The 72,089-nt window shown below is 38.7% G+C and overlaps 2 protein-coding genes across 5 annotated transcripts in view; both read right to left on the bottom strand.

Moving 5' to 3' along the window:
- dhtkd1 (dehydrogenase E1 and transketolase domain containing 1) overlaps nucleotides 1–26,155 on the bottom strand; it is a 28,590-nt gene extending 2,435 nt beyond the window's left edge. The window contains exons 1-16 of the mRNA XM_030137030.1: nucleotides 25,899–26,155; nucleotides 25,493–25,645; nucleotides 24,400–24,611; nucleotides 22,980–23,174; nucleotides 22,513–22,782; nucleotides 19,760–19,931; nucleotides 19,443–19,641; nucleotides 16,670–16,982; nucleotides 16,492–16,576; nucleotides 15,321–15,460; nucleotides 15,043–15,193; nucleotides 14,848–14,954; nucleotides 10,740–10,904; nucleotides 10,578–10,660; nucleotides 6,937–7,103; nucleotides 1–13 (exon numbers count right to left, since the gene is read on the bottom strand). The exon at nucleotides 1–13 is cut by the window's left edge and continues 73 nt beyond it. Of these exons, the coding sequence (XP_029992890.1) occupies nucleotides 1–13; nucleotides 6,937–7,103; nucleotides 10,578–10,660; nucleotides 10,740–10,904; nucleotides 14,848–14,954; nucleotides 15,043–15,193; nucleotides 15,321–15,460; nucleotides 16,492–16,576; nucleotides 16,670–16,982; nucleotides 19,443–19,641; nucleotides 19,760–19,931; nucleotides 22,513–22,782; nucleotides 22,980–23,174; nucleotides 24,400–24,611; nucleotides 25,493–25,645; nucleotides 25,899–26,070 (2,597 nt within the window). The 5' untranslated portion in view covers nucleotides 26,071–26,155. The remainder of the gene's footprint in view (nucleotides 14–6,936; nucleotides 7,104–10,577; nucleotides 10,661–10,739; nucleotides 10,905–14,847; nucleotides 14,955–15,042; nucleotides 15,194–15,320; nucleotides 15,461–16,491; nucleotides 16,577–16,669; nucleotides 16,983–19,442; nucleotides 19,642–19,759; nucleotides 19,932–22,512; nucleotides 22,783–22,979; nucleotides 23,175–24,399; nucleotides 24,612–25,492; nucleotides 25,646–25,898) is intronic.
- A 6,163-nt stretch (nucleotides 26,156–32,318) lies between these two features.
- On the bottom strand, nucleotides 32,319–70,484 carry LOC115421249 (CUGBP Elav-like family member 2). Of its 4 annotated transcripts, none has more exons than XR_003935653.1 (14): nucleotides 70,261–70,483; nucleotides 56,350–56,546; nucleotides 49,556–49,638; nucleotides 47,845–47,893; nucleotides 47,190–47,324; nucleotides 46,210–46,289; nucleotides 44,870–45,031; nucleotides 44,038–44,101; nucleotides 41,221–41,355; nucleotides 40,517–40,645; nucleotides 38,623–38,799; nucleotides 37,711–37,857; nucleotides 36,687–36,866; nucleotides 32,319–35,806 (listed from the first exon to the last, which is right to left on the bottom strand). XR_003935653.1 is itself a non-coding variant. In XM_030137043.1 (14 exons), the coding sequence occupies exons 2-14, from the start codon at nucleotides 67,727–67,729 to the stop codon at nucleotides 36,739–36,741; spliced, it is 1,557 nt and encodes a 518-aa protein (XP_029992903.1). In that variant the 5' UTR covers nucleotides 67,730–67,853; nucleotides 70,261–70,373; the 3' UTR covers nucleotides 32,319–36,738. The 4 variants fall into 4 exon arrangements, 3 of the variants coding, with proteins under 3 accessions (XP_029992903.1, XP_029992901.1, XP_029992902.1); XM_030137043.1 differs by adding an exon at nucleotides 67,659–67,853 and having other exon boundaries at nucleotides 32,319–36,866; nucleotides 70,261–70,373; XM_030137041.1 differs by having other exon boundaries at nucleotides 32,319–36,866; nucleotides 70,261–70,484.
- Nucleotides 70,485–72,089: the final 1,605 nt, after the last annotated feature.

Here is a 72,089-nt window from a genome sequence, read left to right as displayed (position 1 = left end):
CTCCAAACAAACTCTGCAAAACCGGAAGCAAAAGAGGATGTGTTTCATGGTGTTCTTCAGGTTGGGAAAGGTGAGAACAATACTTTAAGAAACCACAGTGAAAACCCAACATCCCCTTTCTGTTCTAGAAGGAAAACCTATAAACAATTTGAAGCAAATATTTACAAATCTCCTTGAACACTTCATCAGAGGCTTCGTTTTATCTCAGACGGGAAAGAACACTTAAGATTATTTTTGGCCATTTTGTTTTTGTTTATTAAAATGATATAACTCTGAAAGGCAAATCAAGGAAGTATCAGTTCCTGATTATCATAAAAATGCAGATTAATCCCATGGAGGACACTGGATTATTCGGACACTGATGAAAGGAAGTGTGTTTGAGAAATTGTGGAGTTTGAGTTGGCATTTACAGCAGCTCCAAAGTGTGTAAAACTATCATAAAGTAAATTAGAAAAGAGTGAAATCTGCACCGACAACATAAAGAGAAACCTGACACTGTTTTACATACAGAGCTGTGCACTTTAGATACAATAACGCACCTTCAAGGATTAGCAATTAAATGACTGGTTTGTTCAATAAAAGGTCAGAAAATTGAAAAGACATCACAGACAAAATGACAAATCAACTAGATATGAATACATTTCTAAACTAGAAGCACTCGTAGAGCGCAGACCTCCGCCAAGGCAGATCAGTGGGCCCCTGTGCCCCCCCGATCACCACCAAAATTTAATCATTTGTTTCTTGTGCCAGTATCAACATTTCCTGAAATTTTCATCCAAATCCGTACATAACTTTTTAAGTTATCTTACACACGGACAGACAGACAGACAGACCGACCGACCAGCACCGACAAAAACATAACCTCCTTGGCAGAGGTAATAATACTGACCTGCCAAGACTATCACAAGACCAAATCAACATGCTTGAAGGCAACAAGGAACTCCACACCCCCGTTAAATCAATGCCTAGCAATAAAGCTCCTGGACCTGATGGCTTCCCTGCTGAGTTCTATGAGCACTTCTGGACCATTCTCTCACCACTATTCCTCAGGCTCATAACCAAAATAAAAGAAATGTCCAGAGATTACCCATACACATGAACAATGCAATTATTCCTCTCATTCTAAAACCCAACAAAGATCCAACACTACCCTCAAATTATCAGCCCATCTCCCTCATCAATGCAGACCTGAAAATCATCACAAAAGTACTATCCCCTAGAACTGATAAAGTCATTCCTTCCATTATACACCCAGCTCAAACAGGTTTTTATAAAAAGGCAGACATTCTTCAAATAACACTCGTAGATTATTCAACTTAATGGAATATTCAACCACACAACAAATCCCAACCATAATAGTCTCACTAGATGCCGAAAAAGCTTTTGACAGAGTACACTGGTCTTTCTTATCGTCAACATTACAAAAATTTGGTTGTGGGGAATCATTTATTAACTGGGTACATATCTTACAAATCTCAGCCACAGCGCTAACCAGTGGACTACTATCACAACCATTCACACTGCACAGAGACCACGCAAGCATGTTCACTCACTCCAGCCCTATTTACCATATTCATTGAACCACTTGCCGCAGCAGTTTGTCAAAGTCCAAACATTACAGGAATACAGAGACCCACTTCGCACCATAAAATCATCTTATATGCAGATGACATATTACTTTATTTGGAACAACCATATACATCCCTAAAAAAAACTATCAAACTATTAAAAACATTTTCAAATATCTCAGATTACTCCATTAACTTTCACAAATCCACAATCCTACCTGTACAGAAAGCGAGCTGGGATGCAGCAGTCCATGCCACACCTATACTCTTATGTACAAGTCACATCACTTACCAGGGCATCAACATCTCCCCCAGATTGTCAGAGATGTTCAATCTCAACTACACACCACTTTTTAAAATCTATCACGGTCAACCTCTTGCATTGGATGAATTTCCTGATATCATCCCTCATCCACTCTCCCAAAAATAAACTATCTTCTCAACATGATTCCAAGTCCCCCAACCCCATCCTGGTCCCAAGCTCTCGACTTACTAATATCAAAATTCTACTGGCAAAATAAAACTCCCAGAATAAAACTATCAACATTACAAAAATCCAAATTGCAAGAAGGGCTTGCTGCACCAAATTTTTTCCACTAGTCAATAGCAAATCAACTGCAACAAGTTTGTAAGCGGACCCACCCACACCCTGCGGACAACATTTGTTCAGATATTGAACAGACAATTTGCGACAACAACTCAATTTCCGATCTCCCGTTTCACAGCTGCTCAATTAAACATCACCCATGCTTCAAATTTTCAACAATATCATCAGCTCTGACAGCCTGGTGGAAATTTCAGAAAATCACTTATACCACCTTAGCACCATCCAACTTCACACCCATCTAGAACAACCCCAATATCTTACTAGACAGGAAACCCATACACTTTCGCACATGTGCAGAGAGAGGCATCACACACTTACAACATATCTTCCAAGACAAACAACTGGTCTCATTTCCACACCTGGTCCAGAAGTTTGGCATCAGGAGCACACAATATCTGGAATACCAGCAACTCAAATTTCTGATCCAAAAAGTATACAATATCAAAAATATTAATCTCACCCTACCCTCTCCTGTTTCAACACTAATAAATATCAAATCAACAAAAAAACTAACGGGTAAAATATACAGAATCATAATACAATCAGACAGAAATATGGCAATACCTCACAATAAATGAGAAAAAGACCTAGGAATTGCTCCTAATGCCAGCTTCTGGCCCCAAATCTGCAGTGACATCTATAATATGTCTGACCATGCAAACTTGCACCTCATTCAATACAAATTCCTACACAGAGCTCATCTTACAGGACAGAGAATGGCCAAATTTGCTTCAAACACAGACACATGCACAAACTGCACAGAAAAATCCACTGACACCTATATCCACGCCTTACGGTTCTGTCCACCTGTCTCCCAATTCTGGAGGCAGGTGACAGAATCACTCTCTGACCTCCTGGACTGCTGCATCCCTCACTCCCCATCACCCTGCCTGCTGGAAGACATTTCAACTTGAACCCTGGATCCATCAAACAATACATTTGTCTTAGGGTCCCTAACTATTGCCAAGAAAACCATACTCATTAACAGGAAAAAAAAAAAAAAATCAGACTTAATCAGTGGAAAAATCTTCTTCTAGACCACATCTCTATAGAACAGAGAGACCCACACACCCACAAAGACGAACACAACAAAAACCCCCTTCAACTGGAATCCCCTCATACACTTCCTACAAAACGGACCTTTTCATCCCATTTTTTTCTATTTATTATGATTTTGTGATCATTTTTATTTTGTGATCATTATTATGATGATGATTATTATTATTATTACTATTATTACTACTATGAATTGAAACTCTGTACCAAGAGTGTCTACTTTTTTGTCCTTTATTATTACTGTCACTACACTAATTTTTAACTTTTGTCTATTATGATTATGTTTCAGTTCTTATCATTCTTACTTTTCATGTCATTTATGAGTATTAGCTATTCATTTAACTACACACCCATACATCTCAATTAACTATATACGCACACACATATTACATTTCTCCTCTCCCTGCTTTTTCTTTCTTCCTTTTCTTTATTTGAGATATTCTTTCTATTTCTCTTTTTATTTATTTATTTATTTTTAAATTTCCTTAATTTTCTTTCTCTACTATTATTTAAAACTCCTTACTGATTTCTCGTTTTTGTAAACTCATTTGTTTTAACCCTGTAACTTATTAGACTGTCAATTTTGTTTTCATTCCCTCTTCTGTCTCCACCTGAATATGCCCAACCTGCACAAAATAATGATAAATAATCACACACTCTCACACACACGTAAATAGCCCTGTGTGCTGTGAGCGAAATAACCAATAAAATTAGCAATACAAAAAAATGAACAAATTCTCAACAATTTCAACCAAAATAATGAACAAAAAACTCCCGAAAGAAATGAACAAAAAAAGACAAAATGAGCAAAAGAAATGAGCTAAATGTGACCAAAATAATCAACAGAACTGAACAAAATAATCAACAAAAATCAAAGACACAGTGAACAAAAGATGACCATAATAATCCACAAAATATACAAAAACTGAACATTATAATTGCCAAATTAACCAAAAATGAACTAAAATAGGAGCTCTTACTTTCATTTTCCTCTGAAATAAATGGTTATTAGGTGAAAATGTACAGGCTTCAGATCCTTATGATGCATCCAAGCCAGAATCAGAAAACTTTGATGTGTTTTTCTACAAACAGATTATTCAAACCTATTACCTGATTATGAGCATAGCTGTTGACTAATTTAATACTCAATGACTATTTGATCAGGTGAATAAAACAGCTGTAAACCTCTGTGGTCTGTATTGTTTGTCTTTTTAGAATGTTTATGTATGTGTTGCTTCATAGTTACATCGGTCTGACCTTTACACTTCAATGAAACAATGACAAAAAGAATCTGTGAACACAAAAAAACAAGATAAAAATTAAGTACCAGTGTTTGTTTGTAAAAGGAGGGTCAGAAGTGTGAGCTTTAAACTTCACTGAAGGCTGGAGACAGACTCGGGTTCTTTAAGACTTAAAGTAAAACCACAGAGGAAGGGCGGTGTGTTTCAGCAAGACCTACAAACCATGGTATATTTAGAAGGCTGGACGACTGCAACAGGTCTTTGACTTTGAAAAGAAATACCTGAGCTAATTCACAATGCTGCTGCTGAACCAGTAAGAAGAGGATTCACTTTAAAACACAACTCTGACCTCTAAAAACCAGTAAACGGAGGAGAGATGACACCCATTTGTGTTCTGATTCTGCCTCTAGACATCTCAGGTCATTTTGGATTTAGGGAATTAAAATCAAATGGCTTTTAACCATCATGTTTCCCCAATGAGGCTGGTTCTCATGGAGCCCATAGCATTTTAGAAACACGTTCATGAAAACTTCAAATGAATGAGCTGCATTTCTAAGGAAGCTAAGTCTCCTATGTGGCGCGGGCCACTGTTTGTAACCTACATAGTATTTTATGTGTTTTTGGGTCACAAATTTATTACTGTAACATGTCTGTATTTCCCCTCCGTTCATTTTCATAAACAGGAGAATGATTTGTGAAAAATAATGACTCAAAACAATGTATAAAAGCATAGGTGAGGAAAATTCTTAGGAAATTAGGAAAAAGCTTTTTTCCCAATGTAAGGTTTGAAAATAAAATCAGTTTTCAATCAATTTACATGTGGCAATGAGAAGTGTAAATGTTAAAATAAATGTAACATATTAATTCATAAGAAAACTAGAAGCGCTCGGAGAGCGCAGACCTCCGCCAAGGCTGATCAGTGGCCCCCCCCACCCCCGATCACCACCAAAATTTAACCATTTCTTCCTTATCCCATTTCCAACAAACCCTGAAAATTTCATCCAAATCTGTCCATAACTTTTTGAGTTATGTTGCACACTAACGGACAGACAAACAAACAAACAAACAGACAAACAAACAAACAAACAAACCCTGGCAAAAACATAACCTCCTTGGCGGAGGTAACAATACATGGTATGGGATGTTGTAAATTGAGAACTCCATATTAAGTGTTAAATAAGTGTTAAAATATATGATAATGCCATAATAAACTACCCATGTCTTAATGTGTCTTACTAAAAATGACTCCAAATTTTCTTCTTGTTTATTATGCCTATAAATAATGAAAAAAAAATAACATTAAATTATGAAAATATTTACATTAATAAACTATCCTTTAACAAATGTGGGTAACCTGAACAAATAAGAACAACCTGAAATGTCTGAAGAAAATGAAGAGCAATTTTAACAATAGTCTGTTACTAAATGTTTTGTGCCTTTGTAGATCTGATCTATAATGCACATATATAAATGATAAGTTAATTCAATTCAGTTTTTTTTTGTTTTAGTCTGTTATTCCACCCTGTTATGACACCTAAAACACACAAACCAAAACCTTATCTTGCCAGATCTTGAAAGTAGAAGTAGTCCTGAAAAAAAGGTACATACACACAGCAGCTGTTATGACACTTCTACAGCTAGAATAATAAACTAATTCCAAGCAGCCCGTTTCACCGTAATATGTTCTCCAGGGTTATAGGTGCTTTGCACAGAATACTACGGTACTTACGTATCATGTGATCACGTATCTCAAGGCTGAGCCGAGTGTCCTCTTTTTTTGGAAATCAAAATATGGTAACCCTATATTTATGCTACATTCTGCCAACAAATACTTGTAATCTTTGCCTGTTATGTTTCAACATGTCTTTAAATGCTACATCATATTACACTTCTATTATGACAGACATGAATGCATCACAGTTGTCTTTTGTCTTTACTTGTTTTTCATTTCATTGTTTTTCTTCCATGCTTAAGGTTTTATAAATGCTCTAATCCATCTTTCTAGTATTTAAAGAGCAAATAGTCTTTGAGTCTGAAAGGTTAAAGTGAATTTACTCAATCTGAGCTTCTGCTGCATCAGTCACACAAACTGCAGTATTATGTAATGACGCAAGGGGAAATGACTCAAAATTCATGACATACGCGAAACAGGAAAAGTGCATTAGCAAAGAGGAACATTGGTCACAAAGGCACTTACAGACTGTGACCTTAACTACTTAACTTTACCAAATATATACCGGCTGCAGAATTAAACAGTGAGACTGTGGTTTTGATGACCTCGAGTTCAGTTTCTTGAGTTTCATTCATTCATAAAACCTAGAGAAGCTGCACTGAAATAGTTGAGTGAAGAGTAAAAATGATAAGTGCTTTGGATTAATTTTCCACTGTTTAGTTGCAAACGGACAAATCTGATAGTTGGTTGTTGAAAATTAACCAAACTGTGGTGGATGAGGTGACCACATACCTTTGGCGTTAGGGTATTTTCTGAGCTCTTGCTGCAGAGCCTCTAGTGGGAACGGACACAGCTCCTCCACACGAATCAGCGCTGTGTTCTGGTTGGATGCCGACGTCTCCTTCTGCTTCAGCAGGGCGTAGTAATGCTTCCCTGAGCACAGCACCACCCTCTGGACACTGAGGACAGCACAAAATGAGCCAGTATTGATTTATAGAAGACATCAAAGTAAGAAACCAGGGGTTGTGTTCATAAATCTTCCTCATGTTCACACTTCAGATTAAGTCCTGTTTAAGATCAAAACATCCTGACTCTCATTAAGACAGCTCTACAGTGACAGGCTATCAAGAGGAGGGATGAGGACTCTTACGAGAATTTAGGGTTTCTTAAGCAGAGGAGACAATGGGAGAAAGACAAAGAGGTAAATGAAATAGCAATTCACAGTAAATTAATGAAACACTGGATTCGATGACTGGCTAATCAGTGTTTTCAGTTCAAGACCCAAACCCCTCTGAGCCTTTGTTTCTTTCTTCAAGAACCAAACTTTCATCATGAATTACCATGTCTCCCACCTCTACAAACATTTCCACCATAACATAATGTTGAATAAGTGCACTTTGCTGTAATGTGGGAAGACCAGTCACAGAAAGGAAAATATCATTCAAATGCATCCCTGGCTGACATGTACGCAAATACATTCAAAAGCTACTGTAAAAAATATACACAGTATCGGACTTTTCTGCCTCCAAACAGTGTTTCAGAAAAACTCTCTTATGTAGCTTTCATCTTGTCGCGTATTTTCCCAATTTATTTTACCTGTACTCATGTTACCTCTTATTATGCAATATACATTGATTTCTTCTTGTGTTTGTCTTTTACTTTGTTTCCATCTTATTGCATCTTTCACATCAGTTTTGTCTTGTCATTTTGATCTACTTTTGCCTAATTTCCATATTTTGGATTTTTTATATCTTTTCTTATATTTTATTCTTGTTGGATCTATTACACTGTCATGTCTGTTAGATCATTTTTATTTTTTATGTCTGTTCTGCATTCCACATGGCTTTGCTGTGGTTAATATTTCCACAATCTTTTAACATATTGTGAAAAGATTGCAAGAACTGTTAAAACACAAAAATAAAAGTCCTTTATTACCTATACATTTACGCTATTTACATTCTATTCTATCTTTCTGTTATAATATTGCAAAACTTCCTTTTTGAACGTAGATGATCAATGTTTTTTGTCATTCTGTTTTTCATCTTTTCACGTATATTGTTGTTTATTTTAGTTGACCAGTGACCCAATAAATCCAGCTCCATTACCAATTTTAGATTCTGAAGGTCAAGAAAGATGAGATGGGACACGTTCATGTTTCCCCATTCAGCCACAAATGAGCAGAGGTCAAAAATATTCACATTCATTACTCAGGTAGAAATATAGATACTAAGGTTTAAGATTTCTGTAGAAGTTGAAGTATCCACTCAAAGCTTTGTACTACTACTTTTTTATACTTTTAAGTGTAAAAGTACTAGTTTCAAAACTACTTAAAGTATAAAGTAAATGTAAGGGGAAAATAATGCCATTAGGACTAAATATTAGGCGGTGGCACAGGGGCCTATAGTCCACTACCCCGCCTCCCTAAAAAACATTTTTCTAAAGGCCATAATGACTATAATGTTATATTAAAATATTAATGTTGAAAAATTTGGGATGCACTAGGGTACCTGTTTCAGCTGCATATATGCCCATTGAAAATGAATTCATTTTAGTACAATGCAAATGTATTAAAGAACCATATATGTCCACTACTGAGGATTAACGTGTTTCATGGAGTGGACGATATGATGACTAGTTACCTATAAGTATTGTAATGGTGCAACAAGTCAAACTTCAGAGGTATGTTATCAATAATCTTGAATGGAATGTAAATGTACATCCAAGCTTAGCTGCAGGAATCTGTGAGGGCAACGGATGTATGATAACAAAACTGGACAAGAAAATTGGTGTACCCAGGCAGGCTTAGTAACAATTACTCTTGTATGGTCTATATACAGTACAGTGGTTGGGACATTTCGCTTGAGTCTCTGCCACTGACATCTTCATACTAGGCTACATACGTCTGCTATGTCCTTGCTGGAGTGTGACGTGATTTGTGTCATGTGCAGGTACCACGGATCACGTACAAACCAACAGGGTGTCGGAATGGTATATGTTTATACTTCTCACCCAATCACAATCAAATTCACTCTATCAAGATGGCGCAATTTATCTGGTTAGTTTTTTTTAATTTGAACGATGACAAGCCAGAATGAAATAGGAGTAACAAGGCTATTTTAAAATGTAAGAAGTAGAAAGTACAGATAATTGCGTGATAATGTAAGGAGAAGAAGTAAAAAGACAGCTGAAAAACAATTATTCCCGTCAAGTATAGATAACCAAAATTTCTACTTAAGTAAGGTAACAAAGTATGTATCCTTCGTTACTTGACACCTCTGCAAATGAAAGTGACAAAAGTCATTTTAGTCCCAATTTGTGTTGAACCTCACCCAAAACACGACTCTGAGAATACCTACAAAGTTGGATACTGATGGAGGTGAGGGGGTGGTGAGGAGGTGAGAGAACAGAATTTCAGACACTTGTGCAGAGCCATACAGGGCTCTAAAAGTGTAGTTTTGAGTGTTTGTGGTCTTTTAGTCCTTTGTAGTTGTAGACAATATTATTTGTATACACCTTTCAACAGAAAAATGCCCCATGTTTTAAATTAAATTTTTTTTTTCATTTTTCTGCTTATTTTTGCTCATTTCTGTGCATTTTTTATTTCCTTTTTAACTATTTTGTTCATTTTATTGCTTATTTTTGTTCACTTTTATTAATGTCATTGCTTATTTAGTTGCCTTTGTTGATAATTCTGCTAATTTTTAATAATTTTTACTGCTCATTTTGTTGATTATTTTGTTATTATCGAGTCTGCCACATCAGCTTAGTCATCCCAATCATCCCAAGCTTTCTTTGTCTCCTGTTGTGATGGAGTTCACTGAATTTCAGAGTGTTAGGGCTCACTTATGCTCTATGTTAACGAGACAGACAGATACAAACAGTGTTCTGTCTGTCCTCTGCGTACATTACACACATAATTCTGTCCGTTTTCCGGGAGTATGTGGATGCGTACCCAGAGGCAGTGTTGAGATTTGAAGAGAATTATTTCCATATATAGAGGAGCTCTTCAAAGAGCCATTGTGTGAGCTCATGAAAAACTACCAACATATTTATGACAACTACCAATGTCAATATCAACAGTAGTAACAGTAGTAGTACTACCTCCTCTGTCGTCGCCATGTTTGTTATCATTAACTTTCTTCTTCTCAAAAAAACTTTACTCTTCTTCATGGTGTTCGGTCACTATGTTAATTAAGAGCGGCATCCTTTGGTGGATTGATAGAGAAACACTCATTCCGAAGCACAGAAGTATGAAGGCAGAGATGCAAGACAATGTTAGAAACGGACATGCCTATTTAGGAACGTAAAGCGAGCATAAATGAGCCCTTATACTGTAAGGTCTTTCTTGCTTTATTTTCCTTAACAAGTCTTAAGCCCCCGAAGCCGTCTGAATTCATCTAAAGCTTCATGGTGTAATGCGGTGAAGTCTGTACCTTTCAGCAGAGACCAATGGATCCCCCAAGACCGGTCTGAACGTCGTACCCGGAGCCAGCTCTGTCAGACTCGATGCTGCCCCCTGTCAAACAGAATCACTGTTACTTCACAGTCCAAGTCAATACTGAGAGGTTCACTGGTACTAGAGCAACTGGACTCACAGAAAACCGGAGCAGGGTCTTGGGTCCAACCACAATGAGGGGTTTGCGGAAGTTTCGGATCATCTGCCGCCTCAGCAGGTGGAAGTACTGGGCAGACGTGGTGGGGTTGACCACAAACATGTTCACAGTATCACCATCCACGCCTTCTATTTTACTGTCACACATCTACGACACAAAGACGACAGGTTTACAGTGATGAGGAACAGGTTCTTTAATGAGTATTTTCAACCATTTTGTTCAAGTTTGTTCATTTTATTCATTATTTGGTTTGTTTTGTTTTATTATTTTGCCCAATTTTGTGTTAATTATTTTGTTAAATTTTCTTCATTACACTGATTATTTTGTTCATTTTGTTGAATATTTTGGTCACTCTTTTTGATATTTTGCTCCTTTTATCATGTCACCTGGTTCATCATATTGTTTATTTCATAGGGTTTTTTTTTTCCATTTTCTTCATTTCTGTTGATTATTTTGTTCACTTGTTGAGTTTTTTGATTTGCCAATTTTATTTTATTCATTGTATTGCTTCTTTTGTTGCTCATTTTGGTAACTATTGTTAATTTTAGTTATGTTTTTAGATTGTCCATTTCTATTTATTTTATTGATTTTTTAAAAAAAAAATTATGATTAGAAAACACCAAGTGATGTGAAGCAGATCAGAGGAGACACCATGTATCTTATTTCGCTATCACCATGTTTCTGTCTTATGTTTCTGTTGAGTCAAACATGCACTTAAAGACATGGCTGATATTTTCCTCCATTTTACAGTACCCCTCTCATTCCGGTAGACTAAATGCTGTGACTAATGTGGGTACATGCATCAATTTTTCTGATTATTACTTGAATATTAGGCTCCATGAAAAAAACAAGTGGCAAAATTATATAAACTACTGTACAAATGACTGTATTATTATTTCTTTTTCAGCTCGTTAATGTACTTTTGTCAGTCTATGTGAGGTCAAACCAATCCAATTACTCCCACTAAAGAGACAGTATAAACCGTTAATTAACTGTTTCATACCACTGATGGAATCTTTATAAAGTGGACCAAACTCTGCATCCTGGAATAATAACGCACCTGCAGGAGAAGGGTATGAGAGATTCATGCTGATATAGTTTCTGTATTAAACCCATGATTCTGCTGCTGCTTTGAAAAAATTTGAGCAAAGAAATATCAGTAAACCTGTGAACTTTCCAGACTCCCTGTAGAAGTAACCTCTGCCCAAATGTCTCTGTTCTCTTGATTCAATTTTGATTAAACCAGTCACTGATCTGTAAATAACATGTTTGTTGTTTTCGTATAGACAGAAATGTCTCTATTATGGTAGCTTTTAAAAAGTTTTACTTTCTTATTGTAACACTTCATTTCAACTGGATCAAACAACAACTACTTTTTAGTCCGTTTTCTCATTGCATAGCTGCTATTTTACTTATTTAGACCTTTTCATAACCAACGCATTTAATAGTGGTGTCAGATTTAATGTTGTTAGTAGTTTTAAATCTCAGAAATACAAGTGGATCCTGCACTTAGTGAGGTCCTACATTAAACTCCTAAACTGTTGTTATTCATTCTGACCCATTATCACGTTGTTAGTCCACATACACATCAAGATGGATGGTAAATCCCACATGTGTGAAATACATTAACATAGTAAGCATGAAATGAAATTGCAGGTTGCTCTTAGATTTTATGCCCTGGATAGTGGCATTATGGGTAGAAATTTGGTTTAAATGTTCAGTCATCGTTAGTAATGAACTGATAAGAATATGATGATCAAAGCAAGGCGTTACCATTAGTGTCCTCATCTCCCAGAAGCTGTATAATACAAAGAAAACACAACCACAGTGTACCACAGTGCTAAACAAACCATTTTCAGTTCAAGATTAATAGTTTTTTTTTTTGGTGTCACTGGTCAAAATCATATAATCACCTTACAGTGTACAGGGGTTGGACAAAATAATGGAAACACCTTAAAAAAATCAACAAAATATAATTTAATATGGTGTAGGTCTGCCTTTTGCGGCAATTACAGCCTCAATTCTCCGAGGTATTGATTCATACAACTTGTGAATTGTTTCCAAAGGAATTTTAAGCCATTCTTCAGTTAGAATACCCTCCAACTCTTTTAGAGACGATGGCGGTGGAAATCGACGTCTTACTTAAATCTCTAAAACTGACCATAAATGCTCAATAATGTTGAGGTCTGGGGACTGTGCCGGCCATACGAGATGCTCAACTTCATTAGAATGTTCCTCATGCCATTCTTTAACAATTCTAGCTGTATGGATTGGGGCATTATCATCTTGAGGTGAAGGTGTTTCCATTATTTTGTCCAACCCCTGTATTGTAATTAAAGTGTTCTGAGGCAATACCCTCACTGATACATTTTCATTTTTAAACGCACTGTTCTCTGTTTGTTTTACTCACGCTTTATTGCACACTAGGTACGCACATGTCAAAGCAGGAGGCAGAGGGTGGGTTGGTTGTTAGGATACAGAGCATACAATGATAAAAAAATAAATAAAACAGGATATTCATTTTCTCTGAGATATGATGAGGTCCAATTGTTACTCAATTTAACACCAGATGATAAGGCCATCATGGCAGCAGAGAACATACAGTGTGACATGTATAAAACTAGACAGACAGACAGACAGACAGACAGATAGACAGATAGACAGATAGATAGATAGATAGATAGATCGATAGATAGATAGATAGATGGATAGATATTTTGCAGGTAAAAACACTGCTAGACTACACATATACTCAAATTGGAGATCAGACCCATTAGTTTGGATGTAAATCTATAAAATTGCAGACTTCAGGGACTTTGTGCTCAGTCCAAAATACAATTTTACATCTGACCTGAAACTCATTGCCTGAGCTGAAAGTCCACCGTGACCATCCTCAAGTAGCATGTGGTTCCTTTGTTTAAAAAGATCACTAAATGATCTCTACAACACTATCAGAAAACAACACAGCCCATCATAGCACATCTATAGCAACAGTTCAGTACAACTATAACTGACCCAGATTGACAGAGACCAGAACAATAGGAAGCTACACCTAATATCATACTAAGCCACACGCTACTGTCTGTCCATGAGGAGAAGGGTTCGGGCAGTTATTGATCCTCACACCGACCAGATTTATTACACAGCCACCTCAGAAGACCCCCCCCATACATCTGACACAGCTCATGAAAATAGAAACTTAATGTGTATTAGTTTTTCTTGTCTGATTAGTGGAATAAAATGTGCTAATCAGATGTTCTTTCCTGACACTGTTTATAAACTACTGCAGTAAGACAATGCAACTCCTTCACAGTGTCTGAGCTTTCTGTTGAATGAAATCAGAAATCTTAAAATCAACCTTTAAAAAATTGGGAGTTAATGGAAACTAAATACAGCAACATCCTGCATTGCTACTGGTACAGTTACCCATATCTAGATGAAGTCATTGGTCAAAGACTATCCTCACTAGAAGGAGGAGATCATGAAAGGCGGGCATGACTTTAATGCCTATAATGGGTGTAACGAATGATGGAAGAATACATAGTTGCTAATAAGATCCAATCAGGCACAGATTCCAAACTAAAACAATGTCAGATTTCCAATAAAAGACTAAAACATGGGAGTATCAACGTATCGATATGAAGAGTAAATGCAAGAAGTTTATGTGTTTTTAATCAAAAATGAATTAGTGTGGACAGAACCTGAGAAGAAAAAAAATATTCTACTGTCCCTGAGTGGACTTAGTGCTTAAATTTGTGACTGACAGCTATAATTACCAATTGGACTCAGTCAGATAAGGCTTTAGTAAGTGTCTCTTCCTTTACACAGAAGTATGAAACAGCAACACATCAATTGTATTTATAATGAGTCTCATGATTTGGACCACAAGGAGAGACAAATTCTGATGTTTTTTTTCTATTAATCTAATCTTTTGCAGCTCTAAATAGAAGTTTCAAGAAAAAACTAACTATAGGTTTGTAGTTTAACAATATTTTTCTGAAGCTACATTTCACCTTCCACAGAAGAGTCAGAAACGGTAACTCTGGTCACTCTGCTCTGACTGAAGGGCATTGTTTTCAGTTCTACAGACCTGGAGGAAACGCTCCATACGGCATGAAGAGTGTTCTGGACCTGCTCCATCGTAGCCATGAGGCAGCAGAATCACCATCCCGCACTGCAGCAACCATTTGGCCTCACCTGGTGACAGCAGGTTTTGTCTAAAATAAGATCTAAAGATCTAAAATAATGTGAGCGAAAAATCAATCAGCCAGAGCGAGCAGTTTACCTCCAGAAATGAAGGTATCAAAGATGATCTGTGCACCATTGAAGAAATCTCCAAACTGAGCCTCCCAGATGGGCAGGAGCTTGGGCTGGGCGATGCTCATCCCGTATTCAAACCCAAGTACTGCCTCCTCTGACAGCGGGCTGTTACACACCTGAACAAACAAATACAGAGCAAATATGACACCAAACTCCAGAGGTGGGTAAATATGGTAGAAGGATTACAACCAATGTCCTGATACACTATGATTTCAATATGTTAATAGTTGTAACAGTGGTTACCTCCAGGAAGGCTGTCTGCTGAGGACTGATGTGGTTCAGAGGGATGTACATGTCATTAGTCTCTTGACAAACCACCATGGCATGTCGCTGACTGAAGGTGCCTCTTCCAACATCCTGTCCACTGATTCGAATGTTAAAACCTGCAGCAAAAAACAGTTGAATGATAATGTTTTATTATGAGCTCAGTCACCAGAGAGGAGCTGGGAGTAAAGCCATGGGAGGGGCCAGGTGAGGTGAGGTGAGGTGAGGTAAGTGGATGGATGGATGGATGGATGGATGGATGGATGTTTTCTTATGACAAAATGAGTTCAGTTCCATAATAACCTTTTGGCATACTCTAATTCAAATTGTCTGAGAGGAAACTAGATGTCTGCAGCTCCTCTATGCATATATGTATGCATGTATGTATAAATAAATAAATTAATATCCTGTAGCAGAGGATTTTGGCCAATCACAGGTCTCCCCTGGTGATTTATAGCTATAATGACCAATCTCTGGCTCCTAAAATAACCAACAACAGTCCCTGTGATGTCTTGGTTTCACTCTTCATAGTGGCATCAAACAGCACAACATAGATGATTAACTACTATTAAATGAATCGTGTTTAATGATTTTATTCTCGTAAGTAAACTAATAGTTAAATTATATATGTGCAGAAGAAGAAGAACAATTTATTGGGATAAATTGTTGAAACAAATAAAATGAATTGTATTTCCACTTACCTCAACATGTCAGATATGACTCAAATATACAGACCACACCATGAACTATCCAACCAGTGTATACATAAGAATTAAAAAACAAAACAAAACACTGCTTCAACTTCTACATTGAACTCACAGCAAAAAAGAAAGAAATGCAATAACACAATGGCATTAAGAGAGTGCCTATCAAATGACGGAACACAGTGTGAAATTAATGACATATGTTCTTTCATTTTAACTTATGCAGACAATCGTGGTTATTTCAAGCTGTGATTTAAAAATTTCAAATAGTTTTTTTCAGTAGTGTAATGACCCCCCCACCCCCAATTTCTGCCCACTGGAGCTTCATACAGATCAACTTTATTTGTCCCTGGGGGAAATTCATTTTTCCATCAGCTAAAGAAAAAAAAAGAAAACCTAATAAAAATAAAGTTAAACAAGTCCTCATCAGTCTTTATGACACTGACCTTGGCAGAGGAGGGATCCAAAAGCCAAGGCTTCTGCTGTGGACCAGTCCAGTTTAGTTCCCTCTTCCAACCTCTGCAATCGAGCCTGAGATCACAAACAACAGGAGATAAAACCCTGAAGATGGTGACACGTCATCCAACAAAAATAAGACGAACAGCAGAAGCTGAAGGCCTGAACCTGTGTGTGGGTCTTCCCCAGGTGGCTGTGCAGCTGGATATTCTCAGGGATATCCACAGACTTTGCTCCAACAAACTGCAGCAGCGGAAGTGGCACCCCTGTGTCCCAGGTAGTTACTCTGGTCTGGGGTTCAACCAGGTCACCCCAGCGGCCCTGCAGGTTTGTGGGTGGAGGGCTATACAGGGTCATGTTGGACAGCTTATCATTGAGCGTGCTGTAGTATTTGGACTTGATCCTGTTGCGCTCATCTTCAGTCATCAGACCATCAGTGATCAGCTGGTCTGAATAGGAGTCAGGAACACTCTTACGAGAGCTGTGACAAAGAGAAAGAGATGATGCCTGTTCATATGATGAGTTTTTTTATCAACACTCCAAACCACTGAAACATTAAGTGGCTGTTTAAACAGAAATTATACAAATATTTAGTACTGAAAATAATGAGGTGGTGTATTTAAGACTTTTTATTTGATTGAGGTCTTTTTTTATTAAGATTTTGAAAAGAAACAGTTATATTTACTATACAGTTTATAATCTTTTTAGCCAAACAAAAATGAAGTAAGTGGGTTACTTGGTGATAGGAATAATGACAATGAAAAATTGATAAGCACACAAAAAAAACAAAAAACAAGAAAGGAAAAAAGGTTAAAAACAAGCAGACAAAAATAAACAAATAAAAATTTAAAAAATTAATAAAAACAACTGGGAGTCCAGGGGTGCACACCCTTTAGTCTTTTGTATTATTCAGGTGCTCAACAAAGGGACCCCACATTTTCCTGAAATGATTGTTACTGTAATTTTGAGCCTTAATGTTCAATCCTTTTAAAACACTTCAAAATTTAATTAAAAAAAAAAAAAAACATGCAAAAATTTGGAGAAAGGCATAGGTAAAGAACATGTGTGTGAAATTTGAAAAGAATCAGGTGAATAGTGTCTGAGAAATGGGTTGAACAAATTGTCTAAGTTGAACTTTGGGGTAGGCAGGGGTACAGTTGAGGACAAAATTATTAGCCCCCCTACAAAAATGTCATTGTTTTAAAGGTATTTCCCGAGTGCTTTTACACAGAGCAACACATTTTTAACACAGCTTTTTTAGATATCCTAGTTTTATTTTGGATGCTTACATGATTTTAGTTTGCACACAGAAATGAAAATATTCCACAAAAAACAAAAAGTACCAGGGTCAAAATTATTAGCCCCCCTGATCCTAATAGTCAATTGTATATCCTTTTTGCTGGATAACAGCCTGCAGTCATAGTATTTTTTTATTACAAGTCTCTGACACTTTTTTTGAGGAATCCCAGCCCATTCTTCTTTGGCAAATCTTTCCAGCTCCTCCAGATTTGGTGGCCTTCTGGCATGGATGTTCTTTTTTAGGTCACCCCGAATATTTTCAATGGGATTTAAGTCGGGGCTCTGTGCAGGCCACTCAGTTACATTCACTTTGGTCTTCTGAAGATAGCTCTTCACCAAGAGAGATGTATGTTTTGGATTGTTGTCATATTGGAAGATGAAGCAATGACCCAGACCCAGTGTTACTGCTGACAGCTTAAGGTTTTCTTTCAAAATCTCCACATCTTTCTTTGTTCATGATTCCTTCCACCTTGACCAGATTTCTAGTTCCAGATGCACTATAGCATCCCCACAACACAATACTCCCACCACCATGTTTCACTGTAGGGACGGTGTTCTTTGGGTTCTATGCCTCTCCCTTTTTTCTCCAAACATAAACGCTGCCTCTATGGCCAAAGAGCTCTAGTTTTGTCTCATCAGACCATAGGACACACTTCCAGTATGCATAATGTTTCTCCAGGTTGTCCTGAGCATATTTAAGTCTGGCTTAAAGGTGTCTCTTCTTCAAAAGTGGAGTTTTTCTTGGTCTGCATCCTCTCAGTCCATTCCAGTTCAGAGTTATAGTGACTGTCTTCTTAGAGACTATGATTCCTGATGTGGCCAAGTCATTCACCAGTGTCTTGGCAGTTGTTCTGGAGTCTTTAGACCCATCTCTCACTAGTTTTCTTTCCAGGGTCTTTGAACTCTTTCACTTCCTATCTCTGCAAGGCTTGTTCTGTACTGTGTGGCTGTTTTTGAATTTCTGGATTATACTTCTCACTCCAGTTCTTGACACTTGGAAATGCTTGGATTGCTTTGTGCATCCCTCTCCTGCTTTGTCTACATCAATAATCATTTTTCTCGGGTCCAAACGGATTTCTCTAGTTTTGGGCATGGTGCTTTCTCAACTGACAGCTCAATGAGCCATACTGAGGCTTTTATACCATGTTTTAATTTAAATGTTAAGTGAAATCACTTGATTCACCTGATCACTTTTAAACACATCACCTCTGAAGTTACAGCACATCATTGCACAAAAGTGGTTTGTGCCATGACTTAATAAATGGTCATTTCTTAAAGGGGGCTAATAATAATGTCCCTGGTTATTTTAGTTTTTTTCTAAATAATGCTGTTTTGGTGTGCAAATATAAATAATTTGTGCCTTCTAAAGAAAACTAGTATGTTCAGAAATGCTATGTTGAAAATTCCTTGCTCTGTTAAAAAAGTACTTAGGAAAATCTTGAAGAAACTTAAAATTTCATAGGGGGGCTAATAATTTTGTCCTCAACTGTATAAAGGCAACAGGGAGAACAACATCATCTGTCAGCAAATTGTTACTTAAACATTGGTATAAGATGCAGCTCAGAAGTGTCACATGCAGTCCACCAATAATTATTTGCAAAGAAATCCAAGTTTTTAATGAATTAAAGATGAATGAACTAACCGGATTATCTTGTACATAGCTGGGTTGGTGAAGAAGGGCTCGTCCAGCTCGTTGTGGCCCCACTGCCGGTAACATATTAGGTCCACAATAATGTCTTTCCTGAAGTGACGCTGATAGTCTACAGCCAGCCGGGCAGCTCGGAGCACCTCTTCTGCATCATCACCATTTACATGGACAATAGCGCAGTTCACCATTTTACCTGTGGTACATATGGGAAAGGTTATACATGACCACAACTGACCTGTGTGGATTATCAGTCAAAAAACAGTAACTTCAGATTCAAGCTGATCCCGGTGTTACAGATGTGATCGACTAACCAACATCACTGCAGTACAGAGATGACCTCCCTCTCTCTGACGGCGTTGTGTAACCCACTTGGTTGTTCACGATGAGGTGGATGCTCCCGCCAACTCTGTAGTGTGGGAGGTTTGAAATGGTCAGCGTCTCTGTAACAATCCCCTGACCAGGGAAGGAGCCGTCGCCATGAACCTGAAGAGAAGAAATGTTTTAAGAATACTTCAGAAAGCTTTGATTAAAGGTTTTACAGAACACTGCTGTACCGTCTCTCTGTAAAAATAAACACTTAACTGTTAAGATTCTGTATTTTTCTGTTATATTTTTGTGCTGTTCTCCCTCCCCACCTGAGGGAGGCACTGTGTGTTTTTATAGCATAACAGTCCACAAAGTAGCAACAGTTCCAGACATAGATTAGTTTACAGTAGCTTGAATGGGACTCCATACATAATAGGTAAGTACCCAAGTGAACTTTGTGTGTCAGGAACCAGAAACAGTGGAACTTGTTTTCTGCAGGACATATGTTGTAGAAATACATGGAAATTGAAGGGACTGAAAGGACTAGGGTTAAAGAAATCATGAATAGCACCACGGAGTGTGGTTGATGAGAATAAGGCAGGAGGATTTTACTTAACTTTCTTAAAGAGAGATACAAAGGATATGAAACTTGGTCTGTCTCAGACGAAAAGATGGAAAACGAAAGCGTAGGATATCTTGGTTACAGCAAAAAAAAAAAAAGTGGATCTACTGTAAATGGCTGAATGAGGAGGTTCAGAGAGAGCTGTGGTCCTGATCTTAAATCCAAAGATAGACTGGTGGTGTCAGACATTGAGTTTGACCATTTCATAGAGTGAACTTACTGTGAGATATGTTTACTCAACAACTGACAGGAATTCATCATGAAATGACACTGACAACTTTATCAGTCTGTCATCCCGAGTTGCCTTTATTTCCTCCTTCTTCTATGTTTCTTTTTTCCTTAGGCAAATTAGTGGTTCAAACTTATTTATTTTGGCTGTGTTCACCCAGTACTACCTTGTTGTGTAAATAAATTGTTGTTGTTTTGAACTGCAAATCCCCTGTTCCTCAGGAATGGGGATAGAGAGGAGTAATTTTTCATATTATGCTCAGGTTCCTCTTGGCCGGGTATAACAGAAGAGGATAAAACAAGTTATTTGAGTCTGAGAGAAATAAGAGTATCTACCAAGGTTACGGTCTTTACAGTATTCTTAATATTCTTAGCATTCTAGTGTTCATATTTTTAAGTTCTCTCTTTGTGTGACTATTTTTAGACTGCAGTGCTACAGAAAAACAAAGAAAGAACTTTGTACTCAAAGCTGAGGAGCATACCCACTTGAAATCATAAAACCTTTTATTACACTGGGTCTTTTTCCAAACTGCTTAAACTATTGTAAGAAGGGCACTATTCATTTATTTATGGACAGGAAGCACGATGACATGACCCTCGCTCTCTGCCTGCTCCAAACACCATGAAAAACAATGAAAGCATTTTCAGAAATCGTGAATTTTATATTTTAGAAAACAGAATAGGGCAGTAGCCTGCAAACACATATTTTATCCATATTCTTTTTCCATACTTATGCAGACCTGAAAATGATAAAGGTCACACTCCATACTTTGAAGAATAACTAGTGTCACATATCCAGATGTATAGGTATGTATGTATGTGCCAGTGCTGTGGGTAGATCTGACACCCTCCACTATTGGTCTGGAACAGGGGTAAAAGTTATGTGGGTTGTTTGGCTAGTCTTTCATGAGGACAGGACGCTCTAAGAGCATGTTCGCAGAAGAGTATCAGGAAAGAAGTTGGTTTGATGGAACATGTGGCATGAAGAAACATGTTATGGCATTAACATACCACAAATATCTCTACAAAAAACAAAACTTGCCATTTTCAGGATTATGTTTTAACTTGGAAGTTGTTTTTTGACATTACAAGGATGACTTTCAAAGTCATAAATTACTGATATATAAAGAAATAGAATGACAATCCTGACAATTCTGACGACAGAAATATTCATCCATATTCCAATATAGTGCAAATCTGCATTCTAACTGGTCAGTCATTGCTGTGAATAATCAACAATCTGACACAAGTTAACAGTAAAAGTGCTTAGACGATACATATCTGCATCAAGGCTGTTGCCATTTTCAATCTAAAACATTGGAAATAATTATTAGACTACGGATGATTTTTTACAGAAATTCAATATAATAGTCCTATAACATGACCTTTTGATTGACTCTGTTCTTGAAATATTTGTTGTTTCTGGATTACTTCAACGTCAGATTAAGTAAATTAGTAGTTAATGGCTCTTATTTTGACTGATCTCAATACCATTCTGTGTTAAATAAATTGTTATTGTTTTTCACTGCAAATCCTCATTGGCAATATGTGTTTAACATAAATGCAGATTATTTCCTTATTTAATTTATAAAGCAAATACTTGTATGGTTAATGACCTGTGTCTTTAATGGATTTTTTTAAAATTCATATTTGCTCACACATTTACACAGTGGTCTTATAATTATCTCCAAGGCTATATGTCTATGTATCCAACAAGAAACTATCTGCTTTATGTGTGACATTTCCTCAAAGAAGTTCACTTGCTTATAAAGACAAAACGGTGAAATACAGAAAGCTTTTAATCCACCCAGACCACTTCTAATATTTATCCATAGTCTCTAGATCCATACCTGCCTGTAATGGGAGCATTCATTTGCAGTGTGGTGTGTTTTGTGTGTTTGTCGGTACCTGCAGACAGATGACCTGGTCTCCTGGCTGGGCGTCATCTTCAGGTGAATAGTCTCCTTCTTTCTTCAGCTGCTGCCGTGCTCTGGTTTTGCCCTGAGCTACAGGATTGATGGCCTCTAGATGAGACGGGTTGGGCAGCATGGTGACATGTAGAGGATGTTCAGCTCCAAGGTCCAGCTCTACAGAGGACGTGAGGTGTGAGAGGACATCACCGATGGCGGGGGAGGTGTCGGGAAACTCGCTGAGGCCTCGCATCTTACGAAACATCAGCTGAAGGAACAGAGATGAAGTCAAGAAAGGGTTTTATTAACTTTAACTACAGGCTGAGTCTTCTTGTTTATTAGTGTTCCTGATTAGAACAGTGTGACATAAAGAATCTAACTCATCAGTTCATGGATGGTTTGAAGAAATGATGAGTGTCGCTGTCCCTATGCGATTGTAAATCCTTCCCCCTGTGCGCGTCTAACCTCTGGAGGGAACTTCAGCAGCCCCGTCAGCAGGTTGAGTCGACCTCTGTGGGGCATGCCGATCATGACGTCTGTCACCCCGCTGTGAGCTGCCCGATGGAAAAGCTCGCAGAAAAAGCCCATCATGCTCTCTGCTCCCTCTCCCCCATAACGTTTCACAGTAGAAAACTTAGTGGCCAGGAAGTGGTCAAACTCCTACATGATGAGAGATTAACACAAAGAAGCATGATTGTGGGTGAGATGATTTAAACTCTTTGTCGTTTGTTGATTATTCTACTGCCCAATACACATAAAATACAAACACATTAGTTCTAGTCTTAGCAAAAAGCTTAGGTTGAAAAGAATGGAAACACAATGGATTGTTTCAATGCAGCATCATTGTGCAGCAACTGAGCTATATGTTCACCATTTCTGACTGAATACACTACTGGACACTGCTGATTGGTCATTTTCAACTATATTATTAATAACCATAAAAAAAAATACTGCATAGTACAATGTAAATACTGAGAAGGAGTCCGCTGTGTCTTTAGAATTCCCCTCCTATCACATGTCATCTCTCATCAATCAAGTAAGTAAAACAGATGAAGAATGGTTACATGACAAAAGACCCAAAATAGGACAAAAACTGAAGGTAACAGTGGTATTAAGCCTCATGAATCAGGAGATATTGACACTTTGACAACTATTACAGTCACTGAAATTGATGCCTGATGTGGTGTTTGGCTACTAAAGCATTACAAATGTTGCTTCAGCAAGGCTATGGTGAGGGAAAAATGCCTACGGTATGGGAAAGTAAAACCTGTCTAAAACCTGTCAATGCCAAAGGTTTTGGCTGTGACACAATTCATTTATGTAAACTTTGCTGATTCAGTTCTTGTAGTTTTTTTCTGCTTCTGAGGTACAATGAAGAACAAATAAGTGTTTTATAGGTTTCAAAGAGTTTTACTGGCAAGTAAATCACTTCTATGCAAAAAGTTCATTTGTGTCAGTGCAAAAAACTTTGACCACAACCGTACTAGTATAACAATAAAACATTAACTCTGTATAGCCTCTTCAAAAAAATAGTTAAAAAGTGTTTTGACAGAATGCACATAACCAAGAAACTCTGAAGTAACAGAATGCGCAAAACCAAAAAGTCAACCAAATGCAAGACAGAGATGACAAAGTCAAAATCAAAAGGATAAAATGATGCAAAATGCACAAAATGATAATGCAAAAAAAGATGTCTGAGATGCAAGAAAAGTCATAACATATATAAATGCAAAGCACAAAATGATAACTGTACAGGCAATAAAACAGACGATGTCACGGCACAAAAACTATGAAGAAACAAATCATAATCAAATAATGACATCAGTTCATCAGATAGATCACCCAGCTCTCTCTGGATCTACCAGCTTTTTCTTGTTAGGCATACCTGTGACTCCAGCATCACTCTGGCCAAGTGCTTCTTCTCCTCGGCAGAGAAAGCCTTCTTCTTGTGCTCCTCAAATCGGTCAGCGAACCACTCCCGCTCCTCCAGAGTGCTCAGCTGACTGGTCTCCACAGACAAGTGTCCACAGTAGGCTTCTTCCAGGTAGGCTTGAACCTCCTCTACTGAAGCTTCTGCTTTACCAAAATGTCGTAGTCCTGCAGAAGAGTGTGCATAAAGCAGCAGTAAAGAAAGCTGACAACAAGGGACGCATCTCTGTCAGTTGCCAGAACATTTCTACATCTAGTAAAGTCTTTAAGGATTGTGGAAATACCTGATTACAAGAGGAGGCATTTAGATTACTTTTCTGCTACATTTCAGAGATCTTTACTGTATACCTTGGGAGACTTAAACAAAAACTAAGGATGTAATTATCATTTCCTTTACAGATTAATATATATTTATTTATTTTACATACACAATTATACCTTATGGAATGAATGAATGAAATAACAAGTGCTGTTTATTCTTGAGAGCATGATGGCTCAGATACATGATTGATGATTCAGCATAGACTGAAAACTCTACTGTTTAACTAAGTATTCTAGTATCATTATACTAGTATTCACATGTAACAGTTACTTCAACTAACAGTAATTATTTTGCATATTTGAAATAACTATCTCAGTTCACCTGTATAAAAACACAGATGACAGAGTTCAACATAATTCTCCAGTTTTCAGTTGCAGCTCTTGAAGTGACCACTTGAGGCACTAAGCTTGTATTGGTACCTGTCATTATCAGACCCTTCTTTATTTATAAGACAAAGTTAGCAATGGACACATTAAACATAAATAAATATATATATATATATATATATATATATATATATATATATATATATATATATATATATATATATATATACACATATATATATCAATTAAACTTTTAAAATGTCTCGGTGGTATTGTTGAGTCTAACTGACTTTGTTGCTGCACATTAAATTCATCTAAATGGAATTCCACTACAGATTTAACAGTATAATAAACTGTCATCCTGTTCATTCTGTGTTTGTGCTCTCATGTGTCTTATTTACCCGAGGTGTTGAGTTGTCCTCTCAGGGTGTCAGTCAGCATGCTGATCTCCGGGACAGTGTCAGCAACAGGCTTCAGGGGCAGTAAGGGGTTTATTTTAGCAGCCTTGTGTCCATGTGCTCTGTAAGCCTCCACCAGACGAGCTAGACCGTGATCTGAGCACACAGCAAAACACCAGGCCGGATTCAAAGCGAGCTGGCTCCCAAACAAAGTGCACACACAGGGCAAAGACGCACCGTCGACTGATGTAACATCCTCGCAGAGTAAACGAAACTGGCGTAACACGAGTTATTCAAAGAAACATAAAAAAAAAAGAAAAAAATACCTAAACGGATGTTAAAGGGTTATATCATCCTTAACGCTACAGTGTCTTGTTAGCATGTGATGCTAATTAGTTACCGTACTGACCTTGATTGAGCGCAGCGATCTGGTCTGTCTGCAACTTCTGGTCCCTGTTGGCCTTTTTGGGCCGGTAGCCGTAAACCCCTCTCTCCGTGTGGTAAAAGGAGCCGACGACCTGCCTAGCTACATTCGGCGGTAGTCGGCTCAGCGAGTTTTTCAGAAAGAGTACGGCAGACATAGTTAAAATGTGTCAAGTGTTGAATGAGTAAACGGAACACACTAGCGGCCGGCGGCCATACTGCCTCAAGTGGAGGAGGAGACGCCGCATCGCAAGCCCATTGGTCGAATACAGGTACTCCTCGTGTCTTCAAGGCAACGTATTACGTAGACTTTTTTTTTTTTTTTTTTTTTACCCTTTTTTATATTACTAGTACATAGTCATACATAATAGAATAGTATAGTTCTATAATTTCTTTCTTTTTTTTTTTTTTTAATTTTCAATTTGAAGGAGTCACCATTACGTAGCGCAACAAGTGTCAAACTGAAAAGACTTACTCTGCGATTACATGACTTTTGAAATGTTCAATATTTCTAGTTTACAGTGTTAATATGGTGCTCAGGTACATTTTTCAAAATGTGGTGTTTCATTAGTATTTACACACAGGCTGACCGAATCAAGTTTAAAATCAAGTGTTACTTAAACCATACATCAACTTAACCCTTTCATGCATACTGGTCACTCCAGTGGACAGCTATTCTACAGCTGTTCTCTTGTATAATCATGGGTTTTGTTGTTTTAGTTTCGTATCATCCAACACAACACCATCACATACTCTGCAATTCATACCATTACTGTAACTTTACTGTTCTTTATAAACCTGATCTGCAGAAATATGTTTTAGTGTAAATCAATAGCTAATTGTTATTCGACTGTAATTTAAAAGTTTTCGTAATCAATTTTTTTTTTTTTTTGCATATTATCTCTATGAAGTGAGTAATAACTAGTATTAGAGTATGTTAAAATGTTAGAAAACATCAGATTGGCAGCATGAAAAATGGTTTTATTTCATAGTTTTCACTTTCTGATAATGGGTTTTAAATACATGTGTGGTTTTTTTGCCTCAAAAATTAAACACGTGGTGTCAGGCTGAGTGGACATTTTTGTAACTCCATGAACAATAGGTTCATAAAAAAAATAATAATAATAATTGCATTGTTTTTTTCATGCCTAAAGAGGAATAAAAACACTCAGGAAAAACAATCTCAACTGAGGTTCTCATAATTCATGCATGAAAGGGTTAAAGTGACCATCCTTCATCCCCACGGCTATCAAACTCATCTGATGCCTAATAATCTGATGATTTAATTGTGACTGTGAACAATTTAATTGTTTAATTTTATGTGGTTTTTGTTAATTTTCTTTAGCTGATGGATGAAAATCCCTGGGGTAAAATTTTTGTATATGTATCATATGTAATTTCTAGTGTCTGACTTAATCCTAATATTCATCCTCACAAACTCAGTGTTTCGTTTAATGTGTTTCATGTCATTAACCCTTTCATGCATAGGGGTCACTACAGTGGACAGCTATTCTACAGCTCTTCTCTGATATATTCATGGATTTTGTTGTTTTAGTTCCATATCAGCCAACACAGTGGACACGTATGCATCATCCTATACACTGACATTCATACCATTACTGTAACTTTGCTGTTCTTGATAAACCTGATCTAGAGTAACATGTTTAAGTCTAAATCACTTGTTGTTATTAGTCTGTAATTAACAGTTTTTGTAAAAATTTGTGTTTTTTTTTTTGGCATATTATCTCCATGACGTGAGTAATGACTGGTATTAGAGTGTTAAAATGTGAGAAAACATCAGAGTAGCAGCATTAAAAATAAATGTCTGGTAAAGGTTCATACTGTCTTCCACATATAATTATTGTAGGTATCAGACAAACTAGTAAAGAGAGTAAACAAACAACTACCCCTGTCTGATAAATGAGTTACCTAAAATAAGCATTAAAAATGTTTTTATTTCATAGTTTTCACACAATATATTAGTAAATACATGTTTCCTTGCTTCAAAAATTAAATGCATGGTGTCCAGCTAAGTGGACATTTTTTCAACTCCATGAAAAATAGGTTCATAAGAACCTTTAGGCATGTTTTTTTCATGCCTAAAGAGAAATAAAAACACTCAGGAAAAAAAAATCTTGATTAAGGGTCTCATAATTCATGCGTGAAAGGATTAAAGATATGCATCTATAGGTGCCTTTTAAAGTACTTGAGAAACACAACACAGTAGTCTATCACACATCTTAACAAAAAATTTAATTTTAATACAATACATTAACAAACCCAAGGGACTGAAAAGTGTAACCAAGGCCACCACCTGATTCAGATAGAGCATTATTTGTGTGCGGCTGATGGCTCTAAATCTCATGGTGGTCAGTGGGGAAAATGGTGTAGTACTAGTCAGTTGTTGGTTTCTAATCATCACATTTTGAAAATAGATGCTGCAACCTCAGTGTAGATCTTAACTTTTAAATATTCTGACAGATGGGTGTGATTGTGTAACTTTGGTGCCATACAGAACAAATCTGCATCCTGATCCAGACCATCCACGTGCAGTTATGGAGAAGACACTGCATCGCAAGCCCATTGGTCGAACACAGGAGGAAGATCTGAGGGTGCAGGACGGTCTGTGATGGTGTAGAACTAGTCCAGTTTACAATCAAGATAATCATGGAATCCAACTCCTAAATTTAAAACTCATTATTAATGTGACCATGGACACTCAAAAAAGTTTCAAAAATATGTCTAAGTTGTAGAACACAAAGTTGCTCTGGCTTGCCAGGCAAAACTTTTGATAAACAAGGGTTGAAATTCTTTGGGTGTGGCCTGATTTTCAGGTTGTGGGTTGATCCAAACTCCTCATGCTTTTGCCTTTGCTGCTCATTTATTGAGTCATTTTTGTTGCATAATTCGGCATTTTTCACCAGACAGCTTCTTCAACATAGGTGAAAGTTGAGCCTTGTATCAAGTTTTATTTCCGGGCGTGGGTTTGTAAGTGATCCCTTAGTTACCTCACCTCCAGCAGTCTTCAACAAAAGAACTTCTTCACAGTTCATTCAAGACATTTGGACTTGTTTGGGCAGAAGAGACAAAGTCTGTATGTTGATTGAATGGAACGGCCTCCTGCTGCAACCAAGACAAACTGAGCCATTGTAGGTTTTGGCACTAACACTAATGTCTCGCCTCGGTGTAATTTAGTAGGTGGTGCTACATAAATATTAAGTAGCAGCGCCTGTTCTTCCATCTAAGCATCAACACAACATATGATGGAATGAAGATATGATATGCTGTATCACACTATGCCACGATCTTATGTAAAGACTCTTTTTCTTATAGTGAAAGAGAGCCACTTGCATGTTTTATTTTGTGGCATGTCATCATTTCATTGTAGGGCTATTTATATCCACATCCATATAGTACACATACAGTCCAAATAGTTTTATGCTTCTCCTCCAACTGCATCTCAGACCGATATATTTTTCCTCTACTGCATTTGTCTGACAGCTTTATTTTCCTTTAAGATTTATTATCCCACTTCTTCCTGCCACTACCTATCTATACACATGTTGATTCTGAATGTTTGTGTTTAACTAATGGGCAAGGTGCTCCTTTCCATCTCTCGCTGGAAAATGGACCGTCACAAATCTCAAACAGGCCTGTTTTCTCTGAGCTTAAAAGTTCTGGAGGGACTTTATATATGGTTCTTATAGGACAGCAATACTACAAACATTTGATGCTCTGATAGAGTAAAATGAGCTGTTGTTGAACCAACACCTGCCCAAATGAGTCCAATGTTTAACATGTACAGCAGGAAAATGAATCAAAAGTAAATATAATATGTAGTAAAGTGTCCAGTTGCTCCCTAATGGCCTGGAAAGTTATTGAATAAACTGATAATATTGAAGAAAGTAAAGTTAGATGATGTAAGGTTTTAAAAGCTCTTACCATGAACATGGACCATGAGTGAAGTCTGTGGCCTAAATAAGAACAGGTAGTTTATTAGAATACTTCAAAATATGGACAATGTGTCATACATTTATTGTCATCTGAAATAATTTTTTGTTACAGATTATTTATCCTTCAATCTGTCATTGTTCAACAATCATGGAAAAACACAAATCAGATGTGAGAAAAATGTTCATAATGAATCTGTTTACTGTATTACATCTTTTTGGTCTAAAATTCTATTAAGAAGTTGAACTGTGACCTCATGCTCGTCCATTATTACAAATACAATGTTTCTTGTAAGCATTGAGGACAATGTCTTCACTCATTCATTTGGATTTGAGGATGACCTGGTTAGAATCGGTCCATTGTGGCCTCAGCAGAACATTTTGGTTAGAACGGTTCAATAAATTTAAAACCTCCATGGACAGATTATGATGTAACGCTGATTTAACTTATGGTACTTTTTTCTTCACTGTGAAAACTAGCTGATTAGCTAATGATTTGAGGTAAATCATGAAATGGATTGGATGGATTTTCATCACTACATCCAAGTCCCACACATTGTATTTCACTGGACCACCTTTAGCTTTAATCATGTGACATATGCTTATGCACAGTGCTTATGCAGCATCACCCTAAATGTCACAACATTTATTGCCGTTCAGAGTTGCATTTAGGATTCCCCCCCAGATTTTGTATTGATGATGGATAGTTGGGCCGCTGTGTAAAGTGTTCTCCATCACAGCCCAAAGATTATCAATGAGGTTCAGGAAGGCCAATCCACATGTGAAGATGATGTCTCATACTCCCTGAACCACTCCATCACAATCTGATCTTGATCAATCCTGGTGTTGTCCAATATTTATGCTCTCCATCAAACTCATGGTCATTTCAGAAATGAGAAGCTTCTCACTGCATCAGTTATGGTTAAAGAACTGCAATGTATTAATCACTGCAGTAATCATTCACTGGAAGAATCTTAAGTATTTGTGGAGTTAAATAATCCAGGTGCAGATGTTTTCTTTGGTCAGACATTGAATATTTCAAAGAACTTGAGGGAACACCTCCCCCCCCACCCCACCCCCCCAAACTCCTCCTGTAATTAAAATATGATTTTTTTAATATTGTGATATTATATATGTGATATTTTCCTTTACAGCTTATTGTGTTCTCATTTTCCAAACATTTAAATGCCTGGTTTTACTTGTAACTTTCAATATTGAATATCTTATTATATACTGTAGATGAATGATGAAGTTATCCATAGAAGAGCTCAAAACCACTGTTGTGTCTTTGACAGTGTTGTCTTATTCTGTTTTTATGCCACTTTTATGTTTTCTTATTGCAACATGTCACCTTTCATAAATTGTCTTGTTGTATTCTTGAAGTGGTTGTTGTATTAGGTTGTCAGGTCTTATGATCTGTCTTGTCGTTTTGATGTCTCATGTTGTCAGTATCTTGTGTCTCACTGCCTGTTTTGCAACTTTTGCATTGCTGCCTTTTTCTGTGAATTGCGATGTGTTTTATTGCGTCTTATGTGGTCTTCATGTGCCATCTGAATCAGCATCTTGTGGCATGGTGTCATTTCATGTGTTTTTAATGTAATTATCTTTGTCTTGTCATCCTGTTGTATCTTTAACAGTCATTGTCTTGTGTATTTTAGTGTTGTCACCTTGTGACTTATGTTGCATCTTCTATATTTTCATCTTGTTTTCTTTATCTTGACACCTAATATTGTGTCCTCTGTCATCTTGTGTCATGCCATTGTCTTTATCAGCGTCTTATGAGATTGTCATTTCATGCATCTTTTGTCATTTGTCTTGTGGTCTGTGTCCTATAATTTTTACACCTTCATTGTCTTGTCGTGCAATGTTGTCAACTTGTCTTGCATTCCTTTTTTAACTTGATGCATCTTACATTGTCCTATATAGTGTTTTGATGCCATTTTACGCTGGCATCTTGTTGCATCTTATTTGATAAATCTTTCATAGTGTCAAGTGTTTGTGCCTTATGTCATCTTGTTGCATTTTTTTTTTTGTCTTTGTGCATCTTGTTGTGTAAACATGTCTTTCATTTCATCACTGTCTTGCAAATTAATGCATCAAGTATCATTTGGTTTGTTTTCATTCAGGACTGATAATCAACTTTTAAAAAACTGCAACCTGATTTTAAGTGCAATACTCATCATTGGACCAATATGACAATGTTTAACGTGACAACATGCCTCCCATCTGAAATTAAAACTCATCCCTCGTAAAAAGCCCTCCCACCCATCAGACCCCTGGATGCTCCTTAAACAGATGTACCTTGCTTCCCCAGCTCTAATATAATCTATGTAAGCATAGAGAAGCACAACAAAGAGAAACAAGTTAGCGAGACATGACACACTGGGAAGGGAGGGATGGTTTGTAAATGTCTGTACACCACTGGACAAGCACAACACACAAAGACACAGCCCATATTAGGGGAAATGGTTTAATTTGGAGACAGAGGCAAAGAAACACACCACACATGAACAAACATTGACCAAAAAAGAACACAGTCTTTCGGCTACACACTCCGCTATGGGAAAACAGAAAACTCTACACAGGTAAAAAGCAAGGCTCAAACTAAACAGTTAACTCTTTAACTAAGACAATTATCCACACAAGTTGTCAAAATCCTGATGACCATTAAACTATGTGGACAGCACAAATACTAACATGAAACTTACCACGATTTAGAGGATCCCAAACCACCCGCCCCAAAAACTGAAACTGAGCAACGAAATGAACATGTATAGAGATCCAAGTAAAATCAAAATCAGGCATCTTTTCAAGACACAAACTAGTGACAAAAAAATTGCTTGACACCACCAAGGAGGCCAAACTCAAGACCTGGTCAAGGCGAGGCCACATTGAGAGGCCAGACAATTTTTTTCCAATATAGATTTTTTTTTCCTTTAATTTCCAATATAAAAAGCTTCACTGGTACAAAATACATATGAACAACCAGTTGTAGAAATTGAAAAGCCTGTGTATGTCATTTTTTTCCTCTTTTTCAAATCCCACCCTGTTTCAAAAAACTGATACTGACTTTAACAGAAAAAACTACTTTATGTTTACAGATCACATCAAGATGCACCCACTTTGGCTTTCATCAAAACAAGACAAAAATATCTATTAAATTATTGGTGGAACATAAAGTCCTATCAATTATCAGACAAGAAAATAACACAGGAAAAGATTTTTTCCCTCTTTTCTTTTGGATCAAGACAATATCTAGAGATGCAAAGCTACCACACTGTCAAAAAATATATAGCACTTCAGAATGAAAGAAGAAAGAAAGTGATTGTTAGAGCTGAACTGGATTTGTGATGGAAGCCCCTGAAGCGAGTCGAGTTCCTGTTGGGAGGGACCACTGTGGACTGTACATTGTGCTTTTTAGAAATCATTCACAGTAACACTTCACCATACTCTGCATAAAGCCACAGACCTGCGACCATTTCAGTGTTTTGACAATTTCACCATCCATACCGTTTGTTTTTAATCACCCATATGCACCCTCCGATCGCTTGTCGGTTCTGCACATTGTGGTTTGTATAGCAAAGTGTTACAGTACATGTTTCACACTCACTAAGAAAGAGGGTTAACCTTCAAACGTAGACTGACGTTTATTGTTTATCTGCAATTTTTTTCTAAAATCAGCTGCTGAAATCGAGTACATCACAATATACATTTACCAATAACTGAACACAGAGTGGAGGGGAGGGGGGACATTAGCAGGTGACAAGAGCTTCATGACACTGGCATAAATAGACAAAAAGGCGAAGTGCAGCAATCTCTAACCAAGGCCTAATAGGATGTGTAGGCAGTTTCTAGACGTATATGGCACTTTTAATATTGTATTGCATTTGGATAGAAAAAACACACTGTAAAAAGCACATGCCCACATTAAAAAGTGAAATTGGTGGTACCTTGAAAGTGTTTTTGGGATATAACCACACACACAACATTCTGTAAAAGTGATTAGCGCCCGAAATTGTGCTTAACGTTTCTTTACAAAACTACAACACCTCCTCAAGCACTGATTCTAATTTGGTACCTTTTTTTTGGAGTATTTATATATTTTGAGAACAAAAAAAAAAATCCAAACCCAAAAGGTCAAATGGTGACAATTGTGCATTTTGTGTCGTAACCCCGTGTGATCTACTTTCACACAAAGAAACCCCTGAGTTGACAACTCTTTAGCGCCATCAGGTATGCAGTTTTAGGGAACCCTTCATTGGGGGGTGAAGTGGTTATTTACCAGGGTTGCCTTGACTTGCACAACAGACAAAAATACACCACTTCGATTTTAAAAAAAGTGTAAACTTGTGCTGAAAAAATGGAATGTATTTGTAAACCAACACTATTGTGATGGGTTTAGTAGTATCAACGTGCTGTGCATTGTGAAACATGATACTGGAAGTCACTTATAAGAATAAAAACACAAAAAAAAGCAAGTGTGTCTAGAAAATGTGCAGAGACCTACAGGTCGTGTGTTGTGTCCGAGCGATCTCTTCTTCAGGGGCTCCCACATTTGCAATCGGAGAGAGTGTGTTTTGCGTCTCAATGTGCATGCATGTGTGTGTAAAGAAAACTAGGTAATATTACAGGAAAAAGGATGTGTGACTTCAAAACACTGAGTTTGACACGTGGGCACTTAACAAGAAAATAAAGACATTGTCTGGCATCTGTATGATTAACAGACATTGTAAATCATCTTTAAACATTATGTATCCAAACTAAACCAAAGTGAAACATCCATGAATTAAATTATTAATGAGAAATTTACAGAAAGTCAACCACAACAACAAAAAAAAAGTACCATGGAAGTTTTTTTTCTTTGACGCAAGGGGAAAAAAATTGCCAACAAACATAGAATGTGACCCTTTAAAAAGAAAAAAAATCCTAGAAGTTGAAATTACAATTAATGCAGAGAATTTTAAAGTTTGTAATTTACGAGAAATGACCCTAAAAAGGTCATACTGATCAGACTGATTTTTAGTCCTCTTAAAAATGTAATACACTGAAGACCCCCCCCTCCCTCCCCCACACACAGATGACATTACAACATAATCTACAAAAAACCCAAAGTTTTGCCTGGGTTCTGTTAGTTAAACTTCTATAGTTTCAATGGTATAAAATATAGGTAATCTAAGTGTGCATTTAAACCACAGATTGTCTATTTGTGAATCAGTTCTAAAAAAGTTGACTCATGTAGGTGTCATTTCTCTAAATAGAGCAAATGTACCTTTTATTGTGCCATCAATATTTCCAAAGAAGGTAAATACACTGGATTTGTAAATAAAAAGAAAATATATTTAGCCTTGGTGAAAATTTTCACACTGCCGCAAAATGTAGAGATCATTACAGAGCACTGAGAGGGGTTTTACTGGTCAGACTTTCAAAAGTGTTGGAAAGTGGTCTGTAGCATGTTTTTTTTTTTTTTCTAAAGAAGCCAACATATTGCTAATGGCACCAAATAGCACAGCTGTGTGCCAATCCCTGTATTCAACTTTCAAGTGAACTTTACTGAGAGAGGTAAAGAGAAAGCAACATAAAAAACAAAGAAAATTAAAAATAAGAAATCCCACAGGTTTTTAAAACATTCGCAAAAAGGAAAAAAATAGCAAAAAAAAAAAAAAAAGGTCTTCTAAATGAATTGAACATAGGTAAGTTTTCACATTGATTTGCTTGACCTCTCTCCCACCTGTCACATTTCTATACAGAAAAAAAATGAACACACATGCAGAAAAATCAGGTTGAGCTAAGGTCAAGGGTCAGTGGGTGGCCAGGTATTGGTCAGGCGAGCTTAGAGAGACATCACAGACAATGGTGGGATGATGAGGCCAGGAGTTTGGCTTGGCTTTCAACATCATGAAGACATGCTAGGCTAATGATGAGCAAACAGGCATGGAGATTTGTTCTAGAAAGGAACAAAAACACGAAAGGAAAGAGAGAAGACAAAGAGGAGAGAAGAGAAAGTTAGGGGCACAGCACAAGTACCATTTAGCCATGAGGCACAAAACCAACAAAAACAGTCACCACGTACAGTAAAGACAGTGCGTAAACATATCCCCCCGCCCCTCCCAACACACAAAACAATACACAGATTTAAGAAAAGTGACACCACCAGGACGTATGGCAGAGACTCTGACATGCACAAACTATACTTGGCACCCATAAAGATCCATCTAGAACCAGTCCCTCAAGGGGGACGTGGAGGATGGATGGAATGACTGGAAGAGGTTAAAAGAGAAGGAGAGAGGTAGCCTCACTCGACATGGCTTAGATCATAAGACAAGAGGGAGGAAAGAGACAGAAAGAAGAGATGGAGGGAGCAGAAACTAGAGAATTTAGAGTGCAATTTTCACATCAACAATGACAAACGGATGAAACAGACTACATGTTCGAAGCAGGTTGAAGGTCTGGGCTCGGGGGTCTACAAGGCCTGGCTTCAGCCCTTCAACAACTGATCCTTAGTCAACCCATCTAGCTTGACCTAAAGGCAATGAAATGGTATGGAAACACACCTGATGCTCTCCACTAAATACAGTGACACAAAATACCTCCAGCAAACACTGACTCCAGTGATAATCATAAATAATCATACATTAAAATATTTAATCCGACTCAAATTACATGGTAAAACCGCAGGAATGAAATACAGTGAAGTGTGGAAAGATCATTGCAACCATTTGTTTTGTTTTTTAGGAATAGGCTGAGTCTCCCTCTTGTGGTGGGCTCCTTACCCCCTGCCCCATTGAGTCTCTGCGGTGGTGACCTTGGCTGGAGGGTGAACTTACCCTAGCAGTGCTAGCATTAGAGCTGGGGAGGGGGAAGGCCCCGGGGCTAGGATCAGTAGGGTTTGCTGTCGTTCTTGGAGCGCTTCAACTGAACCTTCAGCCTCTTCATTCCGATCTGGAAACCGTTCATGGCCTGGATGGCAGCTTGTGCGGACACAGGATTGTCATAGCTGACGAACCCTGAGAACCAAAGTCACAAAGAGGTTTTCATTAAGACAGTTTGTGTTACAGTGGAGGAGCAGTTGATCTAGTTGTGAGGCTGTACATTACAATCAATGAACCTGAAGGATGGACAGGCAGACATGGACACACACGAACTCATGTCTTTTTTACATCAAACATTAAAATTCTGCGAAAAAATCCCCAGTGTTTCTTATTGGATTTTTATCAGAATTCAAGTGTGTGTATGGTCAATGTGGAAGACACCCAAACACACACACTCACAGTCCTCAATACACAATTCTACAAGTAAGACAACGGACCTGTACCACTTTATCATTTACCACCACTCCACTCTACCCCCCCCCCCCCCCCCCCCCCCCATCCTCTTATATTTAGGCACTTTCCAAATTGAGTTTAGCTTTTACAAAGGAGATAAAAGAAAATGAAATGAAAGAATTGATATGTATATTTATTAAAATTTAGCATCACCTAGTTTCATACCATGTACTATTATGTTGAAGACAAGACGTTCTCCTCAGGGTGAACTGATTCTAATGTTAACTAGGACCCTGAATGATGATTTAATACAGCGACTACTGTGGATCTAAAACAAACATCAGTTTATATGGTATAAACATGAAACATGCAATTAGGGAAGACAACACCTCCAACTGAGCATGATAATAAAAGTGACAAGAGTCTGACACAGACTTGAACCACATCACAGGCACAATTATTTACACCAACAGTAACCTGCAATTAAACTGCACAGAGGCACTAGAACTGATTCACTGTTGTTCCTAACTGACCAATGAAACCTGTCAACATGTCATATCAGCCACAGTGTAAGACTCTCACTTACCAAAGCACTTGCTCAGATTGGTCTGTTTGTCAATGAAGACTTTGGCAGAGACCACATTTCCAAAAGGCATGAACATCTGCAGAAGATCCTGGTCCCCAAACTCCTGGGGCAGGTGGTAGATGAACAGGTTGGCGCCCTCTGGCCCTACTCCATTTGGTAGAAAACCCAAACCGAACATGTTAGACGCACATACTTCCTCACAACAGACTTCATGCAAGAACATCTGGATGGACATATTTGTTCTTAGAGACATTTTATTAAGTGTTAATGTTTTTTGATCATATTGCAGTGTCAGATGTTGTAAATTGGGTTTTTTATCATTAATTTAAATACAGTTTGGGTATTTATTACTTTTAAAAAGGAGAAATTCTGTATGAGTTGTCAGTTTTTTGCCCTTCATTTGCAACAAGAAAACCCTGAAGGCTTCATAAGACACTTGAGAAATGTGTGAAAATGGTCTACATAAATATTTCCAAAACTAGATAAAAAAAAAAAAACATCTGGTACATAAAACTCCTTTGCCATATTACCGTCATGATAGCTTTTCAACGTACAGACTTAAGATTTTATTATCTTTATGGACTTCTTGCTACCTCAGCTGGTGTTTCAGAAATATCTGACACACTTGACCTGTTACAGTATGTGATCTTAGCATGTGCGAGCTCAGTGCTGACTAGCGGCAGCTAGTATGAAGTTCGCCCGTACTGCGGATTTCCACTCATATCACTCCACTCATATAATCTAGACAAAAATACTCAAGAGCTGTGGCTCATAAAGCAAATTTCTCTTACAATGGCGCACTCATACTGCGACGTTCTACTGTGCATTCCTTAGTTGTCCTTCCATTTAACATTTCTGTAACACGCCAGAGGGTGAAGCTGTGATGGCAGTGTACGTTGAGGAGCTGCTCACCTTCCTTCTGGCTGCCAGCTATGCTTTGCTGCAGGAGCGACTGGCCATAGAGGGAGGGCAGGGCGGAGGCTGTGTACTGCTGCATCCCTGAGTAGGCCTGGGTCAGGGCATCCATAGAGCTAGCTGCTGACCCGTTGGCCATGGAGGCTCCCAGGCCTCCATTCATGGCCCCCATACCTGCAAAACACAAGAAAATTCATGAGATGGACATTCTTTACTTAAGACACTTAGAGATATTACTGTATACTAGTGACTTAAAACACTCTGAAACACAGTTTGACACTTATGTTTATGAAGCTGCATTAGCTGCTATTTTTTTCTCTTGGGGTCATCAGATACACGCTGAAAATGCTTTAATAGTATTTTCAGATGGTATGGACATCATTTAAGCACAGTGGGTCTTTGGTTGTTCAATTAACTTTGTCTTCTGTTTGAGGCAGAACAAAAAAAAAAAAAAAAAAAATGTTGACCTCCTCATGATTCATAACATTTTATGCAGATGTTACAGTCGTGTTGCAAAAAGGGCAGCAATGATAATTATTGTGTTGTATTTTTATATTATAATCACAATACACTTTCTATATTCTATTATGGCATTTTTCCTTGGACATTAGATTATATTAGAGAAATTATAATGCTTTGATTTAATTAAAAAAAAAAAAAAAAATATATATATATATATATATATATATATATATATATATATATATATATATATATATATATATATATATATATAAGGGTAGAGACTGCGATCTGGTAGGATCGGCGATTCTACCAGTAGAGACTCCGATCGTAGTCTCTACCGGTAGAAACTCCGATCAGAGTCTCTACCGGTAGAAACTCCGATCAGAGTCTCTACCGGTAGAAACTCCGATCCTGCCAGTAGAAGGGTTAGGGGTTAGGGGTTAGGGTTATGGTTCGGATTGGAGTTTCTACCAGTAGAGACTCTGATCGGAGTTTTTACTGGTAGAGACTACGATCGGAGTCTCTACTGGTAGAATCGCCGATCCTACCAGATCGCAGTCTCTACCCTGACATATATACATATATATATATATACATATATACATATATATATATACATATATATATACATATATACATATATATATATACATATATATATATATATATATATATATATATATATATATTCACTTTTTTGTCTGTTTCTTTAACTGGTTTTGATTTATTTTGTTTATCATTATTTTACTTAATTTTTGCTTGATTTTATTCCTTCGTATTTTGATGTTGTACAAAAACATTATCATTACTGTTTTGCATATTCTCTAAATTTGGGAACCATAAAGAATAGATAAAATCCACAAAAATCATTTAGATAGTCCCTGTTCCACAAAGGTAAAAACAATGATTCAATTCACTTTCCTTACTTTGAGTTAATGCAGTAAAGGCCAGCATAAACTCAAAGGAAAATGACCAAAAATAAGAGATAACAGGTCTTGTACATCCATTATATTTTTTGAATCATTGTCTTTCACATTGTTTTCATGTTGTTAAATAGGAAGTTGCACTGTACTGAGTAATGTGTCAGACTCTGGCTGTCACAACATTAAATCTAAATTAATAAAATGAACAAAGTAAGCACTAAATCACCAAATTTGAGACAACAGGTGATTGATTTTTGATACACTTAATTTTTCAGGCCTTGACCTGAATGTGCGAAGTGCCTTGAGATAATCATGTTTTCTGATTAGCACTGTATAAATAATACTAAATTCAACTGATGCATCTTTCACAAATGATTGTCTGGTTTCTTCAACTTTTACTCCATGATGACCTGTGTTGCCCAGCCCTAACTCAGAGTCACATCACTCAGACCACTGCAGCCATCACTTGCCTTTTAACCACCCATTCACATAAAGACTCTTACCACTAACGCTGCTGGTGAGAGCGTTGAGGTTGTTGAGGCCCATAGAGGTCCCAGTGAGACCCTGCAGGGTGCCCAGAGATGCCAATGTGTTCATGGCAGCACCCGCACTGGACCCTGTTGTTGAACCAGCTGCAGAGACATATTAAAGAGGACATTACAGTTTTACCACACCAACCAGAGTGACTAGAGCCTCCTGCTCTAGTCACTCTGCTTTAAATGTTTGTATCTTTGGCACAGATTGTTACAGTTATGAGTGGATGACACAGTAGCAAGGGGGCAGTTTGAAAGCTGTCTCTTAATAAAGAAGTGGTCATTACTGCAGCTGCAATATGCCTAATGGAGCCAATGTATATTTACACAGATTAAAGGAAGATGGGGGCCCTCATAAAATGTTACGTGGGTTGATTAACTCCCATAAAATAAATGACGAATGGCCAAGAGCCAAACAGCAGGCAAGGGAGGTTTGCAGGTACCATCACAGCAGCAGAAGGGTTGCCTGAACGCATCTCTCTCAGCGGGTTAGGATTTTTTTTTCCCTACAGGCTATACTTTGTACATCATTCATCTTTGTATATTTAAGATTTAAGATGACAGACAAATTGAGTAATTAAGACTAAACCCCTTGCAAGAGCAACAAAAACAAATGTGCATAAGCCATGAGATGAACACAGTCATGGGAACTGACTCTGCTGGCGTTTCAATACCTGGACTGGCCAGAGCTCCCAAGGCTCCACTGCTTGCAGAGAGGGCGTTGGTTGAATTCGGGCTGCCTGAACTCTGAGCTGCAGCAGCAGCAGCAGCTAATGTGGCCAGATTCTGCAGCTGAAGAGGATTCACACCTGAACAGGGAAATACAAAAAAAAGTTAGATTTCCATAGCCACTCACAACCTTTAAGTGCATGGACAGAATAGTAATTTAGTCAGTTATATGAAAATAAAACAAAAAATGTTATATTTCATACTGGGATACAGACAGTGAATATAAAGTTGTTCACTGGCTTTCACAGGTCACTGAAAACTGAACAGGCTAATGGAGTTTATAAATTGTATTATAAACTCAAAAAAGGTGTGAAAAACACTTTATGCTCCACAAGATGCAACAGTTTAACTCAGTTAATAACTGCCATGGCTTTCATTTAAGGGTACTGGGACCAAACAGAGTACAATATAATTCTGCATCAAAACAAATCTGCATTGAAATAAATGTATAACATCTTAATACTGTGGTCTAAACAACAGGTGTTCTTATGTGCAAGCGAACCACAAGAAAACTGTTTGATAAAAATAGGACCAATGGCCCTGTAGCTTACTGGCCAAATTAAAAGCTTTGGGAAATGTATCCAGATGCCATTTATTATCACCCAGTTCTGTGTATTTATTATATGACAGAAATAGCCCATGTTTTGGTCATATTCCAATCAGATCTGTAAAAAATTCAAATTTCAACTTGATACCATTGATACTTACTGATTTATTGTATCAATCTACTTCCTATCTGTTATAATGGGAAAATTTTTCAAAGTCGCACCAAATCCAGAATCAGATCCAGATGGAAAAAATTTCAATACCTTGTGTTGACATCATCATAAAGAAGCTGTATACCAAGTTTGAAGTCAGTCAGAGCTGTACTGTTAGAGAAGACAATTGAAATTTTTTCCCCATAAGAGCCCATATAAAATTTTCCGTAAGTTCCCGGATCCAAAAGAAGATCCTGATCAGCATGTGGACATTATGCTTTGGTCATCTCCCATTAGGGCTGTACTGCAGAAATTTCAACTTGATATCATTTATATTTACTGAGTTATTGCATTGATCCACTTCCTATATGTTATAATGGGGAAATTGTTAAAAGTCGCACCAAATCCAGAATCAGATCCAGATCCAAATAATTTCACTAACTTTTGTTGACATCATCATAAAGAAGCTGTATGCCAAGTTTGAAGTCAATCGGAATTGTAGTTTCAGAGAAAAAGACGATTGAAATTTTTGTAACGGACGACAGACGCCGCCAGATGCCACATGACAATAGCTTATGGCCTGTCGGGCAGTAAGCTCAAAATGTTTGAGTCGCCACTGCATAGAAACGATATAATACATTTTAAAATATAGTCCTAACATACATTCAAAATTCAGCAAAGATGAATTGTTTTAAGTTAAATACCAACAATGACAGTCAAGATATCCCAGCAACTAAGCATTCCAAGAGGCTCTGGAAATTCTGAAATCTATACCATAATTATATAAAATCTCCCTGAAGGATCATTAATCTGTGGAGCTGGCTCTGTTTTGTGAATTTCTTTACAGACATGACTCAAAAAACCTTAGATGATTTCACTTAAACTTGTGGCTTTTCATGACTATGAAAATAATGAAATGTAAAAAAAAAAAAAAAGAAAAAAAAAAAAAAAGAATTGTCTGTTAGCACTGACTGTGTCAGAAGATCCCAGACTATTCACACCTGGAAAGACCTTTGGTCTGCTTATTTGATTGGATCAAATGTGGACTTTATTTTTTTCATTTGGACCAGATTGCATTCTCACTACACTTCTTGCTAGTGGACCACGACTTGTAAACAGAACCGCGCATATGACAAACTGTGCTGGCATTGGACAGAAAAGTCAAGGGCGGGGTAAATCAGAAACGGCGGATGTTGAAGAAAACAAACATGGAGGTCCTACATGCAGTTATTGTTTCAGAATATGTATTCTATTTTTACAGACACAAATTTATGAAAATAATGTTAACTGTCAAGAACAGCTCATTCAGAGCCAGTTTTGTAATATGGGCATCTGACCAAATGTCAATGAGACATTCAATCTCCTCATTGCTCCACTTCTGTACATGGCTCATGACTGCTGCTATTAGCTCTGACTACCCATGAGGCTCGGCTACTTCCAGCAGGTATGATGGCTCATCAAGCACAAAATGGCGCATGGTTCCTTGGTTTGTTTCAACTCGAGGCTGGTTATATTCACACTAGAAGTAAACCGGCCCAGACTCCATTTGGAAACAGACCAAGACCACTTCTTCTAGGTGGTCTTGGTCCACTTGTTTGATTCGAATCAGAGTTTGTGTGTTTGCATTCACACCTAAAACAAAATCCAGACTTTCCACGGAAACTAACTCTGGTCCGTTTTAAATGGACCAAATGAAGTAGATGTGAATACACCCTATTTGACATGAAATTCTGACTTCTTTTGTTGTTAGATGTTGGTTGAAAAGATGTTAAGACCCAACTGCAATTTTAAAAGCAGCTGACTTCCAGTCATGAACATTCACCTCACATTGAAATTTGACCAAGCGGTGATGAAGTACTGCAGGTGTCTGTAAACAGTCTACAGAGGCTCTAAATAGCTGGTCTGATTCTCCATTAATGTTCCACTCGTGCTAAAGGTAGTTTGCGGTAATAAAATCATGTGGGTGTAAAGCAACAACAGGGCTGACAACATGACAAGTATTTGCTTGCTGGCCTGTAGAGGACGACTTACCGACACTCCTCACATTTAAAAGGATAAACTCACCTCCTAGCCTCTGAATTCCATTGAAACTGCCTTGGTTACTGGTAGACGTAGCCTGTTGCAGCAACTGGAGAAAAGAAAAGATAAACAGACTGAATTTGAGAGTTCAAATGAAAATGTGACAATTACGCGCAACACTTGGAGATGTGGCCCATTACAGTCCAAAATATGTTGCCATTTAGATGACTAACATTTTCCAAAAACAAAAACATTTGGTTGTTAGAAATAAAAAGTCTGAATATCTTTTTTCCCTTTTTGATACACCCATTTTACTATCACATGCTGACTGGTTCAGGTTACAGAGTTGTCACATGTGAGTCACATGCCGAGAGTCCTTCAGCTAGAACATAAACTGAGACGAGATGTTCCTGTTCAGACCTGAAAAGAATCGCTTTGTACTCCAGATCTCGAGGCCAAACTGTTACAAACTGAACTGCAACCAACCTCTTAGTTGATAAATCTAAACTGAACAGTAAGCAAATAAGAGGGCCTTTTTAATTATTAAATTTAATATATCCAATCTGAGAAATTATGTGTATATTTATATTGTAGAGAAAGGCTGTCATTATAGTCCAAGTTAGACTGATCTCTTACAAAATACAGCAAATTAACAGCCACAATAAGCATTTTAATAATTATTCCTGATCTATGATATTGTCAACTGAGTCAGGAGATGCAGAATTTTTGGGGAAAAAATAAAAAACCTCTTAAGAAACTGGACACTCTCCTCAGAATCTGGCTAATGCAAATTACAGCACAAAGAGTACAGAGCATATAGTAGTCCATACTCACTTAATTTAATCCACATAAGTAACAGAAATTAATATTCACTTACAGCCAGGTATTGTGGTGTGAGGGTTCCCAGGCCAGCCAGGTTTCCCCAGGTGGAGGCGCTGTTGAGCTGCTGAATCTGCTGTACTAGCTGTTGCTGCAGGCGCCGCTGCTCCTTATCTCTCTGCGTGTCAGCAAACTTCACCACCAAAGGTGAGGAGCAGCCCTGAAGCATCAAGATCAGTAAGGAAAGAGACGTTAGAGCTTTAGGAACACAGAGCAGAAAGCAAGTTTATTTACCAAAGTGAGGAAACTGTCATTGCAAGGGACTGTTTTAAAAGGGGAGTATCATCTAAGCCTCAAGACAGTTTTATGCCTGCTGCATTCATATCAAGGCTAACACACAGAGGACATCTGCCATGCATAGCTGAGCCAGGCCACATTCCAAAGAGTACAGAACAATGCTGCAGACAGTGAACCTTTTTGGCACTTGGGAGCTGAGTCCACAGACAAGCAGACAGCTGATGGAGACAACACTTAAAAATAAAGACATTCAAACAAGATTTGTCAGCAGACATTAAGAAATAAATACATTACAATACACACAGTCTCGCAAACAGACAGATACTGTTTAGACAGACGCATGGACACATGGCATGCGGTGCAGAATATTTTGAGAGTCGAGAGCCAGACAGGGACCAGGCTGGACAGGGATAATGGCTTCTGCACCAGCAGCACCCCCCATGGCAGCTGAAAATTGGGGAGGTAATGATATAAGGGGAATAGGTGGCACCACCACTGGGGCCTGCTGTAATCTGGTGTTATGTTTGGTTGGGCTCCTAATTAGACTTGGTCTGATGCTTCACTAGGGAGTCTCTGACCTGCTAGCTGTCAAATTACTGCTGCTCCACTTCCACAAAGATTCCACTGGCTACAGAAGGACATGGATTCAGTTTGTGAAAATAACCTAATGGGGTACAAGCTGTGGTCTAGGTTAATTCTCTGGTACCCTGTATTTAATAGTGTGGTCTCTTACCCAGTGCTCAAAGTGTAGACTGATTAAAACAGGATGTGATTGGATGGATGTCAACTATTATCAGAAATAATAAGTGAGACACGGTTAGCTTAGCCCAGAATTAGAGATGACAGCAATTCATGTCATGTACTATTAGCGCTGGGTTCAGCAGCTATGTAAGAGGCAGTGTTTCAAGTTTTAAACAATTGTTTTGCAGATGACTGGGAATTTGTATTTAGCAAGAGTGGTTTTTGGAAATGACTCATGCTCTGTGATGAATGGATGCCATCTGCTTGAACAGGGTCTTCATCTTTCCAACACAAGGGGGCAGCAGAATGTATGAGGGGGGGAAGGGGGGAATGAGAAATAGGTGCTAAGGGGTACAGTACCTCCATAGTCTGAGAGTGATGCATGGTTTTGATTGCATTCTGTGCCATTGCCCTGGTAGCAAATGTGACAAACGCACAGCCTGTAGGGGGGAACAATAGGAGAGGGGGGGAGGAGGGAGGGAGGGAGGGACAAGAAGAAACAAAACAAGACAAAAGGTTTGGGCAACTCGTTATGAACCCCAAAAAACACATTGTACAGAGAATGGCAACTCCCAAGCACACAGAACCACCCTCACTGGTTAGCACATGGAGAAAGAACAAAACAAGGAAAACAGTAACACGTGTCACATGAGCACAGTGATTGACGATTTAATTGCCACCCAGAGAGGCTTGACTATGTGGTGTCATGGTGAAACAGTTATGTCCACATAAAATACACATAAAAATACACATTGAAAGACCTTACATAAGATCTGCAAATGTAGTTATTCTGCTCCATTTCAAATTACAATCACATGTATTAATAGGTAATAAGCAGAATTTTTTTTGGCCAACTACTTTTGCTTTTGAGTTTATAGCTCAGCCTAAAAACCCCTACTACTGCTCTCCATCACTAAGGTTTTCACAGCAGAGAGCTATGTAGGAGATGCGACGACAGGCTAATTCCAGCCTTTGTAGAGTGTGATGAAGGAGGTGGTAAAGGAGGAGCTGAGCCGAGCTGAGCCGCCTGCCAGCTGAGCCCACGAACACCAGCAGCCAGCGGTTGCCAAGGAGACGGGCCATTGTGCCGGACAGCAAGAGCGGTGGCCCTTCGCTGTGAGATGTGGAAGTCGAGTGTAATAGTGGCGGGAGAATAGAATATGGGGATGGAAATGGGTGCCACTGAAGGTGAAAAGCACTTGATTTGGGGGTGGAGAGGGAGAAATTAAGGAAGCAGGGAGGGGCCTGTATAAATACTTGATGAGAATATGTACTGGCCTATGCTGAAGGTGGCATTCGTGAGGCCAAGAACACTGTGCTTGTCATGAGTGCACACCTACCTCTGCTCTGACCATCTGGTCCCCGGAGAATTCGGCACTCCTCGATCTGCCCGAAAGAGGAGAACATCATTCTGACCTCGTTCTCTCCATATTTCTTTGAAACCATTCCGATGAAGAGCTTTCTGTCTTCTACCGCTGCAGCGGGATAAAAACATGAACAGCTATTCAGTTAAACCCAAACAATTATGGAGAAATGAAAGCAGCAGTTACATCAGGTTCTCAATCTTATGTTTCTTGCTTGTTAAAGCTCATTTCTTGTCATGCTGCCACATTTTCTGCCTCACACTCATAGCACCAGCCTCTTCTGAAAGTCTCAGTAACTTGCAGCTTCTTCCCCTCCCTGCAGTTTCTATGTCTCTAGATGACTATATCATCCATTTGTGCTCTCCTCCTGATCCACTTCTCACTTTGGTGCCTTTTAAAGCCCTTAATCCCCTAACCCTTGACACTATATAGAAACTATGTATTGCTGCACATTCCCTGAACCAAGTTCTACCGTGTTCATTTTAGCATAAAAAGGAGTGAATCGTAGTCCAGCCTCCCTTGTATCAGTGTTGTCTGGGTCGCACAATTTCCTCAACAGACGACAGCTGTGCCACCCCAACCCACACAGTAAACCTCATGTCTTCCTGAATCTCAAAATGAAGCCACTTACCGCTTGTTTTCTCACTGTCGGCGGGTTTCATCTGGATAGGATGATGCATCTAGGAGAAAGGGTATAGAAACTGTCAGTGTTGCACTTGTCATCATTATAAACTACGCAGGTGCTTGGCCTCGTTATCTGTCATCAAAAAGGTCTTGACACTCTTCTTGGAGCATCGCTGTCTGCCTCTTATTTTACTTCCTCACTCTCAGACCATCATCCCTCTCTACTGCTAGATTCAGGAGGAAGTGTCTATGAGCTGATGTGAGGATCAAATTCTCCAGTATCCAATTTCATTCCTTGTTGTAGTGTAGGTTTGTGATTGAACTTATCGGTTCTTCCTGTCAACATCATTCATCTTCTTTTAGAAGAATTTTACAGACATGGATGACAAGTGAGCCTGGAGCACTTTGAAATGTACACTGAGCTTTAAAGATATTAAGATATTGTTTATTTTACCACCCAAAACATCACATGTAAACCACAAGAAGAAGAAGTAAATCTTAGCTAAGCCTCTGAACATGAATTTTCCTTAGCCTCCATTCATTACAGGAAAAAAAGGAACCAATGTCGAGCAAATGTTTTAAGATCTGTCATTTTAATGCACCAAGCCTGAGAGTAAATAGACAACTCAGTCCACTTTAATAACTTCAGCAGAATATTTTTAGCATTTTTACCTGCAGTGTGGGATAAAAGAGGAAATAAATCTATCTGTGAAATGCCTGAGCAGGTTGTGTTCATGAAAAGTGGTGGGTTTGTTTTTGACAAGCACTAAAGAGAAGCAGACAGATGGCCTGCTCAGTATGGGTACTGGCTAGCGTCACTGACCAAGGAGAGCGAGGCACAGAAGGGAGAGAACACAGGAACAGGGAAACAAGCTTTTTTCCACTGTCACGCAAAACCAAACTCAGTTGCCTGCAGTCGATGCCAGTAACAGTATGGCCACGCACTGGGATTCGAGAGCTGAGCTGTTAGACCACACTTTATTTGAAATGTCGAGCTGATTGATAGTCCTCCATTGCAGAGAGCTAGGTCTGTATGTGTAGAGTGCTGCGCTCATTTATCAAGCCAGTTCAATATTTACCTGTAACCTCCATGGCAGTGGCTCCTTTTCCAATAGACTGGCCTATTGATTTAATTGATGGCTTGAGTTGTTTGGTATAGATTCAATTGATTGGAAGGAGAGTAATTTGGAACAGTGTATAGGCAGGGCAGATTGGTAGAGGTTTAACAAGCAATTGCACTTATTCTGGTTGACTGCACTTTAATCTCTCTACATAAATCAGATGAGGAATTAGGAGATGCCATTCTCTTGCCAGGCTTCATTGTTAAGGAGAATGCAAAAGGCTTCCTTTTGTCCCTCCAACTTTAGGAAATAAAAATGTAGATGTGCATTACTGATTCATGAAGACAAGCATTAATAATTTGTTACACTTGTGGTGATTGGGTCCTGTGCCTCAGTGAATAACCTCCTATCCGGTCAGACACATTTTACCCGATACCTGCGTGTATTTGGTTGGCTCAATTATCAATTCAATGTGCAGAGATTCAGTACAGCCCACAGTGCAGAGTTAGTGTGTAGTAGGGACCGAGATCTTTCTCAGGCCAAACAGGCGTTCAGTGAGCCGAGAGCTCATTATCAGCCAGCATACAGCTCACAGCCTGCACCAGGGATGTAGAGGGGCTCAAGCAGCTAAAAGCAGCCCATACTGTGCTTACTCACCCCACTTAAGGTCTTTATGTTGTGCAGTGCATTCTGGGCCTCCAGTGCAGCTTTTCTTGTATAAAAAGTTACAAAACAGCATCCTGCAGAGAGAGAAAAACAGGGACAAACAATGGGTGGGGGGATGGAGACAAAACCAGCATTAAAAACACTGCGCATACAGACAGTAAGTGTAATACCACAACTGCTGCAGAACGGAAAAGCAGATAAATAGATGAAAGCAAGTTCTCGGCACATCACATGCTAGAGACATGTGACAGGATATTCTTAGCAGCAACTGTTAGATGGTGCACACAGCTCATGTAGGAGCTTGCAGGGAGGACACTGGAGTAAATAGATGGTTGAAGGCTGTTGTGTGACATGGACATAGAGATGACCACTGGGTTAGATAGCTGTCAAGAGGCACTGGTGCACAATGGATAGATCCAACCGAGTCTGGACAAGCCAGGCCACAGGACACATCAACACAACAGAATACACGGTGGTGCATTACATAAGATGACAATCACTCATAATCATATATACAAGATGTATGAATATAGCATAAAGACACCAGGGAGCAGGGGAGCAAAGGCAGTGGAATCATGGAAGGAGAAAGGTGGTGGGGGAGGGGGATAAAGAAAAAAGGAGCGGGGGAGGGAAAAAAGCCTCTCATCCTTCCGTCCCAGCAGACCGCCAGTGGCGTTCCAGCCTGTCAGTTTCACTGGGCTGGGGAAGTGGAGCACTGCAGCGTCTCTGACCTACATAGTGTGTATTATTCTGTTACTGGAGCTCCCAGGCCGCGGGGAGGGCTGTTGAACTCTAATATGCATCGAGCTGCTCTCTTCTCTCTCACAACCAGCTGAGCTCTCTCTTTCTGTGCTGCTTAGCCCTGCCTCCGATTTACTGGAGCTAAATAAACCATCCAGAGAGGCGTGATAGTTATCAGATGATTTTTTCATGACCTGCGGTAGACGCGACCTAAAAACCAAAGCAAATCTGATAGCTCCTCAATAGATCCGTGGCAGAGTAAACAACCAAATTGGAAGTGGGATTACAGCAATTTCAATGAGAAACCAAACAAAAGCAAGATGGATGATTTAAGATGGAGTTGAAGGGTGTGGTATCATTTATTCAAGTAAATATAAGCCAGATAGCACCATGTCTCCCAGTCAGTGATGGTGAGACTACTGGGAAAGAAGGACGGCCGTGAATCTGATGGGCGTGAGGCTGTAGCTCAAACAAATTCACCTCACACAGGCAGGGTTAGCGAAGGACTGCTGTGATCAGGCCAGATTATCTATTAGAATACATTAACATTGCATTAACATGTCAATAGGCCATCACAGCTGACAGAACAGAGGAGGGCCCTGCTAAAAAAAAGGGGGGCTTTGAACTCTTCAGCCTCTCAATGAACTGAACAGTGCTGTCTGTATATTTATACACACACACACTGAATAAAAAGCACCCTGGAGATTCCCTTATGTACAGTATCTCTAAACACACAAAGGACAGTGTCAGGATGTTAGATTTGTGTAGGTGTTTATGATGATAGGGTTAGGGTCCGATAATGGGAATTTGATGACAGAGTGTGTTTTAGGAGGCACAGCAAATTTGCTCTTTCTAACCAAACAATCCCAGCAAGGAGATAGGAATTGCATCAAAATCTATATCAAGGGACAAAGAATTCCCTTTTGGGCATCCTTATTACTCTTAACCCATGAAGACTGTACAGATTACAGTTTCAAAAGTCATAATTTTAACTCAGCTCACATTTTTGTATAAGATGCTTCAACATTTTTCATGAGTCAAGCTTGAATTAAAGCCTGAAAACAAAAGACTGAAAGGGAAACTGAAAACACAAACAGACAAAATGTCTGCATTCAGCGTTGTTGTAATACCCATCTTTCACTTTTAAACTGAAACAGGAGCAAATACAAAGACTAACTTCTCTACCAGAGAGATCCCCTGTTTACTAAACTCAGACAACACTTTCTCATTGATTGCCCTCACAGCAAATCTAAAGACTCTTCACCTGAGCAGTTTAAAGTAAGGCCCAACAGAGATTATACATAATGGTCCAACATAGCTCAGAAATAATAACAGATGACACCCAACACAGGACAACCTGCTAAAAAAGACTCTGTAAAGTTGCAGAGGACTGTCAAACAGTTCTTCCACATTAAATCCTGAGGGGGGATTAGGGCCTTTAACCACGCTGAGCCTTTAAAGCATCAAGGGAATTGAAATTTGGATGTTGTGGTAAACTGAGGACAGTTACATCAGGGAAGCTGTCGTTTACTTTATTCACCTGCAGTTAGTTACAGAAGACTGAGCACTTGCAGTGGCACTTTGTAGCTCTCTGCAGACAGCAGGCTTCCACTTCACTGTCTCCTCTAATTGCAACCTAAACTGTGTTGCGCAACTTGAGCACAATTTGTAAAGGTGAGACACGTAAATGGAAGTCTTAATGGAAAATGGCTGCTGACTTCCCTTATATAACACTGTTTTTAAAACAACATGGTTAAAAGTTAAAAAGAGTTAAAAAGTATATATAAAGCAGGGTTATAATAATAAATCTGTCATTTATTAACCCTATGGACCAGTGGTTTCCAACCTTTTTTGGCCTGTGACCCCATTTTAACATCACAAATTTCTGTCGACCCCAGACATTCAAAACTTAGACTTTTATTTTGCTGAAATTAATTTGTTTTTGATCATATAATAGTTTGCTATACTATGTTGCAAATAAACGTTAATTTTAGACACTGAGACTATATAATGTATATTATTATGGACGGAGGCAGAAAAGCCAGGTAGAGATTACTGCACAAAGTGAGAATTTTATTTTCCTTGGTCAGGATATGTAGAGTCAGTCTAGCTTGTATTTACAAGGCTGACAATTAATACTGAACAAACAATAACTCAAACTATGAATTATGAAAGAGCTGCAGCATCTTAAACCGACCACAATGAACATTTGAAATATAAACAGTACCACAGTGCTTCAGTTTCAGCTTCACAGTTTGTCTTGTCTTTTATGTATTGGGATTGTCTCTGTCAACTCACCATATATTTTTTATTAGTAAGTTTTTTTTTTGTTTGTTTTTTTTCATCAATTACTAGAAATTTCAGGTGACCCAACCCCAAAGTTGAAAAACACTGCTATAGACTATTAAATCACCTCATCTGTAAGCACAAACTGAGCTACACTGCTTGTGGAGACAAGAAGTGTTGTGGTTTGCCTAAAAGGATGATGAAATATGATGGTGGATGTTGTGGTGAAGACAGGCTTTGTGTTTTCTGTTCTTGACCATTAAAAGCTTGGAAAACACAAGTGCAAGGCAAATATAAATATTCTCTGTACTATATCACTATAGTATATACACTATACTATATTATAGATATGGGTACAGGCCTAGGCAGTAAATCAATGATCATCTCACTAGATCATCTTTATAATATATTGTGACATTACAAGATTTTTGTCTGTAGGGTTAATTTTATTTACATTATCAAATAAAAAAATATATATATGTATTTGTTGTTATATTTCACTTTACTCATTCATATTACGACATAGATTTTTTCATATTTTAATTACATCATCTGTCTTTGTACTTCAGAAACCCATGTAGGGACAGATACCACAGTTTAACCTAGGTAAATGCTTTGCTGTACGCGACACTGTGTTGAGGTATATGCTAGGAGTGTGACAAAATATCGATATGGTGAACTATTGTAAAATTTAATCTTATAATGCATTGTCAATGCGCTCTCATGTATTGTTTTTCAAAATTTTTTTTATTATTATTAAAATATAGCCGCAATAAACTTCTTTCATTGTTCCTCTTTAGTGAGTCGAGTCACTGTTTCACATGTCGTCCAGGGGGCGCTTCTCACGCAAGTGGCTGAAAATTGGGCCGAAGCCACAGAGGAAGAAAAAACAACAGCAGCTAATATGGCAGACTTGAGCGGTAAAGTTAAACTGAAAGATGCACCAGCATCGTTTAAATCAAAAGTGTGGATGGGAGAAAGCTGGATAATGACTTTGAAGTATGTAAGAACTGTCTCACAAAAATACGATACTCAGTGGCACGATAAACATGCACAGCCACCTGTTTTATTATGCCATCCCCCAAAGGGAGGGCAAGGGGTATTGCTTTTGTTTCTTTGTTAACACTCTAGCAGCAAAACTATTAGTTGAATTCATACCAAACTGGGTTTATAGATTGCCAGTAGGGCTGGGTATCGTGGTCAATTTCCATAATCGATTTGATTTCGATTCATAAAGTTCTGAATCAATTAATCACGATTCAATCCAATATCAATTCGATTCAGTATTAATTGATTGATTCAGATCAATTTAGTGATACCAAAGTACAATTTTGAGTTGTAACCTGATTATTTGACTACTTCAGTCATGCAACACATCAATATTGATATTAGAGAGGAAATAAATATGACTTTTCTGCAGTAAATAGTTGAATCTGTTCTTAAATAATGAACAGGACTACAGTGGCTCAGAACGGACTACTTCATCATCTTTACTCTGTTTTATGGCTGGTGGCTTCTAGTTACTGTGGGGGGGCGGGGGGGGGGGGGGGGGAGGTGTGCTCCGTGATGGGAGCGGAACTGGGGTTGCGCTCTGTGATTGTTGGTTGGAGTGGGGGGAGCGGCGTAGCGGTCAGTCATTGTCGCTTTACTATTCCTCTAACTCCATACTCAGCCATAGGTGATGGTATGGATCCAAGTTAATACTCCAAAAACGACTGGCTTCCGCGATTCGCCTTGGAGAACCTCCAGGCGGCCAGTTCCTTCACACTGCGGATTTGAGTTTGAGGCCAGGAGGACCTCCAGCGGAGGGGTTTTCCCCACCCTTCTTCCGCGTCTTTTCCGCGCCAGATCCGTCGCAAGCAAGACCAAGAGCCCTGTCTTCCCCAGGGGTTCACAAAACGGAGCTGGCCACACTTCTACATACTCCCAGTCCTGCTCTGAAAAAAAAAAAATATCGATCTCATCCACTATTAATTGATTACGCAAAATTAAAACAAAATCGATCTAAGATCAATCAAAACGATTTTTTTTACCCTACCCTAATTGCCAGTGACCCAAAATAGATGTAGTTACATTTTGGGAGAAGTAGGTCAAAGTTCACATTTTTTATGAATTTTTAAAATCTTTTTTCTCACCCATTTACCTATAATGGGCAAAATTTCAAATGTCTATAAAAACATCACTCTTGTTTCAATTTTCTTCAAACTTGGCACATATACAGATGCAATTGATATGCTGGCAATACGTCATGCATAGACATGACTAGGGATGCAAATTATCTATTAATTCATTAATCATTAGTTGGTTGATCTTGTCGATTGATTAATGATTAATTAATAAGTGGTGATTTTCCTGTGAACCTGAATTTGTTTTTCAATAGGGTCTATAAAAATAAAAACTAAATAGTAGAGTGTTTCCTGAGGAATTGATCTGTTGGTGTGGCGGTTTGTAATTGGGGGGGGGGGCACCGCGCAGTTTGTCCAGTGGGGTGCACACGCATGCGTTTCCGTCTATTTCTGTCCTGCTTTTAATACTATGGGGGCATGGGTGGTGCATCTGTGCCCCCTGCAGAAGTGAAAGTGAAACGTTACGCTCATTTATCTTTTCCCTACCTCCTGAAGCTTTGCAAACTTTCATTTGAGGGGGCAGGACGTTTGCCCTGGCCTATTATATATTATACATATGTATAATAAATCTAATGCGATAATAAATAAATGGATCTGAAGAGGGGCAGTTTAGAAGAAATGGGCATTTCTGACTTTGCATCACTACCTGACATGATGGAGCGAGATTTCATTACAAAGGAGGTTCACGCGGGGGACGTATCTCAAGGAACGGGGAGATGCCGGTGTGTGTTTCACTCCACCATGTCCCTAATGTGATTCTAACTCATCAATGCCACGATCCGCTTCCGGTCGTGGCATCACAGCGCGGACAAGTGTGGAACAGGTGCACAGGGTGACTCCCCATCCAATATTCAACCTCAGCGATGAAGCCCAGTTTAGGCAGTGGCGCCCCCTACTGTCGACACCACAAATACCGCTGTGGAAAAGGGCAATTAACTGACGATTATCGTAATTTAATTGAACAAATTCTTATTGACAATTAATTGATAGTCCATTAATTGTTTATATCCCTAATGATGACATCAGCTGCATCGATGCCAAAATAAGCTACAATACGTGCATGGGGCGGGGTTTGTTGTGCCTGGCACCACTTATTTTCATTGTGTTTCTACTTAATAGATTTGATCTACTTGAGAGACATGAGATGTCATGTTTTCTGAATGAGTTTAAAATAGTGTCACTGTTTGTCAGCCACCTAAAAAAAATCCTGTTTACAGTTATGTTGCACTGAAACAGTGTCATTGTTTTTACACTACTGCTGTTTGCTGTAAATTCTGATGCAAAAAATAAACCATGAAATTAATTTTTTTGTTTGTTTTTGTTTCACCCCATTAAACACATGGAGGTTAGCAAGAACAATGTATGGATAATCACAGTATCGTCATATTGAGACATTATCGTGAGCAATGTATCGCATCATATCATGAGGTACCCCGAGATTCCCAGCCCTAGTATATACCCGTTTTTATGGAAGATAAATTTTTTTTTTAGGACTTGACTCGCAAGATGGTTGAAAAATAAACACTACACATCTTAATTATCCTCCAGCCATAGAATATTTTAAGAGTATCTTTCAGTGTTAGAAAATTCACCTAGTTTGATCACATCTGACATTTCAGGCCTTGCTGGTACCTTTGCTCTGAGGGGGATTCTGGGTACGATCTCGGAGGATGTTGATCTGGTGCACAGCTCCAAAGGGCTCAAACAGCTCTTTAAGCTCCGTTTCTGACCAGGAGCGAGGGATCTGTCCCACGAACATCTTGATGGTGTCTGGATCTGGCTGATCCAAGTGCTCCAGTGACCCGTTCATCTTGCTGCCGTTGCCGTTGCTAAAGGAAAACATTTAAAAACATTTAGTTGCATAGCAGGCTCAGTAAATAATAAAAAGAGGAAGAAGTACAACAATTATTTTCTTGACAAACAAAGTTCAAGTGACTGTCTTTCTCTGGCTGTCAAAACATTTTTTCAGAACCCAGAGCTCTGGATATTTATTGTGTATACAACGTTGAGTTGGATGGGAAGACAGCAATGAGGTCAATATTTTTCAATCAATACTTCAACACAACAATGTGACAAGATCTTTTGGGTAAGAGGACTTTACTCGATATTTAATTAAAGCTAAAGGTGGGTGACAATATCCGAGAAACATGTATTCAACATTCAATTATATGAATGTATTTATTTTCAATCTGATGTACATCTCAAGAGAAACAAAGACAGCCTAAGGCGAAAACCTTGTGATGGAAACAGATTCTTCTATTTCACGTATTGGGCTCCAGTTACAGAAGTAATAATGTCCCAACGCATCTGAAAGACAAACCGGTATATTCTATGGGTCTGACAAAAGGTAAAGATGATTAACTTACTTATGTGGTCACAAAACCAGTTTTGGATTGGGACACAGCCAGGAATACTTTATCTGATGTACGCAAATGCATGCCGGCTATTAAGTTGTAGCTGTATTTTGAATTATAGCAATAAGTATCAGCACCGGTAAAAAGAAAAATATTCAGAACACCCCAAATGGTTCTTTTTAAAAAACACATACTTGAGTTTCCACATGAGACTCTCATTGTTTGTTTACTAAATGAGTCAGTGTGCTGGGAGGGTGTGATTGGTCAACACCAGTGTGGAGGTAGTGAGAGCAAAATATAATGAAATCAGCATAAATGTCATTTCTTAGAGAAGTTAATTGTGTGTTTGGGATTAGTTGGGTAAAAACAATGCACTGATGACTGATGTATTTATAACTTCTCCTGAGAAGTTAAAGGATCTGTTCTAAATATTGGATGATATGAGATGGATGGTTTAACGATTCAAAATTCAGGCCTTTATTTCTATTCTAGGGCCTAGGTGCAGCATATCAATACACGGAATATCAAAACTACTTGCATGACTTTTACAGGTGGCAGTTTTGGGTATTATCTGGTGTTCTCTATGCAGATTAGGGATGTAACGATTACCGGTATAACTATAAACCGCAGTAAAATTCCCAATGGTTAGTATTACCATTTAAATTCTGATTATTATGATAACCGTGTTTGATTACCGCACTTTGAAAACTCACGGTACTGCTCATTTCCTGGAGAAGCAGCAGCATTCCAGGCGCGCATGCCAGTTTGCAATGACTATCTATATATGAATAAGAAACTAAAACAACTCAAACTTGATATGGAAAATGGTCAAACAATGACCATAAGGTGCCATCTTTAAAGCACATTTGTATGTTTGATGTTTACATGTTAATATTTGAATGTTTCTGCCAACGGAAAGTACATTGTGCCTATTATTTTATTTTATTTTTATTTACTTATTTTTTAAGTACAACTTGGTTAAATTATTTCAGTGTGTGTATATAAGTACTTTTTGAACATTTTGAGTACGATTTCAACAACACCGCGATAATAATGATAACCGTGATAATTTTGGTCACAATAATCAGGATTTTCGTATTGTTACATCCCTAATGCAGATATAGTAATATTGGTCCAACCTTTTGTGAAATTACAGCCAGGCAATAAGATAATTATCGCAAGTATATTTTTATACCAAAAAGTAAATTTATCGAAATTTACATTTTTCTTGTGTTTTTTTTTTTTTTTAATTATTGTTTACATTGTCACCTACAACAATTTGCAAATGTTTCGATGGTTTGTTGTTTAACTTAATATTCCATAGGGACAGAGAATCAATATCCAGACTACAACACCCTCATCTTGCCTGAACATCAGAAAAAAAAAAAAATTTTAAATCGTGCTTACAAACATTTACTCTGAGAAGTAGAGGGCCAGTAAAAAAGGAATGAAGCTGAGAAATCATGAGACACAATCACTCCCAATACACACAGCGTAGTTGTACAAAGTACCAAGGAGGACCAAGGACTGCAAGTATGATCCTCAAAACATGGAGGCCACGGCTGTTATGACGTTAGCAGTGTGTACACAAAGACATGTCTAAAACTCTGTAACACCACAGTAAACATGAGACTGACAAAGACACAATAATGTAAACGCTATTTTTTACAGACCTTTGGACACGAGCCATCCATCTCTTACAAAGTGAGCCCAGCCGTTCTGCAGAAACACCAAACTCCTTGAAAGACTTAAATGACATACTAACAAATCACACACCAAGTCCTGTTCTTCTGAAAACCAACTCCACACCTCAGTACAAGCTGATTTTTGAAGGCTATCAATACATTCTAACGATGACACACAAAAAAAGGCTCCACAAAAACAAATCCACCAAAAAGGGGTGAGTGTACCCCTCCCACCAGCCCCGACAGCTACACGAAAACAGCACTGCAGAGAACTAAACCTCCAAGAATCGCTGGTTAGCAGACAGAGATTTTGCGGTACATCTCCTCCTCAGGCGCTTTGGCGATGGTACAGAGAGTAACCTACAGCTTCTTCACCACAGCGGGGGAACAATCACATATTGTTCTCCCATGCTGGAGAACACTATTCACCGTTCCTCTACAGCACAATGGACCAAGTCAGAGGGATGCTTTGGAACACATCGAAGGCTACGTCTGCTGGGGCCACAGCACTGGTGTGTGACACCATTTATCCAGTCCCTGAAAGTGGCACTCTGCCGCCATTTTGCTGAGGGCCCTTTGATGAAATTTTGCCTTTCAAAATAGCAATGTACGCTAGGAAAACTAGATTTGTGTCACTGACTTCATCAACTCATTTGCAATGATGGCTCAAAATCATTTCCATTTCACAGTGTCCTCTCCAGGCCCGACAGCTGTGATCTGTCTCTTTAGCTTAAAAGGATGGCAAGGAGAAATTTAACTGCAAATACATAATCTCTCTAACTGCTCAGCCTTGCAAAAAATTTTAGTTTTGATTACTGGAAAATGTCAATGCAGTACATTTTTTAAATTCTTTTCATATAAATGAACTTCACAATGGCGCACACAACCATCTAGGAACAAATTAGAATTTGTGGAGATTCATGCGAGGAACAATATGAAACAATATTGCACAGTGGACTAGTGAAGAGACACTAGGGAAGAAAAAGAAGCACGCAGAGCCAGAAGCTTAAAAAAAGAACAGAAACTACTAAAGGTTTGAGAGCATCTCAAGCCAAGACTGAACTGCTGTACTAGCCTTAAAGGGCTCGTAGTTTAGCTAGCCACAGAAGACAAAAACATGTCATTAAAGTGCTCTATTGGTTTTAATTTGGGCTATCAATCAATCAATCAATCAATCTTTATTTATATAGCACTTTTCATACACTGAGGATGTAGCACAAAGTGCTATATGTTTAGTAGAAAACAATCATCATGGTAACTGTTCAGTCAGTCCAGTGAGATAAGATAAATTAAGATAAGCTCCCACCATGGGAAAATTTCACAGTTGACAGCAGCAACATACAACACACACGTGCAAAGAAAAAGACAGGTAGAAAAAAAAAAAAAAAACTACAAGTGAGAACTGAAATATAAAAGAAAATGAGAAATTTGGTATTTATGTAAGCAGACAATTAAAATTAAACATTTTTAGAATAACCAGAACATTGCTTCAGTAAAGAAGCTGCCATTTGACATAATATGCAACTTCTCAACAGCTAGACTACCAGAAATTATTCCATTCAATTACACTGTATGTGGTTGAGAGTAGAAATCTCAAAACACACATATTTTTTAAAACCCAGACCCGTTTTTAGCAGACACACACTTGCAACATGAAGACACTACAATAAATGAAACACTGCACAAATGTATGAACAGACAGTGTTTCTCCTAGTCTTGCATCCTGGGGGGGGTTCAATGTGTTAAGGTGCTTTTCAGTCGGTATAATTCTCTCTCTCTTTTATTTATTATTTAGCAGCTGGTTAGCTATTTTATCCATCAAGCTGTCACCTATGACTATGCCTGCTTGTGTCCAAGTAATGTAAGTAATGTATTTATTTTCTAACTTACTTACTACTTACCATGATCAGTCTTGTACAGCCAGGGTAAGTATTTCACCTCTGTCGGCCAAGCTTGATCAAAAACCGGTCATCCGGTGGTGACCTGATTGAGGTGGTAACGATCTCAACCGAAAACGCAAAAGCAGCGTTGCATTCTCACTTTTAATTCCACGTTTAGGGGGAGAGAGAGAGATAGACACTTAACTGGGAGCTGATGGAGAGCCTTACTCAGAACTGGATCCGAGGTCTGAGGGGCTGCGCCGGTCTGTGTTCTTGGGGGGGGGGGGGGGGGTAATACAATTGCAGGGTAAACACTGTACACTAATAAAAAGACAGTGACGCTAACATAAGCAATTGTGCTACTAATGCCTGTGTCTGCTTTACACTGTCCAGCAGAGTGTGTACAGGCAACAGTGATGAAGTCTTTTGCTGAGCCTCCACAAACAGCTCTGCAATGTGGCAGCTCAACACATTCTAAGACACCCTGCAGCAGCTGACGAGTCATTCAGAGAGCCAAAGCCATGACAGTTGCATGCTTACTGCTGCACCACTCATAAAAACAGGTGATTTATCTGGACCATGTGTCTGTCCTGCTAGTGAGCTCTGATCTTGTAAGTATGCCAGCAACACCTTTGCTGTGCCCATAATAGAAAGTCTGCCAATTTGGCTAGCAATACACATCATTTTGGAAGCTTTGTGGTGGGAGTGAAGCCCATATTAAAATCACAGGACAAAGTAAAAACATTTACCAAAAAAAAAAAAAAAAAAAAAAAATAGTATTCAGTTTTCATTCTAAGAGGATGAATCGCCAGTAAAATTGAGGGAAAATATTTTTGAGACAAGCTTCTGTTTGAGAATCGCAGCCTATAACTAGTCAATACCAGTTGTTCAGGACTCCTGTTATTTAAACTGAATTTGCAATGAGTTGGTATTTAATGTTTTTTAAAGCTTCACTATTGTAATTAAAGTACTAATGAGGCAGTTTCACATAAAGGTGAGTCTCTTCCTATTTTAAATAATGGACTAAAACTTGCTCCTTTGGCCTTGGGCTGTTTTGGTAACCAACACTAGGCTGTCATGCTTTATGGGGCTAAAAAGCGGAAGTCAAAAAGAAGTAAAAGTTCACGTAGGCATATGTAATCATTTCTGAGAATAAAAGTAAAATCAAATGAAACAGCCATTTGCTAGTAATGACAGGAGATATTTTTACTTTCAGGAAACCTGTGGCCTTCTGATACAACAGATACCTCATTTTCTTCTATCTTTGACAGCTGTCAAATAGAACATAAAGACTCTTCTATCGCTTTCTGAACTGTTATTTTCTCAGCTGCCACCAAAACAGGCTGAATACTCTGACAGGTTAAACAGGTTTCAAAAGCTTTGAATAACAATATCCTTCTGACAAGCTTTAAGTTCCAACCTTACAACTGGATAGAGAAAAGGAGAGTGGCATTTTAAGTGTGTTTACTAAAGTATCCCTCAGCCAAATTCATAAGCAGCAATGAAGAATTGCGCTGGCTCGTGGGCCAGGTTTGAAAAAACAATGACGACCAAGGCTGGATGTGGCTTCAGGCCAGAAAACAGAAACAGGAGGACTGTTTTATTTGATTTCCATAGCAAGTGGAACCTAATCAGCACATTGTGGCTTTGATGGAGAGTTATTATGATATTTTCCTCCTGGCATTAACTTCAATTCAGCTCAATATGGCCTGATTTCATTGTTGCTTTTCCCTGATGAAGACAGACATGTTCAATCAGGCTCTGAATGGGCCGCATGTTAACAGACGGCCAGCATCTGATGACAAGGCCCGCCCCATTAGCTCCGTAATCACACCGACTTTCCCTGGCGGTTATAGATGACATCGCTGAAGTTAAGTGTGAACGAACACTGAAGATCCTGCTAAATAAACTCTGATCACACCTCTGTCTGTGTCAGATGGAGCATGACTTTAAATCTCAGGTGGGGCTCAGTGAACAGGCCCCAGCTTACCAATGCATCGCAAATGAAGAGACAAACATCCCTGTAAGAAGCGACAATTACACTTGATTACTGTGACAATGTATGTGAACTGCAGTCACCAACTTAGGTGACTGTTATTCTAACAGATACAACTTACCATATTATTGTAATAGTGTTTATGATATAGTTACATAGATGCAGTGGTGTAGTTCTGGGTATACGGTGTATACCTACTTATTTTTCAGTCAGCATTGCATATACCCACTTCTAAATCCCCGATACGCACCATTCAGTAATATCTGAGCCAAACTGTCCATGTTTTCCCCTAGGATGGTGAAGCCATGACCTGCCCTACTCTGCCTCTAATTGACTAGTACTCGGTGCGTTCACTGATTAGATTGGTTGACTTTAGGCATGTGGACTGATGAGCCAATCAGAGGCAGAGTAGGGCAGGTCATGCTGAGGAAAATATTGCTAACTAGCACTGGTCACCTCTGGAAACTGATTGGACACCTAAGGTGCCAGTGCCACCCCAGTTGATTGACAGTTCACGGCAAGTCTCTAAAGATGCATGATTATTGGAAATGCAAACGAGAAAGTAAGAGTAAATGTCTTAAGTGAGTGGCACATATTGAGAAAACCTACTTTCATGGAATACAAATATCTGAGGTAAGTTTTAAGGTGCTTTCCAAATGAGTCAGTTGTTAAACTACTGGCCATATGGCTGCACATTGAGAGAAAAGATTTTGTCACCAATAGTTAAATTTGTAAGTAGGCTAATGTTTATCAAAGGCAAACAGTATCATATTTTTGCCTCATGTTGAATACATTTACATTCATGCAGCTGCTTGTGTGACCAGTAATACCTACAAACTGCTCCTAATCAAGTCATAATTATCTTAGATGTCACTGTTTCTAAAACAGGGCGTTTTTACTGGACTACTTTAAAAATAAAAAAAAAGGCAAAAATTGAGAGTAGACCCACTCCTCCCGGGACCACTACACCACTGCATAGATGGTAGAGGTTTCTATTATTTGTGCTAACAGTTACAGTAGTAGTATATCCTCCCTCTCTCTCTCTCGTCAAGGCAGATGACCATCTTCCAAAAGTCCGGGTCTGCTTGAGGTTTCTACCTATTAAAAGGAAGTTTTTCCTCACCACTGTCACTAAGTGTTTGCTTCTGGAGGATTCTGTTGGGTTCTGTAAATTGGCGTGAGAGTCTGGTTTCGACCAGCTCTATATGTAAAGTGTCATGAGATAACTTTAGCTATAATTTGATGATATACAAATAACATTTGATTAATTGATACTTAAAGAATACACTTTCATATTGTCTGGCAACAACCACACAGCAGCACAAAACTGTAACACAAACATAATGTGCTGCGCACTTTTAATACTCGGCCAAATATTGTGCAAGATTCTGTTGAAAGGTACTGCCCTATAATTTAGAGTAGATCATCGTTGTGTAAAACTTACTACGTATATGTCGAGGCCCAAAACGGAATCTGGCCCGATTCAGAATTGGGCCGGCCCAGAATAGAATTCTATTCTAGGCCGGCCTAGAATGGAATCCTGCTGCTATAATGTTATTTTTATACCATGTTTAATGCAAATGATCTAAATTATTACAAAAATCAATACATGGAATTTGCAAATATGTGAAAAAAAATGAAACAAACATTTTAATTGTAAACTATAATACACTTTATTTACAAATAGAACCTAGTGGTACTCCCCACCAATATATGGTACAGTGAGATCGACTGAAATTGACAATAATTACTCAAGGTATGTAAGACTGAAAATGTAAAATTATGACAAATTATGGAATTATGGATCATTTGCATTAAACATGGTATAAAAATAACATTATAGCAGCAGGATTTCATTCTAGGCCAGCCTAGAATAGAATTCCATTCTGGGCCGGCCCGATTCTGAATCGGGCCAGATTCCATTTTGGGCCTCGACATATATATTGATATTTGAAAGTACTCATATTATATTTACACAAGGCTATTTGACCTTGAAAAAGCAGGTCAAGGACACCTATTTTCAATAGGGTTCCTTGCCAAGGTGCATCCACAGTATAAATTTGGTGCAGATATCTAAAAGCATTCTTCAGATAATGTGATTATGTCGTTGAATGGACAGACAGATACACAGACAGACAACAAAATGATTACAATACCCCAAAGCCAAGGGGTAAAAAGTGTTTCTCTTGAAGAAAATTTCATTTGCTACATCCCCTCCAATTTAGTCCATTATTGTGACACTTGACACATTCACTCAAGTAGTCCATTTTCAACCAAACAGCTGTTTCCACTTCATGCGGACTGAAGTCACTGACTTTCAGGACACAGGCACGCTGACCTGATAAGTCCATCTTGAAAATATTATGCAAATTGATGTCCATTTTTAGAACTGACTTTCATTTGTGCTGCTCTGACATGACTTATGACTTTGGTACAGAGCTGAAGAGCCACAAACTACTAAAAATGTTATATACATGGTAGGTCCATCTGGGCTTACGTAACCCTGTCCTACCATATCTTTGTTTGTTAAGCTTGCAGGAGAATTTGCTCAACCTTCGATCACACCACCCCACACCAGAGATAGGGAGTAGGGTTATGAGCATTCCTGTGCAAGTAGACTGAGGACATCGAGTCTTCTAATTATTGCCCTGTCAATCTAATGCCAGGGGCAGAGAAACAGGTGACAAGCCACAACAGAGACCTCCTACACTTGGCCTTGAACATCTGGCAGTATGGCACTCCCCCACAGACACTGCTGTCATCCTTACAGCACTGGGAGAAAACAAAACAGCTGGCCGGAGCAGCCCCCTGGTCTCGGTGCCAAGATCCTACACCTTGCACAGATCAACAGTTCCCCTGCCACAACAAAAGGGATCACTGTTACGCTTAGCTTACTGACATAGCATTACGCTTGCGTTGGCTGCCAAAGGATTCCACTTAAGCCCAGATAGTCACTCTCACTGTCAACAGTCAAAGCGATAAATCAATCAAATACAGCTGGGGTACGATCTAATCAGTCCTACACCATCTCTGTGCTGTCTTGCATATCAAACCTTTTACTTTCCATAAAGTCAGTTTGGAAATGTAATCACAAGCAAAACTTGAATTACTGGTTTAATTCAACTGCTGAGTGAGTTCTCATCTAATATTTGGAATACACCATGTCAAAAATTACCACATGAGATCCACCAATAGGATATTTTTTAACTAATAAATTACTTTGAAGGAAAATGAAAGCTAAAAGGAATACAAAACATATAGAATAGCCTAGATTCTTGACAGTTTGATGTTAAATGATCTGCAATATAAATATAAATAAGTATACTATTTTCTTTTGTTCAGACAAGGTATAGTTTTTAGATGTTACCTGCTACCGCTGCTTACCGGATAACGCTTCTGACGAAGACTGGAGTCACAGTTGAAACTGTCAAGCAGGTAACATCTAAAAACTATACCTTGTCTGAACAAAAAGAAAACAGTATATTTACATAAACCAGAAGACAAAATGAACATCTTTAGCCTGATCTGCAATATATTTAGCAATTTGTTTGTTTGACGTCCATGTTCAGTTTGACAGAAATTAAGGTTCTAATAGTCAGAATTATTTGAGGGGCAGTGAAACGGGTCAATTGACTTCATATTAGAAACTATTAATAATCAACCTGCCACCTAAGGGAAAATAATTCACACAAATTACAGGAATGAAGGTAATCTTGCCAGTTTTTATTAACTAAAGTTGGATATTTCATGAAGCCAGTGCAGGGCCTAAAATAGTGAATTTGTGATTTAAAATGCTGACTAAAATGCAAACATCTTACCTTGTAATATTTTATATTGATCTCATCGCCATAATTAAGTGATATCTGAACATAAAAATATACCATTGCCAAAAAAGTCCGTTCTTTGTGCTCTAAATCTACTTTTCCTGCGGTATAAGAGCTGGCAGATTTCGCTGATCTCCTTAAAAGTGAAAGTGTTTAAAAAAATATAAACGCAGGCGGTAGTTTGGTTCTGTTTATCAAACAGATTAGCTGCTATGTAAAGACAAAAGAGGACAGTTATGATATGTACCTCGGAGCTTGGTGAATGTTTTTTCTCCCTTGTTTACATGCCTTGTCACAAGGTTTCCATTAAGGGCTCAATAATGTAGCAAACCACGTGTTTTCTGGCGTTAAGTAAGCACTCCACATTCAACATGGACGGGGCACCGCTGTCTCTGAGCTGCAGCTCACGGCGGTAGCTAGCTTGAATGCTAACAGAATGGGGAACGGGAAGCAAGCCGAGGTAGAAGCCGTGTGCTGCTTACAAACGAGATGCACTTATGCAGCTGAATTCCCGCTTGTCCCAACTGAAAAACAAGTCGATAGAAAGCTCGACAACAATCGCATTCAGTCAACTTTATCAAAAGTCACTACGGTAACTCAACGCACTTTTATCAAAACCGTGTATAAGTGATTGTTCACCAACCGTTTCGATCGATCACACGTCAACGTAGGGCTAAACTTGTTAACTTGCTAAGACACAACACGGTTACGATAATCATTCGTTTCTTCTAATAAAGTAACCAACAAAAACCGACACAACTACATGTTTTTTTTAGGATAATCGACGGTCTTCTTTGTAGACTGATACCGAAACGTGTGGTCTCCGGAAGCACATGTCACTTGACTATTGTAGCGCGCCTCGTATCCGATACCGTCGCTAGCAAAAGGCGTTTTCTCTCCTTTCGCCTTTTAGATATTTCAGCGGAGAATGTGGGTGCTTAATGGACGCCAGGTTTGACGTCAAATTCCATAGCATAATTCCATTGTAGTCGTGTCCATTAATATTTGAGTTAAACAAAGTACTTCAACTTCAGGTGAGCGTACGGGGTCTAGCTGTGTTAGCATAGTTAAGCTAGCGTTAGCCAACTCCCACATCGCCCCGAACTATGTTGTTTGTTTCATCCCTGAAAGCACACCGCGCGGCTCGGTTCGTCGGCAGAAACATAGTCGGCCGCAACACACGTCTTTACTTCACTACTTACATTGTGTCCGTCGAAGTCATTAACCGACTTTCAGCCAAAGGGTGGAAATCCAGGTTGTACGTCGAAGTCATACTCAAAACAACGTCTATCTAACAATGAGGACCGACGTCCGCTCACTCGCAAGAGACTCAACTCCTGCGAGACGGAGAGAAGACGAAGCGGAGCAGGTGCAGGGAGGGGGCGTCTTCTTCAAAACTGCATGAGAGAGAGAGTGTGTGTGCGTGCGTGCACCGGTATCCGCCTTATTTCTTCCTTCTAATTTCTCTCCCGTCCCCGACTGAAATAATTCGAAGCGAGCCGCTGTCACACTGCACACCGAGATGCAGCAAACCAGAGGCGTGGCCTGCTCAACAAAAGTCTGAAATGCACGCTGCTGTTGCTCCGCTAGGCTCGCACTGCTCCTAACATGCTGTAAAACGACTGTAATGTCTCTATAGGGACCGACACGTGGTGCTCTGTGGAGTTTAATGACCTATTTGTCGTTTGTGACTTTTATCTGCGGATGCACTGGCCATTTTATGCCCATGATGACAGATTATCTGCAGGTTTAACACAAAAAATGACATGAGAGGATCAGGCTGTGTCGACAGGCTTTAAAAGCAGACTGTGGATGAGTCAGGATTCTAATGATCCCAATTAGAGAGCCATTTAAAATGTTTAAATATAGTACCCAGGTCATTAATATCACACTGAAAAAGGCTGCTCTTGTTTCCTTATTTTTCCAGGCCAGTTAACTACGCACTGGGCTTTTTATTGAATTAAGCAAATAAATATGTTCCCCATTGTTTTACTGTCTTGCGTTTCATCCAAGTCCATAAATCTGTCCCAGACAAAAGTGAGATGGTTAAAATGCAGTTCTCTTGCTTTTCCCCTGGGTCATAGGTCATGTTCCCCCTTTGTGCTAGGCTGTTGTGTCCCTGGGGGAAGGGGAGCCTATCTTCTTTTGTTGTCCTGGACTTGCTGGGCGAGGCCTCTACACTTCAGGGGGAAAAAGGTAGGGGGCTGTTGTCAAGTACTGTTTGCTACAGCAGAGAGGCAGAGGGGACCTAGCCTAATTATCAAACCACCCATTATTGCTTCAGCAGCTGCACAATCCTAAAATATTATTCATAGTGAGTGTTAAGAAAAATCCCATTTATGAAATCCCACTTAATCCTTGTATCCATAGCAGTTTCAAGGCATTCTGGCACCAGTGCATCGTATGCTCTATTAAACAGTGTCTAAAAGAGGTTTGTATGCATAATGTGATATGCGACCTATTTTGCCATACATGTAGACAAGCCCACTATGTAATGTGCATTACCATTATGCTGGAGGGGATGCTAAAAAAAGGTAGTCTAAACCTCTCTGGAGAATCCGGTTTCATTAAGATAGAGGAAAAATACAATAATGTCATTCCATCTGTAGCATCCACACATTTCCTTTGACTCAATTAGATCTCGAGGGATCAAACTCAATAGATTTGTTATAAAGGGAGCAAAATTCTTCTGAAGAGCTATTCCCGTTTCCCTTGTGGGTACATACAATACACTCAGTACAGTTTTTTGTACAGTACATAATGCCATCTCTTCACTTTATCCCCACCATTTGGTGTGTATCTACTTGGGTTTTATAGGAGATGTTTATTGAGGTGGAATCCAGAGGCCGATGCCTTAACGCTGGCACCTTCTAATACTAGGCTTCTATACTTAATCTGAGATTATTACTACTGTAATCCCAACATAATCCTTGACATGCTCCATGCTTTTGTTGTTTACATCAAATATTTTCCTCCTGCAGTTGAACTCGTGTCCCACACATCAGTCATCATCAATCTGTATTTAAATGTACACCATTTAACAGCAACATGTATGGATTAGAAGAAGACCACCTCCACAACCCTGGGCATCTTTTACGACAAATCCCTTTGAACTCAAAGGTACAGTTGTCCTCAGCTCTGCCTTTCATGAAAGCATTTGCAGAATGGCGACCAACTAAAGGGCTCTCAAAATGGAGAGGCAAGTTCATCTTATCATGCTTTTTAGTGTAAATCTTCTGTGTCAAGATGTACTGAGCACACATGACAACACTACCTCCTCAGTTCCAGTTCCACCCCATTCATGTACATTTCAGGATGTATGTGAGTGGTTCTACTTGTTCTTTTACAATTTTACAATGTATCATAGAATATGTGAGGCCCAGGTTGGTTTCAGTGGTTATCTAATCACACAGGTCTGTCAGAGACAAACACCTGCATCACTGACTCAGTAATGTATCTTTCTTTATCCACAGGTAATGCAAGTATCTGAGTGATTATATAACTTTAAAAAGAGGAGAATCACATGGAAATGATGTACAGTTTATTATCTATTGGTTACAGAGCCACAGTAATGATAAACTAATAAACTCAAATTCCTGAGATAAAATACAAGGCATCTGGCTTCACAAAAAAATGCATATACAAACAAACAGTGCTTGACCCACAGTCACAGGATGGGAGAATGCCTCAACTGGAAACAATACATCCTATGACAATATCCAGCCCAGACAAAGAGGCAGTCCAAATACAGGCTGCTCCACAATAGCTAGCCCAGATCTGAATGAGGGGCCAACCCCAACGTACCTCAAAGGCAGGTCCTCATTCCTGACAGAGATCCCGGCCGCAGAGGGGGGACAGCGCATGCTGTTGGCATACAAACTCTGCACTAGGGCCAGCTCAGAAGAGTGTTCCAACATCGGTGCTCTGGAAAAATCCACCCAGTGTAACAGACACTTTCTTCTCTTTCCCTCTTTCCTCTATGTATTTCTCTCTCTTCCTCTATCTCCCGCCCACGCTTTCTCCTCGGTTTAGTGCAGCAGAGCAGCACCCACCCCCTTCACTGACTGGCGTGGCTGAAATAATCCTCTCTGACAGCTCATCGTGCGCTAATGCATTGTGCTGCCTGCGGCAGCCCAGTTTGCAGACTGTAAAGCTGTGGCCACAGTAGCACTCTTGCACTAATTGACACCCATATTAGGAAAACTTCAGGAAATTGGACAAGGATGATATATTCTCACTGTCAGATTGGGGAAAATTAGAGGAAACATCGACATAGTCCCTACAAGAATTCTTCCACAAGTCCTGGATTTGTAGCATTTTTCAGTACATTTTGGCATGTGTCTGAACTCAGAAAAGAGGCCAAGACAAAGCATTCTGTTTAGCCATTAAATATTAGAGCCATAGGTAAACACCTTTAACTGTACTCTATTTAGTTCTTGTGTAATCATTACCAGAGATGTCACATGCGTTGACAGGTTGTGGACAGATAGACTGCCTTCCTTGACAACCTCATTATTATCTGGAGCAGGTTAGGATACAGATACAGCTGAAAACATGTGTAACCTTATCGTCAGCTTGAATACTTGTTGAATAAGTACACATTAATATTATGTCCCCTCATGTGCCCAGTGTTCACAATCCAAGCCAAACTTCTCTGAATCTAAAACACCTGCAGTGCTGAACAAGTTACATTTACCTGACTGGAACTATGATACGGACTATGAAGAGTATTCAAGAGAGAGAAAGAGAGAGCACATGACATGTTGCTATGTGATTCTATCATGTTGGGAATAAGAAGTGGGGGTCATAATCATGAACTGATGGCAGGATTCAGAGCACGCTGGAGAGGCTTAACAACCCTGTTTAATCAAATCCAGCATGTTCATTTGCATTGAACAAACCTCATTTGCCTGTGGCCAGGAACATGTAGTCAGGAATGTGTTGAAGGCAGAGCAGTGCCATGCTATGGAACACATATTTTCCAATAGGTTTGGTGTAATTATGCCATCAGATCAAAAAATTTCAAAGTAATTTGCAACACTGTTCTTTGTACAACACCCCAGAGAAATTAATCTGGGTCTCAGTTTCCCAAAGGTGTTTGGCCCCATTAAAGTTACATGACATTAAACACAAAAGTCATCTGAAACAAGGTCATGTGAGGGTGGGCTTCTATCATAGTTGAGAAGACCAGCATGAAGGTGCTCTGATGTACGCACCCCATCCTCTTCATTCCAGCTCTGCTCTTACTGATGATATGAATATTTTAAGCACAGAATCCAGTTCTTTATGACGTGCTGCTGCTTAGTTTGACTGTCAGTGCCACAGGCATCATGTAGAACAAAGAATAAATGAAGGTCTTTCTTTTCCTCTGATCCAGCAACATGTAGAAATGCACACTAATCTTATGTGCTGTAACGTTTCCAGTCATAACTACCTTAGAAGGAGGTTTCAGAAGGAATATAACACAAAACAAAATGGTCCATAAATGTTATAGGAAACACATTTGTATTTCAATGAAATTACAGCAAAGATGCATCAGTTAAAAAAAGCAGCTGCATCCTCTGCACATCCACTGTGATAAAAAGAGGCCATTAGTCAGTTGCAATGCACGTTACGGATGACAAAAAGCATTT

The sequence above is a fragment of the Sphaeramia orbicularis genome, chromosome 6, assembly GCF_902148855.1.
Source record: "Sphaeramia orbicularis chromosome 6, fSphaOr1.1, whole genome shotgun sequence".
Classification (NCBI taxonomy): Eukaryota; Metazoa; Chordata; class Actinopteri; order Kurtiformes; family Apogonidae; genus Sphaeramia; species Sphaeramia orbicularis.
Note: the sequence above shows the minus strand (reverse complement) of the source record. Positions and strands in the feature narration are given on the sequence as shown.

Bases quoted from the DNA above. Each gene is read 5' to 3' on its own strand.
- LOC115421249 (XM_030137041.1), bottom strand. From the start codon at position 70,373: ATGTTGGAACACTCTTCTGAGCTGGCCCTAGTGCAGAGTTTGTATGCC. The intron at 47,325-47,844 runs GTAAGTGGCTTC...ATCCCGCTGCAG, and splicing joins CGACAGTGAGAAAACAAGCG to CGGTAGAAGACAGAAAGCTC. The intron at 40,646-41,220 runs GTATTGAAACGC...ATGTCTCTGCAG, and splicing joins GGGAGCTCTGGCCAGTCCAG to CTGGTTCAACAACAGGGTCC.